General features: G+C 41.4%; 3 protein-coding genes across 5 annotated transcripts; 1 reads left to right on the forward strand and 2 right to left on the reverse strand.

The window, feature by feature from the left end:
* Nucleotides 1–20,276: 20,276 nt before the first annotated feature.
* Nucleotides 20,277–40,671, reverse strand: ube2h (ubiquitin-conjugating enzyme E2H (UBC8 homolog, yeast)). 2 transcript variants are annotated; one of them, XM_070929064.1, is made up of 7 exons: nucleotides 40,317–40,671; nucleotides 24,569–24,645; nucleotides 23,396–23,470; nucleotides 23,273–23,312; nucleotides 22,296–22,348; nucleotides 20,884–21,012; nucleotides 20,277–20,760 (listed from the first exon to the last, which is right to left on the reverse strand). In XM_070929064.1, exons 1-7 carry the CDS (start codon nucleotides 40,367–40,369, stop codon nucleotides 20,636–20,638), a joined length of 552 nt encoding a protein of 183 aa, XP_070785165.1. In that variant the 5' UTR covers nucleotides 40,370–40,671; the 3' UTR covers nucleotides 20,277–20,635. The 2 variants fall into 2 exon arrangements, with proteins under 2 accessions (XP_070785165.1, XP_070785166.1); XM_070929065.1 differs by lacking the exons at nucleotides 22,296–22,348; nucleotides 23,273–23,312.
* Nucleotides 40,672–42,185: 1,514 nt separating this feature from the next.
* On the reverse strand, nucleotides 42,186–46,213 carry zc3hc1 (zinc finger, C3HC-type containing 1). The gene is made up of 10 exons (XM_070929066.1): nucleotides 46,080–46,213; nucleotides 45,197–45,299; nucleotides 44,818–44,968; nucleotides 44,613–44,696; nucleotides 44,367–44,494; nucleotides 44,081–44,220; nucleotides 43,527–43,797; nucleotides 43,164–43,361; nucleotides 42,706–42,918; nucleotides 42,186–42,523 (listed from the first exon to the last, which is right to left on the reverse strand). The coding sequence occupies exons 1-10, from the start codon at nucleotides 46,211–46,213 to the stop codon at nucleotides 42,449–42,451; spliced, it is 1,497 nt and encodes a 498-aa protein (XP_070785167.1). The 3' UTR covers nucleotides 42,186–42,448.
* A 1,619-nt stretch (nucleotides 46,214–47,832) lies between these two features.
* Nucleotides 47,833–53,482, forward strand: klhdc10 (kelch domain containing 10). Of its 2 annotated transcripts, none has more exons than XM_070929185.1 (9): nucleotides 47,833–47,923; nucleotides 50,324–50,545; nucleotides 50,678–50,832; nucleotides 51,011–51,159; nucleotides 51,256–51,340; nucleotides 51,854–51,920; nucleotides 52,003–52,050; nucleotides 52,237–52,376; nucleotides 53,018–53,482. In XM_070929185.1, exons 1-9 carry the CDS (start codon nucleotides 47,833–47,835, stop codon nucleotides 53,225–53,227), a joined length of 1,167 nt encoding a protein of 388 aa, XP_070785286.1. In that variant the 3' UTR covers nucleotides 53,228–53,482. The 2 variants fall into 2 exon arrangements, with proteins under 2 accessions (XP_070785286.1, XP_070785288.1); XM_070929187.1 differs by having other exon boundaries at nucleotides 47,833–47,908.
* The last annotated feature ends 249 nt before the right edge of the window (nucleotides 53,483–53,731 follow it).

Consider the following 53,731-nt stretch of genomic DNA (forward strand, 5'->3'; position numbering starts at 1 on the left):
TACAACTTTACAACCATGTCCATTTTTGAGCAGTGCCACATTTTTCTGCATTTTGTCTCATAATGATGTGGTTGCCACAAAACCCGTTAACCACACTCTCCTCTACAGCACCCCCACCTTCCCTGCCGTGAGAGACAGGGCCATGATTACATCATAAGCTGCCTGAACCTCCTCTGCTTTAAAGCCTGGGATTTGCTAGCCGGGCCCTTCTGTTGCAGAGTAGAACAGAGAGAGAAGCGTTCAGGCCTTAATCTATCAGGCGTCAGTGTGTATCCCGCTCTTCCTCCAGATTAAAGCTGAACCAGGTTGCATTCACACAGATGAAAAGATCCCATTTTCCTTCTTGCTTTAGCCCCCCCCCCCCCCACCCCATTTTTAGCTTGGACCCCCTGTGTTGGCTGGAAAACACTCAAGCGAATGTCTTTGTAGGCAAGAGAAAACTTCATATAATGTTTGAGTCGTCGTAGGTGCACGCATGCGCATCAAACTGTCACTGCAGATTAAGAAGGCCTTATTAGCGTGCTTTCTTGGAAAAAGGCCTACACCTCATGCTACCTAAGCCTTTCCCTCCTCCATCTCTGTCTCTCTCTTCACCATCCATCCACTCAGCTACGCTGACACAAAGTGCATTGAAACCTTTCAACTGTATCATTAAAGCTGAACCCAACTGAGTTATGAAATGGCACGGGTTCAAAAAGGACAGAACTTGTCTCAAAGTGATGCTGTCAACTCCAGTCAATTCCAGTCTAAAGATACCTCCAGCTTAGTTATTATAAATGACAAAAATGTAATTTAAATGCTTTTCATTTTGATATGACTGTATAAAATCACACTACTTTTCAATTGAAAAATAAACCTTTTTATTGAGTTTCATTCCAAAACATGAACTGAAATATTTGTAAAACAGTATGGACTCAAACTTGCAAAATGTATTTTGTATTTTAACAGGGACATCCACTGTTGACAAAGAGATATTGACTTCTATATTATATTTTTCCCCACCTGATTCTGCAGTGTAGTATTTTGGGATCAAACTGAGCAGTAGAACATGTTTCCTAAGATCCAACACTGGAAAAAGGTAATATCCCAAACACTCTAGACCCACATTTAGGAACAGGAAAACCAAGAGAATGCCATGATGAATTTACAGAATTTTACTTAAATGCGTCCCAAAATGACTCTGTGGAGTCATTGTAGAAATGATCTGGGTGAACTAATATTTATTGGTTGATTACTTCACCTGCAGCGGGCCCCATCTAGGCCTCAGAGCCTTGTTTTACAAGAAAAGAGCCTGTGCTGCATTGCGTGACACTGTTACAAGTTACATCATCGTGCGCCACACCGCAGTGCACTCTTCCAATCATCACATCCATCTGACTGACTGTGAACCTGATTGGATGTCATTAAAACCATCCAATCTAGGCAGTCTAGGCTGCAGTGTGAGTGCTTGCGCTCCATCCTGGGGGCAATATGTTTAGTGGTGGAAGATCACTGGGCAGAGGGGAGGCTATTGATTCTCTGCAGTCGGTGGACAAGGCTGTAGCCAGCTCTTCAGTGGCCCGGCTCCACAGGGGTCACTGCAGGGTGAGAAGGGAGGGGTTGGTCATTCTTGTTGCCTGGAGTCGTGCAGGCAGACTCCAGGGCAGAGCTTTAATCTCCACTAATCGTTTCTTAATACGTGCATCCCGGGCCCTACACCCACACACACACGCACTCCCACATGGGCACGCACACATATGCACAAACTGCTCCAAGCCCCCACTTGCTCTAACAAGAGATAATCTCCTACCCCTCGTCCTGAGCATAGGGTTGGGTCACAACTTAAAAAAACATCCTTCTCATGCAAGGAAATGGACTCTGTGACCTGCAAAATGGAAATGATGTTCCTTAAAGACAAATACTTGCACATTTGTTGCTGTCTAACATTTCAGAAAACTACATCCCCCTTACTGCTGAACCATGTCTGACCCACTGGCCTGAGATAGAAACTGTTCCCTCATCTGTAAAAACTGTAGCTTACTTTCTTTCAAAATCAATCTCAGTACACATCTGGGCCTAATGCAGAGTTTCCTCTGAAGCCTGAGCATCAGCAGACACATTGCTGATGAAGCGTCTTCCCCCATAATGTAGTCTAATAGTCTAATAATGGCATCCTCACCTTCTCAGCTCACACCTCTGTCCACCTCCAGCCCAGACACTGCGTAAGAACGATGATAATCTCATTTCACTAATGCTCTGCAGCCTGCATTAGAACACAGGCGAAGCACTGTCTCAGCCCGACTCTACCCACCCAGGAAACTGTGTGTGTGTGTGTGTGTGTGTGTGTGAGAGTGTGTGTGTGTGAGTGAGAGAGAGAGATGGAGAAAGGGGCCAGGGGGGCTGTGGGATAGAGGGGGCACTGAAAAATGCGGTGTAACCTGAGCTGCTCGACCCATCTGGAGAAGGCCTCACATTGACAAGGGTTATCCCACAATGCACTTTGCTGCAGAGAAGATCGTTAGAGGGAGTCTGACACACGGTTCAGTCTTTTTGAAAGTATTTATTTGCATCACAGGTAAGTAAATTTGTATGATAAAAAAAACCAATATGTCATTTGAGAGATAAAAGTCAGCACACGCACAACAAACTGAGAACATGTTGTCACATTCATGTGGCATTATTAAAGCTCAGACTGTGTGTGGTTACATGTACACACTATACATGTCATATGTGCGTGATATGTTCTGTAACACGAGACACAACCACAATTAACCTGAATCAGTTGTCCAGAGAATAACAGGTTGAGCTGAGCTCTTTTATGTCAACTAGTCCGTGTATCACCACAATCTCAGCACTTACCCACTCTCTTCCTGTTTTAATGGCCGACCCGCACAAAAGCAAAAGAGCCTCCGCACAGGTCCGATGACGACGTCCACGTAGATCAAATATAGCTCGCCTGCAGGCAAACTGGTAACAATACAAATCATATTAGCTAAAGCTGAAGTGTAGGCTATAAAGCAGGATTTATGCAAAGGCAGATAAAGAGGTTTTAATCCCCAGATCCCCCTGTCACCTACATTAGCAGACCCTGACCCAGATATATGGAGCTCAGTATGTTGCAGCTTTTCGAGCCATACTGTCAACGGACTGTTACAGCAAACCGAACCAACATCTGAGAAAGACTCACTCGCTCTCCACCCTTTTCGTTTTAGGGAAGGGAGGAGGGGAAAAGGCCGCATTGAAAGAGAGGGGTAAGATGACACCACACGGTTTGCCAATTATGCCACGGAGCTAAGAGAGGAACCCCCTGATGGCTGGCTGAAGGCAGAATAGCTGAATCTCTGTACGAGTCCTTCATACTGCAGAGCTGCACTCACTTGATCTAAGTCTAAGACAAGGCAGGCTGATGAACAGAGGAATCCATTATCTGCACGGAAGAAAGTACAAGCCATCGGTTCCTTCCATTAAATGCATGTCGGGATGCAGCTAATGATTATCTTCATTATTTATTACTCAGTTGATTTTATTTTTTCAAATAAAACATGAATTATTCTAGTCTACATCAGGACAAATTGTGATAAAATGCCCTTCACAAGTTCCTACAGCCCAAGGTGATGAGTCAGATTGCTTGTTTTGTCCACAACCCAGAGATCTTGAAATTACAGAAATATAAAACAGATAAAATAAGCAAATCCTCACATCTGAGAACCTGGATACAGCAAATGTTCTAAATGTTTGCTTGGTAAATGTTTGCACTTATTTCACGTTATGTTATATCTTGGTTTGGGGTAGAAGATGGTTAACAAGCATTAAGGAGTCGGTTTGGGATGCGCTGATAGACATTTTTACATTGATTGCATCGGAAAGTCTTGTTTCAAAAAACACTTAAATTCATTTTTGACTCCATGTTTCCTTTTCTGTCTTGTTTTTAGGGGCGTTACCCATCTTTTACAGCCTCTATTGTTACAAACAGACATCATATATATCAGATTTACGCAGAGCTGGGACATGTCTTGTCCTTTTGGACAATCTACATTTCAATTGTCTCAAAGCTTAAAAATCCATTGACTCCATATACATCTCCACATATTCCCCCCTGCATCTCCTCTTTTGTTAATTCAAGAAGGCAAACAGAGAATGGTTTTCAGCTGGATTCACCTCATCATTTTAAAACGATGTTGGACCCAGGACTTCTACGTTCTACGCCCTGACCGCCATAGAGGCTGTCCTTCAAAGAGTCACTGGAGTTTTGAGGCCAGGGTGTGCAGGGGAGGAACAGAGTCTCACCCCACCCTTCACCACCATCAGCCACTCACTCACTGACTAAAACATCCTTAAGATGCTTCCCCACTTAGGACGGGGAAGCTGGTTTTTATCTCTGCGTCATTTTTAGCTGGTGGACGCTCTCAAGCAGTAGTTGGCAAGTCTAGAACCACCGGATCCATCTACCTCACCAGTGTGAGTTCTACCATTGCCAAACACCACCAGAGAGCTGCTGAGCCTCTTCAGACCTACGTGAGCAAACACAGACATGGATTCTCGGGATGCACAGTGATTCAGATTGATACGAGGAATCTGCTATGGATGAGTCTGAATTTGAAATGCTAAGCAAGAGGAGTCACCTTCACTAAACAGTGAGAGACGAATATGAGAAAAATCAACTGATTGTTTCATGAAATCTTTGGTTCTGCTGTGCTGATAGCATCCTCCTGGGACAGACCACCGAATGTTCTTGTACAGTCAGGAAATGGAGACCAAATCACATGAAAGGACAACTGAAAGGAGAAAATGATGTACAGGGGACAGTGAGGAGAATTCAGGGGTCAATCATGAGCAATTTATAACTGACAGACACCAAAACATGTACTAACACAGAGGAGATTACAATCCACGACTGTGCGAAAGCGATGGAAGTCTGTCTTGTCCTATATTGGCACTACACATAATTGCTCAAAGTATATATACAGAAGCAAAAATGTGCTAGTGCCAAAATGGGCAAAGAAGAGGAGTGGCTGCGGCGTCTGAATGCAAGCAGCTGTTGTTATAGAAGCAACATCAGGACAGAGAGATGTCGAAGTACCCAGCGAGACGTGCGCAACTCGGCTCATGCAACTGCACTAGAGGCATTACATCACATTCACCCCACCCACAAGCACAGGAGAGGAGAGCCAGAGGCAGTAAGCTGCTATGGATGGGCATCATCAAGTGGTTCTTTCTCTGCTCTGTTTATGGCCCTATGGTAATTCACTGATAGTGAGCTCTCACAGTGAATTCTACCAGTGCCATACACAGAACAGGAGTCATTATCACCCCAACACCTAAGCCAGCCTTTGTGAGGATAGTCAGCCCAGTGAAGCCAAACTATGCAAACTAGACCACCGACCCTCACGAGGAGAGCAGAAACAACAGCCTGGAGGGAGAAAGTGAGGGGGGGGGGGGGGGGGGCAGAGACACGAGAGCAAGTGAGGAAATGGTGTGAAACGGGAAGAGGAGCGTCCACAGCCTTCAGCATGTCCACAGTGTTGCAGTGACGCAGCTTAACTCAAGATGCGCTGCAGTGGACTGAGCCACGCGTTGAGTAACAGGTCAAAGGCTACTGTGTCTCAATGTGGGCGACTAAATATAAGTCCAGTCAATCCTAGGAGTGAGTAAACATCCTCATCTAATTGTTCACCGCTAATCACCTGCACTGCCGTCTTTAGAGTTCTAGGAAAGGAGAGTTAAGGTTGACAGCTGATGAAACTATATATTTTGCTATTACATCATTATTAAATCATTAATTCTCGTAGCTTGTGCGACAATATTATTTAGATTTTTGGATAATGCAAGTGGTCTTCCAGTTGAATATTTTGGTTGCGTTTGAAGAAGAAGACATTTTACAAGATTATTGTGCAATACAAACCCTGAACGCCAAGATCTTTCCCATTCATCCTACATCAAAACACCACACTTGATGGCTGTTTCATTTTCCTCTATGCATTGCAATTTGGGACTGAAGACCAAGCAACTGTCCTCAGTAAAACATGATAAAACAATAAATCAATAATTCCATTTTTCATTCACATACGATAATTCAAAATGGGCAAACACTGAATGCAACTGATAAAATACCTATCAATGAATCTACATTAACTATTTCTTTGTTAAGACACAGAAAACAAACATTATTTAACTGAACTTTCCCACTCAGGTTGGTACAAAGAGGGCCCTTATGGTTTATAGGTAATCTCTTTACGTCCTGGCTCTGCCTCCACCTACACCCCCAACTTGTCCAAAGGGTGGCACCCTAAACTTGACCTCTTAATTCACTCTGTAGATTAGCGTTGTTACACTGTCCCGTCATGGCTGCATGACAGAGACATGCTGCCACCTCCTCTACACTGCAAGTCGGTCTTTGGCCTTTCTAATCTTTGCAGGAAAATTATTTTGATGCCAGTTAAATCATTTTTTGATAACACAAAGTGAATCCCTCTTTTCTACTCTGTTGTGGTAACACACCAATCTGCTATGTCTATATCTATGGCAAGCTTTTGAAAGTAAATGTCTCCCTCTAAAAGTCTAACCTACAAAATATAAACTCTAGCTGGGTTGTGATTCGGCATGATGTCTTAGAACTTAAAGCGAGCCAGTTAAATTGTTTCTCTCTTTTTGTGAAGTGCAAATCCCAGAAAATGGCTGCCATCAAAGTCAGATATCGACCTTTAGCAAATCAACAAATGTTGCAAAATATCTTTGAGCATGCGAGACCTTTCATACAAAAACTACAAAATAATTAGAATCCTGCCACTTTCTACCTCAATTCATTAACAGCTCAGTGTTGATATTAAATGCGCACAAATGATGATGCACAATACTGCAGCTGAGTGATAACCTTAAATCCATCTCCTGACCTTGGACGTGTTGTCGAAAGCATCTTCGCGCTGCGGATAACCCGAATCAGAGAGGCTAACCGTCCTCAGACGCCCCACCCTTGGTTCAGCCATTAGCTCCCTCACCCCGGGCCCTGCAGTGCACGGAGCTCCCATTGATTCCAGCGATCAAACCATGTACTAAGTGATTCCTCAGACGCCCAAATGGCTCCCTGAGCAAGACTCCGCTTGCCATTTCCTGGAGAAATCAATACCACTAAAAAGCCAAGTCAAAAAGAACCTGTGTCCTTTTAAGGTTTGCCCGTGTCTTGTTTTTCCATACCTTAATTAGTTAAGAATGGAGCTTCATGAGAGTTTTATGTTATTACTTAAGCATCTCAATGAACCCTGACAGCAGAACTATTAAACAGCATTATTTCTCTATGTTAAATTTGTTGTTTAGCACAGGAACATATTACTTAATTGATTTTAGTTTTTATTCTAAGATATTATATTAATGGTAATTTTAAAGTGTTAGCTCATGTAGACCTAATATCTTTTTTTTTTTATCCTTCTGTAAATATTCATTTTGTTTGGATAGTTTTTTGATCAATAGATGACATTCAAAGTCATCTTGCTTTGTTGTGTCATCAAAGCCAGCTGTCAAAATACAAAGCTCATCTGCATCAGCCTAAATAAACTGGAACCACCCTTTTTTATAACGATCATTTAGAGACTCTAATTCTCTCACTAATTCTTGTGAAAAGTGTGTTGTAATTATGTAGCTTCTACTCCTTCATGAACAACAGTAATACTGTAATGAATCTTAAAAGGATTCCGTGCAAACATACTCATAAAAATAAAAGTTCATCAGAATATTGCAGTGAGATTATAGATGAAGAAAAAAAAAGCAGTACTGGCTTCGGCAGACACATCATGCCTCTATAGCGATGTTGGGAAAGTATTCATCATTTCCCCCCTCATCATTAAGCAGCATGTGAACACCAACACGCTTTATTGTAGTGAAATGTTAACATTGCTCAGGCCGGACTGCCTTTTGTCTCTGCCGTCGTTAATTCAGAGCAGCTCCAAAGCCCCTTCAGTTAATCGCATTTGTCTGAATAGGGAGTCTACAAGTCCTCAACTTCACGGTTATTTCAGGAGGATTTATCACCTCCTCTAAGTCCTGCAGCACGATTTAAATTCTCTGTCATGCAACCTGACATATTGGACTGTATGTCCCGTTTGAAAAGAAACAGGGAAATAGAACAAGATGGAAAAAATACTCGCATTCTCCTCAATTTGCGAATTTACAGCGAGTTTCTAATGATGTTGCTTTTAAGTTTGGCAGTATTCTTATTTTAAGAAGCTGCCGTTTTATGGAATGTATAGCCTGCTAGTGTAAAATCTGATTACTGTGTTTCCCATATAATTATTACATATTCTACATCCTGATTATCCTCAGTAAAAATGTACAAGATACCAAAGTGAGTATTAATCCAGAGGATTAGGCTGCTAAAACCGTGGTGCTTCCACTGTATTCCCTTGGCATTTATTGCAGTTGAAAAAAAGCAGGTGCATTGTGATTCACACGTACCAACAACCGTCAGCATTATCGGAAATAATACATATAAAAATGGGTGCAAGATCATTTGATCGAAAGTATTAGTGGTTTTTAATATTTAATTTTGTCACGCTTATTATTTTCTTTTCCCTTTTCATTCCGACTAAACTCAACCTGTTGGATCTATTGGTGGACCAAAAGATGTTTAAAAAAAGAGCCCCACGCTGCATGAGATTTACCATACTGTAATTAAATTCGTTTTCTGATTTTTAAATAGTCTTAATCTCCAAAACTACAAACCTGTGGGGCTTTCTTTCCAGGATGAGCCATGGCATCGAGTTTTAATCACATCTCCTTATATTTTGGGAAGTAACACGGCCACATTTGTATTAAATCTCATATCTCATATCTTTGCTCTTGTTGCTGCGCAGCTCTCCCTGATTGTTTAAAGGCCATAAAAGCCCTTCATTAAAAGTCTACCTGGAGCAAAGCTGTAAAATATAAAATGCGGTTCATACCTTCCTCCGGGTCCATCGTTGTGCGCCACACCTGAAGCTACAAACTGCACTGAAGTCGGACCCATCAGACATTTCAGTCCTGAACCTATTATTATCATTTAAAGAGTTCCACTGTTAAAGCAGTGTTGAGGCAACACAAGCCTCCGGTCCGTGTCGCCCGCAGCAGGACTGCAGAATTACAATGAAACAAAAGAAATCCAAGCGGCGTTCTGAACTTCCTGAGTATCAGATGTCAGTTTCAGCCCTGCGCTCCTCTCCTCTCCCCTCTCTCCCCTCTCTCCCAGCGGCTCCCTCTCCCTCCAAACTCAGCCTCCTCCCTTTTACCTGCGCGTCCAAACTGCACACTGGCAGAAGGGAAGGTGCGCCTGCACCTTTTTAAAGGCGCAGGCGCCCAAAGGAGCCGCAGCAGGTTACAATGGGAATAAAACCGCCCCTAAAATGCGTTTACAGCTATATTCCTAATTCATTTCATCTATGTACATCCATGTTATTTCTTATTTTTACTTTAAATACAGTTTTTACATTGTCTCACATTTACTCCTAAACTAAACACGGCCCTTTAAATCTGCCTCTTAGGGTACAAATCGTACCGGGGTGTACCTGTGTTCATAACAGTGGACGTTTTTTCGAGAAGCGGGACCCAAACAGCTTCCTTCCAGTCTCCCTCCACCTGGTGTGCGAGTCCAGGGGTTTGCTCGGTAGAAAAGACACATTTTCAAGCATCTCAGCCGGCACCACAGAAATAATCCAGACTGCCTGTTTCTCTCTCTCCTGCTCTGCTGCGTTCACGGCCTCAGGTACCGGCCTCTCTCTCTCTCTCTCTCTCTCTCTCTCTCTCTCTCTCGGCGAGGAGACCTTAAAAGAGGGGCTGTTTTAACCCGGGGACTGCTGCAGTCTGGGCGGATGCGGATTGGTTTTGTCTCTCCGGATTAAACGATTTCCTGACGAATAGTTTTGACCAACCCCCTGTTTAGACCCCCCAACCCGAGAAAAAACGGATACTTCTCTCCGGTTCGGACATCCAGATTACTCTGTTTTTATTTGATTTGATTTCTATACTATAGTTTTAGACATTTATGTTGGATCTATCAAATAAGAAAAACGCCTATAAAAGAGGCATTGCACCTTAAAATTAGACCTACAGATGAAAGGATAATAATTAAAAAATGTGCATTTTCAGAGCTTTGCTATTTCATTTTCCTTTTGCCTAATATTGATACACACATTTAAAGTTCAGTGGATTTCAGTTATTTCTATTGTAGGGCACTTTTTTATATTTTAATATCTAAATGTCAGATAATGTTCCTCAGCATGCTGAAAGTATATCCTGCTGAGAATCAACATCTAGCCTATATATTACAGTGTCTCACACAGGCCTGATGCCTGTTTTTTCATATTAAGCCTAAAGGCCTTTAAAGGCAGCAGAGGGGAGGCCTGCAGGCCTGAGGATTATGTATAGGTCAGTAGTTTAGCGTTTACTTTACCAGCACCCGTAGACCACAATGGTGTCTCTATGGAGAGAGAGTTAACCTATCATTTATATTATATTCCATATAAATTTTATCCTTCATGAGCCTCTTAATTCTGCTAGAAACACACTACATATTAAACTGACTACTGTCTAATTGCTGGAGTAAACAGAAGATTAGATAGCTCATTAATGTCCAGCACAACGTGGCTTGTGCTGCATTTTCGGATATTAAACCAGGCACACATCAGATAGACTATTTGGCACATCTTCCCAGCCCCCCATTCACCCGGGATTAGTTTTAGTCGGCTGATGCTGTTGAGGCTGCACTTCTTGGGTCGAGATGCTGCAGGATCAAATGACCACGTCCAGATGGCTAATGATTATCAAATACTGCATTTAAAGCCTGCACTAGTGGTTACTGCGTGCAGATTGCATAACATTTCCTGTCCGAGGAAAGCGGGGAAATACCTTTGCTGTAACACCAAAGTGGGAATAGTTTGTTGCCTGACACTTAATAGATCTTCCTGTTTGGTTACCACATACATTACGTCTCTTTGTTCATTAATGTGTCACCAAAACCCTTCTAGTCAAAACCATACAACCTGATGTGGGCCTGATGGAGGCCTGGTGTCCTGCAGCAGCTCTCCTGGGCCTTCAGGGGCCTCCGCTTCGCTCCTCATCCGCCTCCCTCACACGCAGGGCTGCTCACCTCCAGAGGGGCCCCTGCTGAAGTGGGATGTCCCGAGTTCACTTCTGGATGCCTAATATATGAGGGCGAGCTCTACCCATGCTCCTCTCCGGTGGCCAGAGTCCATTTACCTGCTGTTGATAATTAGGCAGATAACGAGTTGGACAAAACTCGTCTAATATTTAGAGGTGGTGGGGATGGGTTCGGTTACACTCCTTTCAGTGTGGATAGCGACAGTGAAATCAATCCGCGGTGACTCGTCGTTGCTGCTCAGCGTCGAGGAGTCGGATCGCCGTAGCCTCTCCACGCCTTGACGTGGTTTCCACCTGGAAAAGCTGAAACCGGAGCTTCGGATCATCTTGTGCGTGCAGGAGATGAGTAGCCCTCGATGAATATTTAAAACATTCATTTGGTTCCGCGCTGCTGTCGTGCGGGAGCCGTGATGAAACAGGTGCCAGCGGAGGGATCAGATGGACGCGGTGCGTTTGTGCCGGCCACCGGTCTCCCGTGGAGGGACCGAGGCCGCATGACAGGACGCTGGATGAAATAATAATGCGGCGAGCTTCAGTCTGCTGCTCTGAAAGAAAAGCTAAATGGCAACAATAGAGATCACTTTATTGAGGGTGCGGGGCAGTGCTCCAGGAAAATGAATATTTCATCATAAATCCACAAAAAATGTTTAAAAATATCAGATCTTTATAGTTATGATATAAAATAGCTTCATACAACCTATCCAGATAGATTCACATCCGATACAATAATGAAATAATATCATATAATGAAATGATTCAACCAGTTGTAGATCAATCTAAATATTGGGCACACTGAATATAAAACTGAGTATAATTTCTGAGGGGGGAAAAACATGTTAATTCATAACTGTCTTCATATGAAATGACATTTTAGCTCCAACTGGTGTTACTTCTGCAGAGGATTACTGAGCAGGGGATTATTTGCTGCCCCCCCCCCAGCACATGCAGCATCATTACTCAGGAAAATAAAAACATTGTAAAGATGACAGTAAAAATAAGGTCATGAAATAAGGCCATCTGACTACTGGCTGGTCTTTTTGTTGGAGTGCTTAACGCTGGAAAAACAGATGTGATGAAAAACATCAAAAACAGGCCAACATTTTATTCATATCAAAATATTTTATTGATGTAGAAAACTTTTCTCTGTGTAACATCTCTGTCTCTCTTTCTCTCTCTCTCTCTCACACACACACACACACACACACACACATACACACACACACACACACCCTCCCAGTGATTGTGTCCATACAAACCACCTTCTGCAGCGTCTGTGACCACCAGCACTGCCTCTGCTGTCTGCTCCTGCTCTGGGCCCCTGTTGCAGCAAAGGAGCGGATGGGTGGGTGGTAGTGGTCGTGGTTTAGGCAAGTGGGGGCATGTTAGTCAGTGGGTCATCTATTAGTAAAGACCCAGGGCTCATTGTATTGCTTGCTGCTGCTGCTGCTGCTGCTGTTGAACCACCACCACCTCATCCACCCCCCACTGTGCCAGTGAAACAGAGCCTGTAACCTGAGAGAGCCCATTGCCTGCCACCCAGCCCCAGCCTGAGAAACCCAACACACAGCCTGCATGTTGGTGATGGTTCACCCAAATCGGTTGACGGGCTGTCAGCTCACCAGCAGAAGGGAAAAAACATAAGAGGAGAAACAAAATCAACGTTGGCAACATATTTTTATCTTTGGTATGTATTTTATATGATTGCACTCTGTGGAGGCCTCATGTCATAAAACAAGGCATGATGGACAATGTCAACAGTTATGTCAATCACTGACTCTTTGCTAAACATAGATGAGTATAACTTGAGCTAGCAGGGCCTTCATTAAAGAATGTATGCGTACTGTAGATTTACTGCTAAAAGCTTTGCTATGGAAAATACCACAGCCAACAGAGATTGATCATAACTTGCAGCAGACAGCCCTTGAGCCTAATGTGGAGCCTCGGGGCATCGTAATGCCTTAAAAGGCCACAGCGGCACAGGTCAGCTGACCACCCTGCCTCAGCGAGGACCAATCAGACAACTGGCATTACGTCATGGAGGCCCACAGTTTGTCTTGACCAACGCACTGCGGATAAAACAGAAGCTTTAAATATTTCATTGAGATTCTCAGGTTGCTGGACTTCTGGAGGTCAGGATGTGAAGAGACTCGTCCTCTCCTCCCTCCCTCCCTCCCTCCCTCCCTCCGTCCATCCTCCTCCTCTTTTGATGCAGAAATAGGCGTAGCAGGGCGAAAAAACAGAGGGCTGGGTATTTACAGCTGAAAGAGTCTGCTGTGAACAATAGTCCTCGACCATGGGGCTTGAAATTAAGTCAGTAAAGGTTGTCCTAGCAAGTAATCAGCTACTGCTTTCCCATACTTCCAACATGCTGTACGTCCTCCGATGTTATTTATCAAGGTACAGGTGTCACAGGAAGCACCACCAATTTTACAAATAAAGGTCAGTTTACTTGTCATACGTGTTACTGCCTTTAAAAACAGCTGTGTAATGTCTCCTGTGGCTCGTACGGAGAAAATAACCCTGATGATGTCATCTGGATGATCTCTGCTTGGAATTGAGACTTCACATTTTTGACAAAAATAAATCCTGGAGTGCTCCTTTTATTTGTACCTACAGTATGGTGATTCAGTAGTCAAGTCAAGTCAAGTCAGTTTTATTTAAATTTGCCTCAATGGGCTTCACAGTCTACACAGCATACGACTCTCCCCAGACCCATAGAAGGAAAAACTCAACCCCGAAAAAACCCTTTAAACAGGGAAAGAAACTGAAGAAACCTCAGGAAGAGCAACAGAGGAGGGATCCTCTCCCAGGACAGAGAGACATGCAACAGACGTCATGTGGACAGAACAGACCAACATAGTCAAATTACAGTTTGGACAATCAGGATGACAAAATTATAGATACATTGTAAACATATATGAAGAATGTGGATCTGGTAGACTGTCGAGGAACTTCAGGTGTTGCCAAACAGAAGCTATATGAGAAAATACTGCAGCTCTGAACATGTCTGCCAACAACAGCAGTCTCTAATATGCAGAATCATTTACCTGTCTTGCAGGCCTTTTATTGAAACACAGACACATGTCAATCACCTGAGTGACAGAAGACCCGCTGGAGCTTGTGGCGCAGCACAGGATGTACAGTACAAAGATATAGTATAGTGTATAGTGTAAGGCAATTCAATCCAACTTCTTATTACAGCCTCAAAAAATGACAATGTCTTACAAAATTTGTATTGTATTTGTGTTTATTCCAGGGCTATTGTAGTAACTGCTTTTAATGGTGTTCTTGGTATTTCGTCTCCCCGTTTTTTATGTATATATGATATATATTATATATGAGAGAAAGGAAAAGGATGTAACGTGGACCAGGCAGACTGAATTTCCTCCGTTTATCACAACCAAACAAAAGGCAACAAAAACAAAAGCACAGTGATCGTTCATCCAAACATCTAAGAAATATCAAACTGGAGAGTAATTTCATGTCTCAGACAGACAGAAAGAGAGAGCAGATTGCTGCGTGACCGAATACATTTTTCAGAGGAGAGGGGATTAAACAGCCTTATGTCACAGCATTTATTTTCCCCTGCTGTGATTAGAGAGGGGGTTTCAGCTGGGGATAGAGGATAGATGGATGAGGCAGCGCCCTCACCTGGCTCTTTTGTGAAACTGCATCCATCCTCGCATGTGGCGGCTGCCCTCACAGCAAGGTTAATCTCACACAGTCCAATGTCCCCTTCAAAATAAAACCCCAGTCAGAAGCTCAGATGCTTAGCAGATTTGGCACAGATCACTGCAGTATACAAGACTTATGCAATGCAATATAAACCCAACCAGCACTTTGAAGGGTTGAGACACCACTCACTCAGTGCCCCAGACTATAATAATAGAATTACAACCAAACACACTGTTTTAATGTTGGCTTCGGAGGAAAACTCAGTGGCCAGTGGTGTGTGTTTGGATGGCTGTAGTCATTCATCACCCACATTTCATACTGGAAGTACTGGGGGTACTAAACTCTCAGGTTTCACAGCACTCACAGAGATCCTGCCAGACAGTGGCCCACATTGTACAAGCTGACTGAGACCTGGAGGTGGGGAGTCGGGACACAGGAGTGTAGTGCCACACTGACACCTTGTGGAAGTGCTGCTATTACAGGCCAGTTTTCTGAAGAGCACAACATGAAATGTTTTCATTTAGATTGAAACTGACTGAGGTTTTCTTCAGCGGTTTGGATGCCACATTGGGCAGACTGTTGTGAGCCTTGATAATAAGTTGATGCATTCCTGCTCAAGAAAGTGATGTTTACAGGATATAGCAATTATGCACCGGCAGAGACTTTGGGTCATATCTTTAGGCCGTACATGTTGAGGTGTTGAGTAGCTGAAGTGAGGACACCTCTGCTTTTCAGTGTGTGACTTATGTGGCATTTGAACCTGGACAAATTACTTTTATTATAAATGTATGTAAGTAGTAAAAGGTAAATAAAGTGTATATTGGCCTTGTGTGTTGGTGAATGCAAAATGTAACATGTAAATTATGGCACAGTTGTAAAGCAAACTATACAATATTAAAATATTGCGAAATGAAGCAGTGTAAAAGGAGTGTAATCATTTTGTATCAGAATATTTCAGCCATCTAACACAGCAGGATTCAGCTCACTGAGAGAAAGTTCCCCACAGAATCATAAAGGGAGATTTAGATGTACAGTTACCAGATGATTACAATCCACAGGTTCCAACTTGTATGGGAAAAAAAAGGAAAGTTCACAGATGTTGGCATTAAAATTCAGAGCATTTAAAAGTGAGATCGGTAAATGTACATCAGATGTGTTTAGACATCACATATAAATATGCAACATATGCTGTTGTTCATGTTTTCTGCAGTAAAACCCTGAGGTCTTACAGGAAAGCATTCAATAACAGATCATACACTGGGTGCAACAGGTGAGAATCATCAGCCTCAGACAAAGACCCTTTTATACACATTGAATGTTTTATTAAAAAAGAAGTTATAACAGTTTATTTTATACACAACTATTTATGAGGTTATAAGCCTATTAATAGAGAGCATTTTGTCTTTTTGACAAGCATGCCCACTTCACAATGCAAAGAAAAAAACAAGAGAAGGAGGGCAAAGAGGGTGATAAAAATAAGACCAAGGATGGACTTTTCAGAACAAAAATAAACCTTTTGACTTTGTAACCCTCAAGTATCACACACTAGGTAACAAATACATAGTTTCTATTTCAAAAAAAAACAACTGCCATTTTCCATGCTGTGTGTGCCTGCTAAATCCCCTGATGGCAGCAGTCGGCCAGCACAGGGCACAAATCCACACAAGCACTAGACAGAATGGGAGGTGTGCACCAAGCGAGCCTCGACTCCACACCAGAAGCATGCAAGTGCACAAGGAGACACAGTCAACACACGGGGGGGAGGTGATATTACAGGATCAGGGTGCTGGCTCTTTGTGGCTGTGCTGATAAAAACGGAGAATGGGCCCTGGACGTCCTGTCTATGGATTAATGATAGACATGTCTATTCACTTAGTGAAGGCCCTTCATCCTTCTAGTATCCGGCAAGGTGTGGGGGAGTGTGTGTGTACGGTTGTGGGGCTATGGCTCTGGACTGGACTTTCTCTGCAGGTTTGCAGGCAGAATTTTGAGGCCCCATTAGGTTAATGTGGTAGCCACTGTGGTCACTGTTTAAAACTGTGGGTAGTTAAGACATTAACTGTACACCTGTGGTCTAAGAGCAGAAAAGGGGGGAGGGGAGAAAGCCAAAAGGAAATTAAATAAAAGCACAATAAACATGTTTTCAAAAATAATTTAGACTTTAAGTTGCCCTGGGAAGCATATTCTTTCAAGGACATTTTCTTTAGTTCTTGACTCGAGTTGACGACAACCTGAAACGCAAAGGCAGTAATTATGTCTCTTGACATTGAATGAGTGTGGGTAGTAAAACAACAGGGAGGCCGCTGAAAAGAACAGATGGTTGTCATGTTAACCAGAGCAACACCAGGTCACAGCTGAGTACATCATCAATTTATTGCCCAGCAGATGCAAAACAAATGCTGAAAAACAAACCTATGATTTTACCCAAACACAAGTGTTTTTGAAAAAGACAAAACATATCATTAGTTCCCTGTTGCACCACTGCATCATAATGTGCTATTTTATTACAATTGTCAACTCGGATATACTGTATTTTCAGCACTCAAGTACAATACTGCACAAATGTAAAGTAAAACAAGAATTCCAATCTTAAGGACTTAAAACAAAACAAAAAAACAACTCAAGATCAAGTTGTCATCAGTGTGATAATTTAGCTGAACCATAACTTACAATAGTGGTACCAGATGACCGAGATTAAAAACAAAAAAAGGAGGTCTCTTTAATTGAATAAATACACAGTTGTAGGCAGCTTAGGGAGAAAACACAAGCCAATTGTGAGAGTGGGGCTCTGCATTCAATTTGCAGGTTTGTTCGGTTTGAGAGGATGTGGATCACAAACTTCACCACAAACACTCTGAACACATGTAAAACATTCACATAGCTTTATACTGCCTTGAACATGTTGAATACCACAAACGTTAGCTCTGCAACAGTTAAAATGGCTGCATCCTGCTGGCAGCTAACCCCCGGGCTAACATTCAAAACTCCCCCGGGCTGGACGAGAGAAAGTATTATCCCATAGCTTTAAACAGTCAAACTCTTTCGGATAAATATCGGAAAATTAAAAACAAAATGAAGTGTCTCTGTTCTAAATCTGCATTCAAATGTGGTAATAATTAGGAGCATGGGATTGTGTTTTAAGTCATGTTTTAGGAGAAAATCCAATCTCTTGAGAGGGGCTGAACCACACTTTTGATTTCTGTACAGTTAGATCTATCAGGCTCACTACAGGTCAAACATCACCCTCGTCTGAAATCACTCACACTCATCTGTACAACTCTGCAAGAAGAGGACAAGCAGGCATGTCTATGGAGTATCTTACATATTACCACACAACAGACACTAACTAAAAGTCAGATGAGCAATGAATGCTTTATCGGGTAACTAGCTAACTCTATCTGTAATACAGCCATACAGCATATGTTGTTTAGTTGAAGTCAACACCCAGCAAAACTAACTATCCTGACATGTCAAAACCACAGTTCAACAAATATTAGCATGATTTCCATCCTTTCAGTGCGTCCCGGGTGAAAAATGTAAATCACTATGCAAGATACAACCAAACTGTATTTCGAACCTGAGCCATAAACGTCTAACAATCCTACATTAGCTCAAATAAACCCAATGCCACTCAGCTCTGGGTAATTCCCCTTATCTGCAACAGAGTGAAAATTTAGATGTCAAATCACAAATTGCTCAGGATCAAATCGCAGGAAGAGGAGAATAAAAACAATGTGCTTTTCTTGTTACTTTCCACCTTCATGGCTTTTAGGAAACATGTTTCTTTTGGGGACGTCTTCACCTTCCTTTTGTGATGAGGCACAGAAGACGGAGTCGAGATCAGAGGTGATAAAGGTGACCTCCCGAGTGCGAATCTCCCACTCAGGATCCACAATCTGCCACAAAACAACCAGTGATTTCTTACTGCAATCTACGAAGTGAATACATTTCAAGGTTTTCTAGGTAGTTTGCCTGCCATGTTAGCCTCAACAAGCAATGCTCGGCCAGTGTTTTGGGTTCAACACTGAGTTTTCATGAGGCAACAGAGAGGTGTCTTATCACTGTACAAGGTAGATGCTGTACATAAAAAAAAAAGAAAGATCCAAACCCATCGGGCAAGAAATGTACAAGAAATAAAAGAAGGAAAAAAAACAGCCAAAAATCAAAGCTGCGATTGCATTCTCTTTCCACACATCATGGATTTACATCTTTACCCGCCACATTAAATCAACAATGAACAACACCAGAGGTTTTTTCTTTTTTTTTTTTTAGATAAGAAGTCAAATCTGTACATATGAAATGAATGTTAAATTAATTCCCCTCAACAAAAAATTGCTACACGCCTAAATGTCATATATTGGGCTCTTATTTTGTAACCTTCTTCAAACTAGTGATCCAAACAGACATCCTGGTGGGCAGACACAAAGTGTGGGAGTCCAGGTGACGCAGTCGGGGTACATACCACAGGTCAGACCACTATGAAGGGCATGCATTGGAGCAAGCTCCAGGTAACTGTGGAATGTGAGGAGGACCAGTACTCCACAAAACTGAACCTTCAATAATTCATCTTTTCTCAGATCCACTCAATAATCATATGACCTTTTTTTTTTGCTTTTCACTAAAATTAAAACTGAATTTGGTGCTGGTTTTCTAAATTCACCAGAATAGGTGATAATTACATTCTTTTTCTGCCTGGAAAGTTGTTCTTGACCAATAATACCAAAAGCAGGAGTAGAAGTGATTGTAAGACTGAGAATGTTTGGTGCTCACATGTTTGAGATGACAGAAAACCGGTGCGAGCCGCATGAAATATGAAATCCATATGGTCAGAAGGTTAAAGGGTAGCTCTGCTCTATTTTCAATTCCCATCACACCAAGTGAGTTCGTCCAGAATCTCCACAAATACCTCAGAGTAAAGCCACTTCTGTCCTCACTGCCTTTGTGCACAACTCTTCCACAGTTTATGCAGCTAATTCCACAAATCAACACCAAAAGCACCCAAAGACGTCTTTGTCACCACATTGTCACTCACCCTGTAATGAGACATGTATCTAATTAACTTGTTTTCCAAGAGCTGACCTAGTTCAGCATTTATTTTGCACTGCACAGCGGTACATGTAGACAGGCAGCTGCAGCAGGTCAATAAATAGTAACAAAAAGTGAAGTAACATGTCTAGCATCCAAACTGAACGAGAAAGAAAGGCGTATTTTTTACTGACATGTCTCAGTCAATATGTTGAAAAAGATATGCTTAGGAAGCATTCAGGGTTGATTTATGTCTATTGGCATTACACTTTTTGTATTCTTATGTAAGCTGTGCTATGACACCTCATGTGTGAGATTGTGAACCTTAAAAATACTGTCTTGACTACAGGATAATATTGTAGAGCTGTACACACCCAGGCAAGCAAAACCTAAGCAGCTCTGTAGTGGAGCAACGAACAAATTGTTGGTCAGAGTCAATTAGCATCGTGGAAAAAGAAAGGAAATTAGGATTCAGGTCAAACAAAAGTTATATTTTAAAAAGTGAAATTTGAGTAAAGAAACGAGATGTTCTCAGGGAGAGTTCCTGCCTACGACTACATGACACACCTTAAAAATGTGGAGGTGACAGGGAGAGAATGTGAAAGCAATTGCGACATCTGTGTAGGGAGAAACAGCTACAGAATGGTAGGGGTGTCAAACACACCAAAGGCTAGATATCCATAAAAATCCTTGTTTAGTAGTAATAATAATAATAAAAAAATCAACTTGTTTAAATATGAATATTATAAGTCTGCTTTCTCATGGTTAGGAAATCAAATATAGTCTCTGTGGGGGTTAAAGGAGGGGGGGTGGGGGTGGGGGAGCCCTCCTATCACTACAACTCCATGTCCTGGGCCTCGTCTTCTGAGAAATCCGACATGGAGCTTTCAGATGAAGAGTCGCCTGCCCCCTCTTCCTGCTCTTTCAGAGCCTCCTCTGTTGCATATTTCTGGATGTACTCTGTGTGGAGAGAAAGAGAGAAAGAGAGTCAGACAGGAAAAACTGAGAGCCAAAAGCCACAATCTTATATTTTGTCAGATAATAAATGTGGGAGAATAACATTTTTTTTTGATCAGGTTGAACCTTTGATTTTCTGCTTGTACTCCTCTGGCCGGTGAAGGTACATGGCAGCTGCATCTCCATTCAGGGGGTCGATGGGGTTTGGGTAAGCCAGCAGCTGGGGCAGGAACGACTCAAAGATGTTGGTCAGATCTGGGGAAGAATCAGAACAATCAGACAATTATATAAATAACTGAATGACAGTTACTGTTCTCTCAAATCTAACCATTTAGAGAAATGCTAACCCAATATTCTGCCAATTTTATGTCTAATATTAAACTGCTGCCTCTGTTAATTGGCTGCAGGAAAGCTCATAATCAATTTACACACATATCAGTCAGCGATGACCATACAAAAGGATCAAGGATGCTTAGTGTATACGCTAGCAACGAGTCCACAAATGTAAAATCCTCAGCCTGGTATCCTCACAGAACCTCACTAATCCCCTTTCACTAGCTCTCTGCTAGCAGGCCTCAGCTTTCTCTCAGAGCTGAGGCCTAGCAGAAAAACCTGCAATTCTGCTCTCGTCTCCTAGGTGTCACCAGTGAGTCCGTTCAAGTTGGAAAACAAATACTTCCCTACAGTCTATTTTACAGTGTTATCATGATTGGCTGATTGAATCAGTTGCTTTTGTTCCCTCTTGCTTTGTAAGGGACTCATTACAGACAATGCTTGGTTGATTGGCCTATTCTTCCCATGTTTGTCCAATAAGGACTCAACACAACAAAATCTGCAGCATTTTACAAACAAAGGTAAAATAATACAAATCTGACTCTTACAAGGGTTTAACTTGCTTCGAAAGACAAACAGGCTGAGCTACCTCACCTGATAACATTAAATGGCATTTACATAAATGAGCAAATCTTAAAAACACTGGAATAATTCTGAACCAAGTTGCTTGAATACCATTTACATTCTCCTCTTGATTTATATCCAGAATACCCGTGAAAATAAATAGGCAAGGATGCTGAAACACCTGCTAGGGATATTACTGTAAAGCCACTGATATTGCTCAACAGCTATCTTAGCCCTGTGGAGGGGCTATAATGACAAATTAATGGGGAAATGGGGAGAAGGGCACGGGATCACGGAGAAGAGCAGAGAGAGACAGTGACAAGAGCAACTGGGAGAGAAACAGCAAGTACAATCATGTGAGTGTGTCCCCGTCTCTCACAGCTGACAGGCAGTAAATCATTCCTGTCGGAGGTGAATGTTTTCTGACCTTGCTGGGTGAGGGTATTACCTCGTTAGTGTTCACTTCTCCCCTCAGTAAGTAGATTAGGGCCAATTGGAGCCTAATGTGCCCACACTTGCAAGCGAGGGGCCCGCAGTCACCTTTTTGGTGCTGATGGCACTGTGTCAAGTTCTTCGCACATAATCACACAGACCCCAGTGAGGAAACTTAATATGGACACGTACGCAGTGGGGCCACTCACCATAAAGGGCTGTCCATGTCTGGTTGATGACATCTAAGCACACTGTCCCTGACCTGGGAAACCGAGAAGAAAACAGAGTTAGAGGCCGAAGGGAGGTGAGAGGGAATCTGTGCTCAATATGTGTCCCAGCTCAGGGGATCCTGGATCCTTTCAGTATGTCAACTGTTCAACAAGGCCTGTCCCTTTGCACATGTGCCTGAGAAATGCAGCCTTCTTTTGGAGTGTAATGGTGATATATCCCAGGCAGCACTTAGTATCCCATATCACTTGTGTGGCAGCCAGTTGTTTAATGGAGAGTTCAGGAGATTCTTGTCAAGTTGTGGAATATCACGAGACCAGGTCGGACATACCAGGTAGTTGCATACAAATGGTTATTAGTCACTGGTAAATATATTACTATGTTTTAACCATAGATATTTACAGACAAATTAAATCCCCAGTTTACCACTGTTATTTCCTGGTGATAAGTGTAAAACTTTCTGAAGAGAGCCGCCTGAATGCACATGTATTTTCCATCTTTGTGAGGCTAGACTGTCCCATTTGGGGTGGAGGCACAGGTTCAGCCTGTCCATCAGGTCCTCACAAAGGGCAACCTTCACGGACTGTGTCCTTCAGAGGATCTGGCCTCTAAGCACTGGATTAACTGCCTTGAGAAACAAAGAGCTTGGCCAGGTTCAATATTTGTGTGATTTGCTGCCGTTAGCCGATTGTGTCAAAACTGGTGGCTCATATAAAAGTTCAGAACATAAGTTGATCTTTTTCTAAACATTAGGAAATATTAATGAATTCAACCAATGCTTTTAGTTTACAATATGACAGACCAACTGTTTACAACATGACATAACAAGCAAATATCATTACATGAGCTTTAATACACAAGGCCTTCATATGAGTGTTAAGGACCAGAAAGTAAATTAGCCATTGTAGTCTCAATGTCACAGAAACCCATCAGAAATACATGAATGAAATTAACTTACGCTTCGTCAATGTTGGGATGAAAAATCTTGTTCATGAATCCTGAAAAAGCAAGGTAGAGATGAGGACAGTGGAACCCACAAAATGTGATCTTATAATCCGTCATGCGATAGTAGAGCCCCTACCTATTGATGGCGATTTGAAAGGGTATTTGTCAGGAAGATCTACTCGCACCTTCCACACGCCTCCCTCGTATGGTGCTGTACATGAGGAGGGAACATAAAAAATAATGACAGAACACAGTTGAGGACAGAGGAAAGACTTTCCATCCTTCATGCACGCCAATGGATTTACACACTTTAGGGTTCTATCAAGTTTCTGCACTCCTTTCTCATAAAAACAGAGAGCGGGCCGCTTAAGAAACAAACTATACATACCACTACCCTTTGCCATTTTCTTTTATTCTTCGCAGTAATGTATTTCAGCCTGGGAGAATTCTTTACTTAAAAATCGCTTCATGTAACACACTGACATCAAAGAGGAAGACAATGAGATTGTGTGAGTGTGAGGTGCTCTCCCAGAACAGCTGTGTGTAACAGGACCATTGTATGCTGAAACTGAAGAGCACACAGATGACTGAAAACATACTTGTTAAAAATGAATGGTGGGGAGCACGTGCATACACACACACACACACACACACAAACTGACATCAGTGGCATTTTATTTGGCATTGTTTTATAAACAGGGTCAAACACCTACTTCCTCTCTTTACTGATGCATAAGTGGCAGTGGTTTTAGTGCGACAGATGTTGCGAGCAGCATACAAAAGAAGTATTTCCTGCTGATGAGGCCGCTCTCCTCATCCAAATTCCCCTCAAGCGTGGCTCCTCTGTTTTACACTTTGTGGCCTCAGGCCTGGTTTCAATCCATTTTACGTTCCTGGCCTGCTGTGATGAACCTCTCTTTATGTTCAAAACAGGAGATGAATGATATTCTTGTGCTTGCTTGCCCTCAGGACGACATTCATTGTCACTTCATGCTCTGTTTAGAGTTTAACTAAAGGAGAAGTAGTCAGATTATCAGTTTTTAACATCAATGTGCATCTGGTTTATAACCAGCTTCAGCTGACAAACTTTTGGTCAGAGAAGGGCAATTAATGGGAGAACTTTCAAGATCTCAAGTGGTGGACACGCGAATAAATGTTTCCAAATTAGTTTAATATATCTTGAAACCTGGATGAAACCACACCCTAACACCCACTTTCTGGAACACATTAATTAGCCCAAATTAGGCAAATTAGGAAACTTGTTCAATGTGTAAGGAGGAAAAAATATTTGAGAAAGAGAAACACTTACTTCCTTGTGGTCCGAAAAACTTCACTACAAATTCATTGAGTCCACTGAGGATGGTGACTTCATGCTTGCTCTCAATGCTGTAAATCTGTTAAGGACTTCACGTGGCTGATACACATAAACAAACACAACCTGAGAGACTACAATAATGAATCATTCTTGAATAATATTCAGGATAACGGACAATTTGGCCTCACTGAAATTGTAATTCAGCTGCAGGAACGACAAAGACACGAGCAGAGTCTGACCTTTTTCCTCTCTCCTACCGGACATTATTCTTTCTTATCATATAGACTTATGAAAACTAAAGAGAGAAATGATAGCTTCTGACAGATAATGAAAACAAATCAATGCAGGAAAATTACACTTGGATTCTGTTCTGACCCCTCCTCCTGGAGACTCACTTTCAATCACAATCAATAGCTTCATGCCAATTTGTTATTCTGCACGTTCAATTAATATCCCCAGACTGAATATGAAGTATGCCGGCCAGTGATTCCACAACAAAATAATCATGCACACTCTCACACTCTCGCACGCACGACTTTTAGAACTCTTATTTCAAATAGACCAGAGTGGCTCCATTAGTCCAAATAAGCAAATAATCCAGCCAGAGTAAAGCAATCTGACAAGACATGTCAACAAACGTGACAAGCTTAGTACACTATGGTTGAGCAAGGCAGAAGTTCTCAAAATGATCTGAATCTAACCCTCTCCATGCAACAGACTGCAGGTAATGTAGATTCTGTAAACATTCAGTGCTTGGATGTCAACTACAGTGTGAGATGAATAATAATATAATATTATAATGGGATGCAAGAATCTTGGTAAAAAAAATTGGACAGCTTGACCCAACTTTTTAACTTGTGATGATTACAGTGTTAATAGGTTTGGAGGTGAATCACATTAAAACCGATAAACAGGCAGAGATTTAGAAAATGTGTATTTACCCATATAAAGTTTATTACAGTTAATGGAGGAAATAATCACCCAGTGTTTTCCCCTGCAACTCCAAACCAATAACAAACCCTAAAGAACGTTGGTGTACGTTTTTATTGAGTGTAAGAAATGGCAAATCCAACATTACGGCTATATATATATATATATATATATATATATATATATATATATATATATATATATCCATGCTGTGATCATTTTTGATCTCCCCTCTAACGCAAAATCATCATAGAGAAATGACTTCCCTTTCATGTGAGTGGAGGGAAGAAGCACAGGAAATATAATTGAAGCAGAGAGCGACTTTGAGAGAAAATAGACAAGTGTAAACGAAAGAGGAAAGTTATCACAAAATGACAGCGAAAAACGGACAGAACACATTGGAGACTGAAGGCACAAGAGATGAGATAAAAATCAGTTTTCCATGCCACACAGTAGCAGCTGGCTTGTCAATCCTGATTGAGTGTGTATCCCATTAGCAGTAGCACTGACCCTCAAAGGGTTAAATCAAACTGGAGGTTATTTTAAGCTCTGGTTGAGTCTGCAAAGAGCAGACTGAATCCCTGGCTTCAGCAAGGAAATGTGTCATTGTCAGACAGAAGAGGAACCTCTCTGTTCTGACTCGTGTTGGGGTCAAGAAGCCAGTCTGAGGCTCTTTGATGCAAAATGACTAAGTCCAAGGCAGAATGCATAACCACAAACACCAGGAAGAAAATACTTATGAAAGCATGATAGCAAAACAACTAGCCATTCGCATTAGTGAGACTCCAGTCAGACTACATGCATTATGTTTACATTCTGCAACACACCAAGTTCTGCCCTTCATGTAAGGACATCTATGCACCTAACTGTTAGTGAAACTGCTGGTGTGTGAGTATGTGTACGACCACATGAGAGAGGGAAGCAATGCGAGGAGGGGGGATGGTATGGACTGTGTGTGTGTTATGTTATAGGAGACAGTGAGGCATAAGGGATAAGCTATTAATGGGGTTGAATCCACACTGATTATGCTGCAGGCTAATTGACACTGACCATTCCGACTGAGAAACCTGGTCTTGTTGTGCAAAATTCGATTTTATACATTTACCTTTCAGACATTTAGTTGACACTTGTGGGTACAGGTTTACAGGATAGCATGAGTTTACTTTACAAGACAACAAAATTACAAGCAAGCAGAAAATGCAAAGGTCAAGGTCTTGGATCTGTAAGTATTTGTGTAACCATAGTGAGATCATTCGGGGGAAGGAGGTAGGGAACATTGTGCCGACTGATTTCTCACATACTGCGCTCACATAATAATGTTGTAAACACAAGTTACACACACACACACACACACACACACACACACACACACACACACACACACACACACACACACACACACACACACACACACACACACACACACACACACAAAACCACATCCAGTTTCCAACAGTGACTGTGGCTGGACTGAGCACCTTCCATCTATTCCCACCATCACAAATACAATCACCCACCAGCCCGGCCTTCCTTAAAAAAACAAACCCTAACCCTATTCATATTAATACGAGTGTGGTCTTTGTCTTTGCCTGGTTAAAAACCACAGCAGCAACATGCACACACATTGCTCACGATCTTTATCTTAAGGAACAATCTCTGGCTTTGACGTCAACTTCAACATTCACCTTCTCCTCTCATCTGTGTCTTAAATAAGGCCAATCCCAAAACTATAAATTCACTTTGACAGGACTCTGGCCATCTTCCATGTCATCATGACACAACGGTCTAATCCACTGGCCTTTTGTTTAATACTGGGAGACCCAAAGCTCCAAGCGCTCATTCCTTCAAGTCAGTAAATAACTACTAAGTCACTGTCAACAGCTTCCTCCCCTTATGAAGGAGTTTGGCAGGTCTGTTAAAACAGAAGGGAGTACCTGGTAGAGCTTGTAAATTCCGTACTGTTTGATGGAGTGGAGGATGTATTGAGAGTGTAGTTGACAAACAGCCACTCTGTCAGCCAAACAGAGAGAAGACAAGTGAACAGTCACAAAACTGGATAGGCAGGACACACAGTATATACCAATAAACTATGTGCTGCAGTGTCTTTTTGTTTGGGGTTTTTAAACTGAGGCGACATGACACATTGTATTTCAAAGGGGAAGGTAAATTCGTTTCACCTAATTAGCTGACAAGAAAGCACATGCACATTAATATTTATTTATTTTATATTTAGGGCATTAAAATATTGTGTTTTAGTGCTGCTGGGTCTAAACGTCCAGTCAAGTGAAGTCATTAAGTTACATGAACACTGTAACCTGTATCAACCTATATCTCGAATACTGATTTTTATTTAAATATGCTAGCCTGAAAAACCTGGTATTTACTGCTATAATTGCTTTGTTCTGGCAGGTAAACATCAGATCTCACTTATTGTTTGGTTTGAAAAAAAAATCAAATCTATAGATATATAAACCATTAAAAGTGGCTAATGATCAATCCATATATATCTCTATAGGATGAGTCTTATATTCTGTATATTAATGGGCATTTAAACACACTGCTTCAACACATGTTAGGACAATTAACTCCTAACAACAGCGTTTTGATCAAGGTTATGCATTTACTTGTTCCCCATTCCCAGCATAACGACTATCTGTCCATCCCCCCACCTTGGATTAGTATAGATAAGTCATAATCTGTGGATAGCACCAGGTCAATATCCTTTTACACACATCTAATCTGATACACAGAGCCCAATCAATCCAGAAGAACATACACACACACACACACACACATCTTCTGTGCTGTATCTCAGACAACCCTGAACAGCAACACGGCCTCCGGTGTTAACACCATTTCAATGTAAGACTTTCATATAATTACATACTGGCTTGAAAAACACTTGCACATAAAAACAATGTGTAAATAGAAAAGGTCTAAAAAGAACTACTTTCAGACTACCAATTAACCTTTTTTAAAATGTTTCAAAGTTTATCCAAGCACTAAGGTCAATGTAATCCTGATTTTGAACTTTATGAAGCACACTTTAAGGCTTAAGTGTAAAAATATGCAGTAAATAGCATTTACAGTTGTGGTCTAGACATGTCTTGTTTTCCTTCTGGTCCATTCAGGCCACTATCCCTGTCTAACCCTGGATCAAAATATCCCATCCTGACCAACCTCTCTCTAAGTATGGAAGTCAAACACGATGGGGGAATCATAAACAGCACTCTGTCAAGCAATGCGGTGTCAACTATGCTATGTAACATTTCCCTCTTTGGAGAAGAGAAGTTGTTGATCTGGTAAAAGGGAGGCACTGGCTAGTTTCAAAGCAGTTACTTATCTCATCTTTCTTTTGAGGAGAGAAAGGGAAGGAAAAGCCCACACTACCCTTTCGTCAACAGGGTGGGGTAATACATTTTAAAAATCCAGTATAGACTTATTTGCTTTCTTGTTTTTTGTTTATTTTCAATTTCTGAAAAACAAAGCCATCAAAAAGCACCAACACACTTTACAATATCTGCAAGAAAAGAACAAAAGATTTCTTCAGATATTGTACATCTGTGTCTTTGGCATGTACAATCAAATTCAAAAAGACCAAACTGACTCAGCAGGCCAGTTTAGACTATTTACATATCAGCATACAATACTCTGACCACCCTCTGACACCTCCAGCTTCCAGTAATCCTTTTAAAAGGGAAGGTACAGAGCTTCTGGGCAGACTAGGCTGAAGAAAGGCAGCAAATCAAATAATCCCAAAGACATGGGGAGAGAGCTAAATTACTGAATAGCAGAAGGGACACCATGCAGAATTTCAAGTTATTAATGGCACTGACCAGAGAAGAAGACTGTCAAAGACTGAACATAAGAAGCGGTGCTAGCAAAGCAAAGAAGTCTGACTGAAAGACAATAATAGTCTGTAACCCCCAAAAGCCAGCGGGGAAGAGGAACATTAAAAGAAAGGGTAGAATAAGGTCAGCCAACAGAGCAGAGGGCTGAAACAGGGGAGAAAAGAGCATGAGAAGATGATACAGAGAATTGTTGAAGAATAAAATGAAAGAAACATGGAAAGAAGAGAGGCAGAGAGATAGTGATGCAGAGATAATGAGAGAAAAAAACTCCAGCCTGGTGAATGCTGATCTAGCCTTGCAGGCAGATCTGTGGATGTGAATGACATCATTGCTGTGGACTGCCGCCTGTGTGTATACAGACACATAAATGGGCAAAACCCATGTCTGGATTTGATTTTACTATGAAAATGTATGCTACAACAGTTAATAGTTACAAGTGAATCCAGATTTCCTGGTGATTGACAGGTCAAAATTAGCAGGAGATCGTTCTTTGGAAAAGTGCTACAACCTTTGTTCTGAAGAGCTTTTGTTTGAAACGTGGTAAAAAAATGAGACTGTATAAAACTGTGTCATCTGTATAAAGATGTATCAACAGGGGACACTTTTTATGTAAATAGAGAAGAGAGTGGGGCCAAGTTAAGAGCCCTGTGTGACACCTTTCTTGAAAAGCTGCTTAGAAGACAGCTTTTCATGTTAAGGATTCAAATAAAAATTCCAAATTGTTGGGGACAGATTTTAAAAGAGACAGCAGAAAAGTGAGGTTTTGACATACAGTGCTGCATCCCCACCACAAGATGACCTGTCAGCACAAAAGAGACTGTAACCTGGCAAGGAAACATGATTCATGAAGCAGAGTTTCTGCAAGTCTGTCAGTAGTTAAGCAATCTAGCATTCAGCGTAGCCGGCAGAACTGTGTATGTTGACATGTAATAACTCCAAAAGACTGTGTATTGCAGAATTTATGAATTTATGTACATATAATGAATATACCAATTATATTCAGAGGATTGAGGATGAGCCTGCATGACAAGCAAGGCAAATTCTTATGTCAACTCCTGCCACTAGGTAATACAGCTCTGTTTCAGAGAGGTGATAAGTCTTGCTGCAAATCTACATCAGGTGAAGTTCATGCTGACAGCAAGTAGTTTTTGTTTGCACTGGACAGAAGAGGGGCCTTGGATAGAGAGGTACCATGATGTGAGAAGGAATTGGTTGATTTTAATTTGTCGATTAAAAGGCAGATGAAACACTATAACCTTCACAGAGAGTAACTTGTTTAAGAGCACATCTTTGTTTAGAGATGAGAAACTCTGAGGCGGCAACCTCTCTTTCGTTTTCTCTCCCTTACACACAGATTGTAGTGACAATGTACAATCAAAGGCCTCGCAGATGAAAGGCAGGAAATATTGCAGCTGTCCTCAGGGTGTAAGATATGGGCAAGCTCCCCCACCAAAAGGCATAGAGTATAGACTATCAAAAGAAATGTACAAGCTAATATTCATTACCTACAAAAGATGAGAGAAAAAAGGCTTACCTACTTAAAACAGCAAGCTACATTTTGCAATAAGAACGGAAAGCAGCCTTTACAGCTGAAAAACAATAATGAAACAGACAACTACCAAGCCTACACCAACAACAAAGCTGTTCCTTCTTTTTCCTTAACTTTGCACAAGTGTGTGACTATGAGTGTAAAAAACGTCCTAGCCTAGTGTGCAAATGTGCCTGTGTTTGTGCATTAAACTTTCTATGTATTAGTGCACTGCACCCAGCCAAGCAGGATTACTGTGTGACCTCCACTACACTCAGCAGCCTGAAAACAGAGGCAGCTAGTGTAGCACAGCAACCATCCTGCCACAGCAGGCAGAGCGAGTGATAGGACGGTGTTGCTGTGAGAGTGTGATTTAATCAGTTCAACACCAAACAAACACCGTTCTCCCCTGCAGCCGTGACCAGCCAACCTCACTGACCCTCTCCTCTGCTCTCTCCCTCCCCATCTCTTACCCTCCCCTCTCATACTGAGGCTAACGTTTTCCCCCAGCTGTTTACTTTCTTTTATTGCTCATTAAGGCAAACTCTCTCTTCTCTATTTTAATGCAGATATGGAGCCTAACTGAACAATTTCAAACATCAGAAACCCCCTCAAACTCCAGCTCATTGACTCAGTAGATAGATAATCCTGTGAACACATGGTGAGGCAAGGGATGAAAATGAGAATGAACCAGACAAGAGGCCAAGTTTAACAACAGCTCCCATTCATCAGGACTACAGATGGCTTGATACAACTTTTTCAGTTATTTTCCTTTACCAATCTGACATTTTAGATCAACTAAGCTGTTAATAATCAATCAATATGCAACTTGCCTGTTGCTTGTTCAATAAAATGACATTCACTCAAGATCTGGTTTAAGTAAGTAGTCCTTTAGGGCTTCATCAAAGTGAACCCAACAAAAGTCAATCACTTCCATAAATTTAGCTTGCTATATTTGACAAAATGCTAAAAAGGAGTACTGTGGGAGAAAAAAACCTTACAGCAACAGAAACTTAGATACTAATTTCCACAACATTTATAAATGAGGACAGTTTTATTTGGGTTAACTAGCTAATCATCAAGTCAGCTTGACAGAACTCAAAGGGTCACAAACGTTGGTTTTGGGTTCTTTATGGCGGTCAATGGCAGAACAGTGACAAGGAGTTTAAATGTGTTTGTATGTTTGCTTGACTGATTTGGAAAATGTGGTGCCCTCCACTGTACAGGACATATAAGCTAATGCTATGCAAACTGCCAGTTATTTGTGGTCCCAAATCTGATTTAGACACGCTCTTGAACAAGCCTAGTTCCTTCACTGCAATGTATTGCCTGGTTGTTCTCAGCTCTGCTATGCCATAAGGGGGTCCTGGCTCTTCACGACTGCCCTGGCTGGCTCTGATAACTGAATAGAGGTGTACTGGTATGATAGTAGCAGACCTGCGGTCATGCCAGCTGCTCTCACTTCTCCTTTTTTCCTGCCCATATCCCAAAAGAAATAACAGAGGTCCCCTCTATCTGTGTAGATCTGCTCAGGGGAACTAAGGTCTTAATAACCTGTACTACAACATACGTAAACAGATTAAGCACATGTGATTGTTCCATGTGGAAGCAAAACTAATGAATTAGCCACAAGGAGTGATCTAATCCTTCAAAGACTAGGGCAAAATAGTCGTGATAAAGCTCACGTTTATAAAGACTTCAGCAGAACTATGTAGGTCACATTATAAAAAACAAACTTATGAAGGGATTGGGAGGTTTCAAGACTGGCAGCTTTCTTTGGGTCAAAACTTTTAAAGCATGACTCAAGACACATTAACTTACTTTAACCTCTGATTATCACTAAAAACAGAACATAAGCTTCATTGATCTCTGACAGGACATTGGTTAGATATGTGACAAACTTTAACCATGAAGGACACAGCCCTGTTATCCTCACATTTATTCTTTACTTTGACAACTACTGTAGCTTCACAAATTATCTTTGGGAATGAACAAGACATAATTTAAATGAACTGAAAAATTGTGGTCAGATGGTCAAGCTCAGAAACTCTCCTGGTCACAGTCAACTATGTTAGTAATATGGAATCAAGACGGTAGGTTCCTGCTTGTATCGCACGTCCTTATCTGTTGCTTTCCCAACAATCATTCAAGTTTGAAGAGCCAAACAATGTATGTGTGTTTGTTAACAGGCTGTACTTTGGACAGGTCACAGGGTTGGTTGTGTTTCAGAAAAGCAAAGCAGCATTCTCCTTTCTGTACTGAAATCAGTTCAAAATGTTGAATCTAAATTAACAACTATCCTTTCAACATCTCAAGGGCGGTGTTACAGAGCAAAGGTGGGCTCTGTTTTCGAAGCACCCAGCTCGTTCTGACGCACAAAGTATTGAAATACTGATGGAGGACTCAGTGCCAGCGTGTGTGGTCTGTGTGAAAGAAAACCTTGCAGCAGGTTTTACATATTAATGGACATATGGCCCCAAAGGCCCATCTCAGTGAAATCCACATGTAAATGTCTGGTAGCTATTAAGTGCTGCACTCACTGGATGGGAAGTAAATTAAATCTATGAATACCTCACTTTCATTTTTGCCTTGAAATGAAATGAAAATTAAAAGTCAACATCAGAAGTTTAACACATTTAACATATGATAAGACAAGGGATGATGTCTCCAACTGTAATTATGACAGTTACTTTAAAGTAAACAAAAAAGCCTGCATACAACCTATGTGATTATGTAACAGGTAGTCACAACATGTTGAACCTGTGTACATTTGACCTGGTCTCATTCATGAGTGTTAACAAGATGTTTTCTCAGATCACCTAGAGAGAGGTATACCATCCACCCCTGAGGCTAAAACACCTTGGGATCAACCTTTTCAACCAACATTATAGAAACAGTTTTGAATATTCATATAAATGTAAAAGCTATCTTTGTAATTCACAATTTGCACCTGCAGAGAAATTATATATATATCTATAAAAGACCTACTTTTTCAATCTACCTCAAAGAAAAGAATGAAACAAAAATACCCAGCTCAATGCTCAACAGTTAACCCAAAATATTATAATCCTATTGCAATGCAGATTTGGCTTGCATTACATACAGGCCTGAGTATACTATGTTAGCTGATGGCTACCTCCCTGTGTGAGAGCTGGAGCAGCAGTACTGCACAGGCTAAGTTCTTTGTCTTCTCTGGTGAGAGATGAGAGCCCACCCACTGCAATCAAACGTGAATCCTTCAGCTGCTCCTCCTCTCAGCCCTTCACTAAATCAACAGTCTATTTACAGCAATAGCACAGAGTCTCTGTGCACATGCATGCGAGTGAGCTCCGTGCACGCACACTCAAACGAAATGACTATTAATGATCACAAAACTGAGCCAGGGCAGGAGAAACAATGACCTGAATCTGAGGCAACTGTTTAATGAGCAAATCTACCAACAGAACAAGACCAGATTTGCAGTCTGTCGTAAAGACAAAAAAAACCCTGAATTTCAACACTGACATGTTGAGGAAACCCGAATTTCAGTGTAGTGACAGACAGAAACATGGCCAAATTTATCAACTTGATACAGACAAGACGCACAGAGGCAGATTACCAGATAAGAGTCAAGCAGGGTGTGGATAGTGTAGGTTGCACTTCTTTGATAAGGCTCTTCTGCCTCATTCATAGGCCATTTTAGCCAAAACAAAGGGACATATTAAAGTCAACATTTTTAGACTACTGGGTTCAGTGTCACTGGCCCATAAGCCAATGTGTGACCAAACAGGTAGCTAGCCTATAGTCACTCGTTGATTTCCCACATTGAAGCAGCAGTGCACGTGAGCGGCAGAAGCAGACTGAGCTCCTCAGTGCCAGAAAAAAAAAAATCATGTGAAACAAAGAGAGGAACTTCAGTCCATCTGTTTTTCTAAGGGAACTCAGCCATGCGTGCAGGAAGCTTCACTGTTTGCACTGTGGGATTAACAGTGAGGTCCTCAAATCTCCTACTGTCTGAGATGCCTTGCTCCTGGACCCCCAAAAGAGGACTGTCAATCAAGATGGGGGCGCCCCTGACTAGAAGGGGCCTCATCCACAATGTACTAGGTTACCTTGTGTTTACTCGTGAAGAAATAAAAAGGGAAAAGAGCAGGAGCTCAGTTAGGGCTGGATGATGTAGCATATTGTTAAGAATATCTGCATGGACGCAGACAAAGGTGTACGTAAACAAAAAAAGATGTAGACCGGCAGAGAGGCAGAAACGGTAGTATTTTTAAGATTTCAGACTGACAGACAGAGATAACTAAGACAAAAGGGAGGAGGAGAACATTTTCTTTCTTTTTATCCTACAATTACATTCTTTTCATGAATTTCCACAAGCACACAGACCAAGAAGCACAACTTATCAATCTTAAGACATACACCATATTTGACTGTAAACAATTTGAATTAAGGCATTATATGATCAGTTGTCCCAGAAACCATAAATATCTCAGATCAGCCCTCTTAATTCCATATCAAACTGGTTAAGTATGTACAGTAGGTGGGCCATTCCCTACATTGTCTTGCTCAGTGTTTGAGATTCTTACTACAGATTAAATATTAACCTTTAGCCACAATAAACATGGACTACAAAGTAATAACTGCGCTTTAGGGTTAACAGTCTGGTCAATGCCTACTGAAACAAGACTAAGTAGATGAAAAACATGACTGAAGTGAACTCCCATCACCAAACATACTGTAGATTCCCCTCCAGACAACATATAATTTGACTGTGGAGACACTGCAAAATCTGTTTTGTGTTTTTCTTAGTTACATGCTTTTATCTTACAGTATATGCAATGTTTGACGTCAGCATAATGCAAAATTGTACCATGGCTTGCAAGTTTTCTGTAACCTTCTTAACGTCTTTGTGTCTACTACTGTAAAGTAATTTCCATTACACCATAACAACAAAGCATGCTGTTAGTTTCTGAAGCGTCATCACCAGACCAGAGCTTTCCCCATTCTCGTCATGGGTTCGTCATGCTCCTACTCATTCAATCGATCTCTTAGTCAGGAACAGCCAGAAAACTGCTGGCTCCTTCCCTACAGTAACCTGCGTCTAGTTGGTTCAGTTCCGCAATAATAGCGCTGGGTGCAGATTAGCTGCCTGTGACTGTGTGACATGGTCTGACACAGCAGCGGGAGGTGGAGGTCACAGGGTCTTCTGTAAACGGGAAACACAAAAGACTTTGCTGCTGATGCTGTCCGGATGTCATGTTACAAAGGCACAATGGGTCCGAAACACCAAGCGGAGAGCAGATAAAGCTCAGGATTGGTATTCCACGCAGGGAGGTGGAGGGATGTGATGGGGGAGGACGTTACAATAAAAAAAATAAAAAAGAGGGAGGAGGTGGACATTGCCCCTAGAAGCCTACCCCCTTATTGTGGACAACTGAATAAATCAGGATTACTGAAGGCCAAGTACTGCCTCAACGGTCACTTCAGGGAAAGAAAGGGATCCTTGAGGTAAATCTCAAAAATGCGAACTCACCTTGAGAGGGGAAAGATGGAGCAAAAACATGACACACAACATACTTGTATCATCTGATACAGCTGAAGCTGATTTGAGGTAAAATGATAAAAGACCCATATATGCTGGTATAGATGCCAGGTGAATACTGGGGCCGATGAAGCATGCAACACCCCTCCCAACAACTCCCTGCAGTCTCGAATGTAATTCATTGGTGGCCATGCTTCACAGAACTGCTATCCAATCACTTTCAGACCTTCCGGCAGCAACTGAAAGGTTGAAAAGGACAGCTGAGACGCAGGTTTGTTTACATAAAAATGTCTGATGTAATGAGATTTCACATATGAACAAATATACACCTCAAGTCTTCAGGCATATGCTATTATAAAGATAAACACTTTGTTAGGACAATGGACTGACTAAAGAAGTGGTTTCAAAGAGCTGAACAAAGTGAGGTTCACTGATTTGGGAGAAAGTCTCAAACTCTGCTCCTTGATGTGGAGAACCCATTAGTTTCCCTACATTTTTTAGCAGGGTACCTATACATTTTTAATTATTAAATTCCATTACTTTCATAACACATACATTTTGCAGTGTGTTTGTTTACCTGAAGCCATGTGGAAAAAAATAACGTTACACATCCAGTAATTATTGAATCTATATAAATTAATTAACTTAATTAATTTAAGTGGAATTTTCAAAATCTCTATTTCTGTTGGTCTATTAGTTGACAAGCAAGAGAAGCTTAAACATAAATAACAGCCTTGTTGAGGAGATATATATATCTATATATTTCCATGAAAAACCTAATAATCTTTTAAACATGTATCACTTTTGTGAAAAATATACCCTAGTACAAACAGGTCATATTTTCTTCAGGTTATTCTTGTCTATATACAAACTGTTGTACGGATAATTCTACCCATTTCCTTTTCTGTCCTATTCTCTGCATTAAAATCCATAGGCCAGACACCACACAAGCTTGTGTTAGTATTCAAAATAGGCTTAGTCTTTTGTAATCTACCTGTGCTCGAATTCCAGCAGCTTACTGCTCAAAAGTATTCGTAAAGCGAATAGACCAATGATGAATACATGCAAATAATAGCACAACTACCTACACAGCATGTGCAGTCAACCCCACACAACAAGCTGAATGCAAAGCCTGTTTGAAATGACACACTCTTAGATTCTTGCTCAAGAACACCATGTTCCAAAATTAAAGCAAAATGTCCAAGAGCAAGACTGAAAAGCCAGTGACCAAAAGTTATGAAAGTAACTGCAAAATAACACTAATTTAAGGTTTAGGACTACAGTTTGGCAAGAACTGGACAATAAACAAGTTGTCACTCAGGACCATAAGTTTGCAAGGGAGGGATGTGAAAGAGTAGGCGACACACAGAAGAATACAGTGTAAACCAAAGCTTTATGCCTTCTCTGTGACTCTATTTCAATAAATAGTACAAAGAGTTCAGGCTACTGGCATGCAAACGCAAAGACTGTACATTTGGTGCAAAAAGCAGGCTGCCATCCATCGGCCTGGTTTAGGACTAAGCTTAAACCCAGTGATACTGCATGCTGAGGTCATTCTGACATTCATTTTCATGAATTCCCTAATGGCCTCCGTTCTAGATTCTCAGCTCTCCGGTGGCCGCAGCAAATTAATGCGTGAGGGCTCTCAGTGTCAGCCCATCAGAAAGAAGCTGCTCCTGTCTAAAAAACGGTGTGAGTTTCGGGTTTTGGTTACACCGGTGTGGGGAGGGGGGGCAGGAATAGGGAGCACAGAGAGGAGGTTGTTACTGCTAGTTTTGCTCTGGGGACACAAACAGAAGGAAGGAGCTGTTTCCCATACCAGTAACCTGGAGCCCTCCCTACTTTAACCCAACAAGACAGCCTAGTCAGCAGTGACCCCATATGCTATGTAAGCCTGTAAATCTCAATTCTGTAGACCTACATTTAAACACACATACAGCCGTCTTCCTCAACACTTGCTGACCACTGCTCACCCATGATATCATAAAACACACATGAGTCATTGTATGGAATTGAGCAGGTGGCATACAGCAAACCTGCTCTTGTCTGTCAGTCAAGTGGCTCAAGAAGGAGAGGGGGTGTGCTACTACTGCAAGGCTCTGTGTGTGTGTGTGTGTGAGAGTGTGTGTGTGTGTGTGTGTGTGTGTGTGCTCTATCTATCTGCTTCACCACCCTGTCATGGCTGCCATAGCCTACACATAAGTGGAGTCGAGTGGGGGGGCATAAACTTGCTCAAACAAGCACTGTTGCTAGCTAGCAGACGTAACAAAATGCCTTAGGCAACAGGCCAAAATAACAAGAGAAACATAGCTTGAAAAGAACTAGCTGCAGCCTCCTTGTTGATGTGTATTCACATATTGCAGCCATATGCAGTTTCCAATGTATAGGCCATAGGTGGTATTCTAACTCTAATGTGATGGTATGAGGCAGGATGTATAATGAAATGCAGAATCAGTATAGCATAAGTAAGATATGATAGATCTACATAAGCAAAAATAACTCAGAATACAGTAATTATTCAATTTAATTAAAAACTTAAACAATCAAACTACCAAAACTTTCAAACTTTTCCTTTTTAACCATTGGGACAACTTCCCCTTGTTTGGACCAACACAGTTCCAGTAGCCCCATATTTGACTATAAGCAGTACTGCCATCCCATCAGCTGTTATAAGTCCCGCCCTCGTGTGGTTTCCGGCTAGTAACAGGCTACCCAATCATTAAGCTGGTTTCCACTGTGCTGGGACAAAAACAAAACTACTTGTTCATACTGTTCTTCTAGAACATTGCATGGACTGGAAATATGTTGTTATGGTTCGTTTTTAGAGCTCCCTCTGCCAGCCATAAGTGAAGCTGAACAAATGAATCAGCAGAACAAAAGTAAACATGGGGACAACGACTTGAAAAACAGAACACACTAGATGTTACCTAAAAGTTCAAGCATTCCACAGTGAAAACGACTGCAGGTTCATGACACCTGCTGTACCACATAACAAAACAGCTGCCATGCTAACTTCCAATTCCAATATTTATAAAAACAAAATACAACCACTCTAAAATGATGCAAGTTAGCCTTCCATATCTTTGCCTGCAGACACTGAAGTACAGTGAGACACACAGATCAGGTGGCCATTTTGATGTTGAAATTAACCAGCAGACTAGCCAGCCAGCTCAGCAGCGTTACAAGGTAACATTTCAAGTGGCAGATTCAATAACACAATAAGAAAACCCCAAGTAGGCTTACAAAGCAAAGCTAACACGACCCAGAATGCTTTATATGTTGAAATAACACCAACGTTTTTACGAGAGTAGAACAAAAGACAGCAGCATTTTCAGTTGACGTTAGCCTTACGTTATGTAAACAAGCTCCTGTGTCAACGTGTAAAGGGGCAGTTTAACTTAACTCCCCTGACAACAACAGACTGGACAAAGAAACCAAATGGCCTTAAGGTGTTTATAGTCTACCGCTGCCAGATATATTGGTGGTGCAACAAGATGAAAGATATTCCCGGAAAAGGAGAATAACGTTAGCGTCTGTTCGGCTGTTGCAGTAATTTTCAAATATAGACATCAAGCTAGACAGCTAACGCTAACGGTAACGCTACAAATACACAGAGTTGGAAAAAATGCTAAAAGGACATGAGACCGATCTGATTAGCTAATACAGCTGTCCCGATAAACGACTGAAGGTTCGTAGGACAGAAATAGCTAACACTTGGCTTTGCTAGCAAAATGTTGTTTACACAAAAACACCAGTCATTCACAATGAAAGCTCTTTCTGCTTTGGTTTACCAAGACGTACAAGCAGCATCAATACATAGGGTTTGCTTACATCACATTTCCACATACATCAGGACATAGCTGACTAGACAGCGATTGAGAGACTGTTGTTTATGTTCAGAAAGGATACAGTTTCACCACATCGGTATCCATTCGCCTTTTACCCGGACTTGGAGACGACATTTTTCCTATTTCCACCGCAGAACACCAGTAAGTAAACTGAAAGCTAGCCCCCGAAACGCTAGACAGTCTAGCAAACGGTACTATCCGAAAGTTAACATTTGCGTTCAGAAATGTTCACAGCAAAACGTCTTCACAGTTCAATGTCTCTCTTCCCTAATGAGTAACTGAGCTAACGTTAGACCTCTACTGTTCACTGCCTCTCAGCGTTTTGACCATGGTTCTGACAAGCTAGGATCACTCCGCGAACAACGTCATATAAGTGCGACCAAACGTCACAATAAATGGCTGTCTTTGTAGTTTTATTTAGAACACCTTTGGTTTTGTAGCTTAAGTTTCATGTGAAAGTGCCATTTGACACCACTTGACTTGTTGTTTTCTATTCAATAATAAAGAATAATATAGAAATATCAAGACATAGATAAAACATCACTATTAAGGCATTCTTCAGGGTTTTGCAATTCAAAAGGCTACTCTCATTGCAGTGGCACAGGCTGTCTTGGATTGCCTGTCTTCATTGTTGTCCACCAGAGGTAAGTGACGCACCCAAATGCTGGATGCCACAATATATACCACAAAATCTCTGACCACATTCTCCCAAAGATACAAGCAGTGGATGAAAATGTGTTGCACACAGATCTTTGAATCTTTTTGGGGGAATAATTAAATCAGTTAAATTGTGCTTTCTTTCTGTTAAATGGCCAAATCAGAAGGTTGAAATATACAGTATTACAGGATACAAATGAGTACAACCATGGCTAAAAATATGCCGTTGCTCCAAGGACAGCCTCATACCTGCTTTATCCTGCACTTCTTTTGTGTCCTCACAAGTGATCAAGTCACAAGGCTACCTTTCAATAAAGTAAATATACAACTGTCATTTGTATAAAACAGTAAATTCTAAAGAACATACAGTGTTTGTATAACTGTCATCCCTCTAAGCCAAAGGGGTTACTGTAAAATGTTATTAGGCAACAAAATGGCTGCCAGTGAGTGAGTATTGAAAGGCAACATATGGCAGCAAACAGAATGGATGAGCTAAAAATCCCAAATCACATCCATGTGGTATCACTGAAAAACCTTTCAGAAGTCAGTCACTGTGTAAGCTGCAACAGTGGGTACTAGGAAATTTGGAATAGCCATACTATAGTATATTGGATGTATTTTTCTTATACATAACATAATTTTCTTTAGTTCTTTAGTTAAAATGTCAGAGGAACGACATGCAAAGTGAAACAAACGTTCAGATGAGCATTTTATTAAACCCTTTTAGGAAATTCTACGGAGATAAAAGCACATGCAGATAGAAATGACTGAATTAGCAATGAGATGTCACAGGAAGGCAAAAAGGAAGTACAAGCATCCTGAATCTAATTCAAAATAGGTATGAAGTTCATGGCACATGGTTCTACCTGCTTGAAATATCAGGATTTTAGCATTGACTAAACGAAAAGAAACATTTCACTACTCCAAAAAGGATTCTGTTCTTTTCAAAGAGAACTCATATCCACAACAGTACACACAAAATGACATCCTCACAGTTTTTTTTGCTAATCTGAGGTTAATGTTTACCACTCCCTCAAATGACTCAACATACATTGAAGGTAAACATTGCCTTTCCAGTGTTAAGCCATTTGGCTCTTTCTCATGATCAGGGATTTCTTTTGTATTCCACAGAAATCCAGACCATCATGATGTCATGAGGGACTACCAAAACAGACGTCATGTGAGGTTTATAGTAGATGACTTGCTTGTAGCCAATTTATATGCTGAGATGTGTTTCATTACTTGACAACTACTTGTGTATACACACACACGATACAAGGCCTGTATAGGCATGTTTTAATGCCACACAGGTATCCTTCACATATTTCACTGTTCACATAGACACTCAATCATTTGCCTAAAGACACAATCAATTTCCTTTCCCCTCCAGAAACACTTTGACTGTAAACACGACTTTAAAGGATGGCATACATTGATATGACAATCCTGTCATTAGTACAACGAACTCTGTACCACAAAAAGAGGGCAGGTCAGTTCATCAATTCAGTGTTGCAATGCTGTTTGGATGGAAACAGTCTACTGAGACGTAGAGGAGGATACCTGCCACTGACGGAATATATCAAACACCCTTTTAGACTTGTCCCGAGGGCCCTGGGAGGAAAGAGAGAATAGAGAAATGTCAGATATAGTTTAAATGACGGCTACATAGCGGTAACAGTGTAATAAAAACAGAAAATCAGCACAAGGTCCATGCATCACCTTCTGGAGGATGTGACATTGTCATTTTTGTTAAAAATGCTTGTAAAATGTAAAGTTCAGAAGCTTTAACTTGCCTGTGCTGGACTGCCTCCTGTCGTATTAGAGTTCTTCTTCATGGGCATGAGGAGGTCGAGAGCAGCCTTCCAGCCCTGCTGATGAAGCGCTGAGCCTCCATCCAAAAAGGGAATCGCCCCTGGATCCACATTCTCTTTTCCCATAGAGATCCAGGGACACCAGTCTCTGTGCTGGGCGAGGGGGTCAAATGCATTCCTATGCAGGAGCCCATCCTGAAATAACAGAAATAGGTCCAAAAATGTGTTTGTAATAGCCAATTTCAAATAAATAATGCAAAAATACCTCTTTCAAATTTAACTAGGATTAGCATCTAGGTTATACAGCATTGTGTTGAATTAGGTAATGAGTAAAACACTGGATAAAGAGAGAATTGTGATTTCTTTTCACTCAAAATTGAGATTAATAAATGAAACTGCAAAAAACATGGTGTGATATTAGCAGTAATGTTAGTTCTTACAGGACCACCAACTGATGAGAGGCACAAGCGTTTAGGAGGGTGTTGCAGGCTTGCAGTGCCATCAGACCCAGAGTTGTCCCCTTGTCCTCTACTGCGAGTTGCGGACCTTTTGCCCCTGGTCAAGGGACTTGGCAACTCTTCACTGGGGCTTGGTGAGTCTCTGCTTCGGGCGCGCAAAGCCACTGGGGAGGAGGTTCCCTCACCCTGTTACACACAACAGAGCATGGTTAAAACGCAGCCTGGAACATCATGAATTTCATTTGCCATTGTTATACATGAATTTAAGTAATTCTGCTTAAAATGAATGTGTACATATAAGCCTAGCTTATTTATCCGGTCAACCTCCATGTGCTTCAAGCTTGCCTGGTCAGAGCGGGTGGAGTCCTGGCTCCTCAACTTCATGCGACATGGAGTTGCAGAAGGGGTGGATGAGGCTGAAGCTGGCTGGTCCCCCTGGCCCTCATGCGTGGCTGCTGTTGCAGGAATTGTTGCTTGAGCAGAGAGGCCTACAGTGTTTGGTGAGGCATCTCCATCGCCTCCCGTTCCCTCCATCTGGTGGAAGTTCCACAAGCCCACCTTGCGCATACAGTACGAGCAGGTAAGGATGGGCAGGTTCATGGCGCGCAGAGCGGGGCTAACAAAGAGAAATCCACGGCTCAGACATCTTGATCAGGTGAAGGAGTGCCAATACATTTTATGCCACGTTTCTATTAGTTTCTAAATAACCTCCCCTGCCTTTTCATTGTATTTTCTTCCATGCAGGTGGTACATCACTGAGGATTCATTTGAAATCGAAAATTACAGTCTATATGTGCTCTAGCGTACAGCAATATCGATTTGTGTGTACTGGAAAATGTGATGTAAACATTAAAAAGTGTAGAGGGGAGTCAAGCACAGTAAAAGTAGTGTCATCTCACCTTGCAGCCCAGCCACAGAGAGAAACAATGCATGCAGCCACCTGGACAGCCAAAGGTTCAGAACATGGAGTCCCTGCCTTTCTTTTTTGTTCTTCCTCGATCAGCTGCAGTATAACACTGATAACATCCTCAGTCAGTGACTGCAAGGAAATAGTGGACATTAATTACATGTGAACAACTGAAAATACTATATTTATTTTAATACATCTACATAATCATAATTCATAATGTTTTAGATGGCATTTTGTCAGTATCCAAAAAGGCTAAGACTCTTCTCCTGCCTCACCATAGACTTCAGCTGCTCCGGCTTCAAGGCTGGCAGCTGCTGTGCAAGGAGACATGCGCTCTGGAAGCGATCTAAGAAGGCAGTGAAAAGTGCCGATGGTTCACAGGCTGGAACCAGCCAGAACCGCTCTGAAATGACACCAGTATTCACCTTGACTATCATGTGGATAACTCAGGGTTGATTCAGCTGAAATTACCTGGTCATTTTTGTTAATATATACATGCAATACAAAATGGTTGCTCCTACCTGGGCATGGAAAGTCAGGCCAGGGGCAAAATTTCTCATGCTGCGTCTGAAGCTGCCTTGATATCTCTGCAATGCGGGATTCATCTATTAAAGAAAGAGGGAGAGTTGCTTGACCTTTAGTTTTTGGCAGACTGGCAAAATCAGCCTAACCTTGCCATAATAAAGTGTGACATTGTCTTTTTCTGTTGCTTAAAGTTTTGCTCACATTTTTCAAAGTCTAAAGTTGGTTGTAGTGATGCGCAAAGGAACGCCTGGCAGCTGGAGCACTTGAGCATATCGCAGCCGACGTTGATCCAGCCATATCTGGCGCACATCAGAGGGGACAGTATGCGGGGTTTGCCTGCCCATTTCAAACAGTGCTATGCTAAGGAAAATTTCACTCAAGACACAAAACAAGTATCGTCACATTCATTATTACTCTGAATGGAAGTACATGTCCCTGCATTTCCCACATGCATCATTTAAGTTTCACCATACGTCAAATATCAACATATCAAAGTGCCTTATAATGGATCACATGGTTGTATAATGTAAAATACAAAACCTGGATGCCTCATACTGGATGAAAATGAGTAAAAGGATATTGAATAAGATTCCACTCTTGAGTAAAAGGCTTCTTTGTTAGTTGCCTCACAAGGTGCTTGAGTGTTGCTTTTTACTTCCAGAACTTTCAAATCTCCTTGTCCACTGAAATCCACACAAAGGAAAACAACAGATCGTCAGTTTCCACATACTTGTTCATAATCTGAATGATAAAAAGCTGCAACTGGTTAAATCTATCTGTAATGCACATTGTAGGAATACTAATTTCTCCTAATAATCTTGCACAGCTAGCAAGGAATGCTTGGTGTATGCCAACCGAATTTAATTAAACAAGTAATAGATACGGAGTTAGTTAATTGGTAGGAATAGAAATTTTAAGAAAGCAGACGACATATTAAAAATCAGTAACTTATGCAACATTTCACCTGGAAGAAACTTGCGTAACAAAGAAAAATGGAAAGTAGCTCTATTCTTCCTCGCTGCTTACCAAAATCTGTCTGTTATATGAATGTGCAGTACTAAACTAAATGTATTTAACCTGGCCTTGGTGGCTGGGCAGCAAGTTGGACAATACTCCAGAAATGAATGGCAAACTAATGTCGTACCACGTTCCAGCGAAACTTTAGGTCCCCACCCCCTTATCTGTGCTGTGCACGAGAGCGTTGAAACGACGACTACCATAACACATCTGTCCGACAGATTAACTAAACAATAAGCGCAGGAAATAACAATGGTATGCATTCTCCCTGGCCTACAAGCTCCCAAAAATCTGCGGAGACGTATCCCTCTTCAAATTACGCCGAGTGAAGGTGGCTAAAGTAGCAGAGCTGCCAGGCTAAGTGGCTAACCAAACTAGCTAATGGTAACTTGTTCTTCGGCCCCTTTAAATCAAACAAATGGCGCGCGATTGTTCAAAAATTGCACCTGTTGAATCCGATATTTGTTGATGACACTCCTTCATTAAGGATTTCGCGAACTTTCTCTGGAGATGCAAAAGAAGACTTTTGTTGATTGGAGTTGCCGAGACGATCCCCACGACTGCCGCCGAGAGTCGCCATGATCGGCTCTGAGATCCCCTGGAAAATAAACCCTGAAACCAATCGTTCCGCTTTCTAAGACCCCGGTCACAAAAGAGTACTGAGCTCACTGAACCTGCCTGGTCTCTTCACTGTCAAGCTCATTTGAATTTTGTAGGTGCTCTACGTCTGGTAGAAAATCAGGATTAGAATCATGTTAAAACATGTCTTATGTGAAGCACAAGCAGCACAAATATATTCCTCCAGCCTTGTCACCTAAATGTAGGCTACTTAAAGCGTCAAAAGTACTCATTATGCATAAAAATGCCAGTGTGAGAGTAAATCACTTTATATCATATAATTTGATTGTTGATTTGATTGAAGTGGAGCTAATCTGAACTACTTTATATAATGTTGGGTAGTTTCATCTATAATACACCATATTTTATAATGTGATCATATAAAAAGCATAATCAGCAAAGTAATGTAGCTGTCAGATAAAAGTAGAGGAGTCAAGAGTACACAATATCCCACTGAAATTAAGTAATATGCAAGTATAAGGTAGCATCAAATGAAAATACTCAAGTAAAGTACAAAATGTACAGTAGGTAATCCATCTTTAGTATTTGTGCTACTGGTATCTCATCCTGAGAGCAGTTTCAGAGCACCAGTCCACCTTAAAAGCAACGCATATCCTGTAGAGGGCACTATTTAGTCATTCTGAACGCAACTACCAGAATCAACCCACCTCAAATTAAACACTGAAGTCAGGAGTCCCAAACATCAAGGACCCCAAATCAAATTAAAAATGTTTTTGTTTAATGGATATCTAAAGAGCATATTGTCTTTTTAAAAAAAGATTAGCCTACTTTGAAAGGCATTGAAATTAATTTTAAAAAAGTTTTTATCATGTTTTTTTTTGTGTGATATTGTTCACTAATGTTCAAGACCATAGCTACCCTTGAGGACACTGAGGTCATTGGTCTTGGTGATATTTCTGGGAATGTGGATGTTTTAATGGCATGAATGTAAGATTACAGAAATATGTCGTTTTTAAGGCTGGTTCTGATACTATTATGTTTTTATGCAGCATACCTAAAGATAATAAAAAAATATTTAGTATTCTCCAATAGCATTACACACCTGGTGACATTACATTTACTCAGGAAAGTTTGGTTGGTGGCTACAGTCGTGTTAACAGTTAATGGTGTGAAACTTTTGAACATTTGACCACATGAATCATTTCCAACACCTGGTGATCCCTGGCCGCAATGAAGACGACGCGACGGACCACTGAGCAACTAGTTCGAACCTCAAGGACCACGGACGGACTAGTGGTAGCATCGAGTGATCCGTGTTAGAGACCATGGTCTGTGGACAGACTGGACAGACCACTGGATTGGCTGTAACCCCCTCTCCTCACTCCGAAAAATGAGTGTTGTTGTTTTGGAGACGCGCAGTCCCGCCCATCTCTAATGACGCAACGTCCTAATAACAAGCGCTCTGATTGGTCAAGGGTCTCACGGCCGGGGGGGTAACATTTGTGAATGGCTTCAAAGTGACTGAGATGTGGAATGATTTATAATGTTTTATCGGCACTTTAGCAGATGTTGTTTTTATTTGATGTGACGTTCTTCAGGACTGGATTGTAACGGGAAACGATGTCGGACGCTGAAGGTGCTCGCAGTCCAGACCAGCTGAATAAATTCGAGAAACTGACAGGCAGGCCGCCGCACGGTGAGACGTTAGCAGGTCGGTCAACAACATTAGCAAGACATGCTAACGATAGGTTTTAACTTAACGTCGGCACATTTTGCCAGTCGAATAAACGCTGTGCGACTGATATCAGCTGCTCCACATACAATGGCACCTTTACATGTTAAGACTTTAAACGTTGCCCTTACTGGTGACATTGCTAAGCGTAACGTTCAAGCTAGCAACATCCAGTAATTCTGCTTGTTTATCTTTTAATAGCTTGTTAGCAATCATATCCAAGATAACGCGTGTTATAAAATGAAAGCTGGTTATCCTACTGTTTCACCTTGTGCAAAATCCTTTCTTTTAGCTGTAACGTTATAGCCAACTTAGTAAGATGTATGGCCTGTCTCACAATCATTGATTACCAGGTTTTGCTGACCTGCAAACACCTTAAAATTTAAGGCAGTGTTTTTAAGAGAGTCAGTTGTAAACTCATAATTTTGCTTTAAGTTTAGATTATAGGCATATCAAAAGAATGTATTGATAACCATTTTTGCAGAACATGGTATTCAATAGACATGATTGGGATGATCCATCATGTGTGGATAAAGCCAGGAAGGATTGACTCACATTTTTCATTTAGATGTTAGTATTAGATTTTAATGTAGTGGTAAAACTTCATTACAGATCCTGTTCTTTATCTTTTGTGTGTGTGTCACAGATACAGTCTTACAGTTGGCAAGGCCAGTCACGCCAGGCGCCCAGCACTGTATAGTACACAGTCCAACACAGGTCCCCCTGACATGTTGCTTCAAAAAATATCCAATGACCTAAATGAATCATTCACTTTCAGAACTAAGCAGTTATCATACTAGATACTGTATATAATGCTTTAATATCATTGATTTCCACTTAACTGACACCTTAATTAGCCCTAATTGATTGTACAGTGTTTTTAATTACAGCCCAGTAAAAATAACAGTTCATCACAGAAAGATGTGTGGCCGAAAGAAACAGCCTTTTTTCACAATATGCGTTCTTACAGCCATTGTTCTGTTCATGTTCCAACCATGTTGGCAGAAGTTTGGATGTGCCTCACATGTCAGAAGTGAATGTAACATTGACTTAAAGCATGTAGTCATGCAGAGCTTTCAGAACACACTTTTAGTTGTTAATTTGGCAGGGTTGTGCTTCCAAGTTTTGATAACACTTATCTCATCCTCTTAATTTTGAATACACTTATTGCAAGTCTTTTGCACTAAAGCATCTGCCAAATTAATGTAATGTAATGTAATGATAGTCAGAAGCGTACCAGTGAAAAGTGGTCTGCTACCTTTGTGAAATATTTGATTAGGTTTGAGATAACATAGGCCAAAGTGTGGATGTTTGGTCGTGCCACTGCTCCTAAATTCCTCTGTCTTTGTACGGCCCCCATAATTGCTGTGCTTTCCCAGTCCATTACAAATCCTCATTAAAAATGCATTGGTTGGCTGAAACATTGGTGTTGTGTTGTAGGTAGGCCTCATTTTATTCTTAATACATTAAACAGAGGTACATTATTAGATGTGGCTTAATGTGCTCTGTATTCTGTCATCATGTGCCTGTTGGTAGAAACCTGCTAATCCCTCCAGCCAAGCATCTCAGTATCTCAAATGGTGATATTTTATTTTCTGCTATTTGCATAGCTCTCCTTATAAGGTAAAACTGTGAGCCCTCCATGACTAGACTTCTTCCTCTGTCAGCTTGAGTGTCAGAGAAACGCCTATTGCTCAAGTATCATTGAAAGTTTTTACAGCCTATTGTCCAGCAGATGTATTCCATGTCGATTCAACTGGGTGTGAACACAATGCGCAAAGAAATACAGTGGGGCAGTCAGAGCTGGCAAAGCTGTGCACATCTTGTCCTATCTACGTGTTTTTGTTACCTTTTTATTTTAATTGGATAACTTAAGGCGCCGGCTAGGATATCTTGGTTGCTTTCTTTATTGATGTTCTATTTATGTTGCCCATAGTTTTCCTCTCAGTGAGTTCAAAGGCATGCAGGGAAACTTGAAATTCATAATTTCTCATTGTTGTAAATGTGACTGTGAATGTGTCTGTTTATGTGTTAGCCCTGGTGACGCATGTTCAAGTGTTAACCCTGTGACTCTGTATGGCGTCTCCCTGCTTTCTGTGCTTATTGTCATGATTACACAATGTGATGTCTCTATATTGATCAAAGCGGAAGGATTTCAGGGTGTTCTGAAAAGCCCAAAAGTGGATGAACATGCCTATCTTTTCAGGTTCAGTCAGATTTTGTAATAGATACAGCCAGTGATCCAGTTTCTCTTGTATTAGGCACTTGTAGCTTTCTGTGTGTGTTTATCTCATCAGTCCAGTCTTATACCTGTCTAGTATCTCTGTTGGCATGATCCTCCCCTCCTCATCCTATGAAACGTTGTTCCTCCCTCTCCAGGTCATCGTGCTCCCCCCGCCCGCAGTGGGCATCGCTGTGTTGCTGACAACACTAACCTGTACGTGTTTGGAGGGTACAACCCTGACTATGATGAGTCAGGAGGCCCAGAGAATGAAGACTATCCACTGTTCAGGGAGCTCTGGAGGTACCACTTTGCCACAGGCTGCTGGCAGCAGATTCGAACAGAGGGATATATGCCCACAGAGCTGGCATCTATGTCAGGTAAAATGTTGTATCTAACATTTTGATACTTAATTGTACTTGCACTCATTAGTATTTTATACTCATAACAAAATCCAGTTATCTGTTAAAATGTGTATGAAAATTGAATTCGGTATTGCTGTGTTTCTTCAGCTGTTTTGCATGGCAACAACCTCCTGGTGTTTGGCGGCACCGGGATCCCCTTTGGTGAAAATAATGGCAATGACGTACATGTTTGTAACGTGAAGTACAAGCGGTGGTCACTGCTCAACTGTCGGGGGAAGAAGCCCAACAGAATCTATGGACAGGTAACCTCATAAATTACCCTCATTTGATTGCTTTCTGGGCCAAATTCAAGTTAGGGATTTGAAATATTGTAGAGACTGGATGTTTTAAGTTTTTCAAAATTTAGTTGGTGGATATACAAACTTTTAAAGTTTAGCTGCTTCTTACTACGATGTTGCTTCATATCTTCCTAACCTTCAGGCAATGGTTATCATAAATGGTTTCCTGTACGTGTTTGGAGGGACAACGGGTTACATCTACAGCACAGACCTGCACAGGCTGGACCTGACCACAAGGGAGTGGATCCACCTCAAACCCAACAACCCTCCCGACGACCTGCCTGAGGAACGGTACGCCTTTTATGATGCCTGAATGTGCTACAGACCCAAGCTAAGGATCTTTTCAGTGTAGTGAAACTCCTTTACTTGTTGTGTTGTGTGTTACAGGTACAGGCATGAAATAGCACATGATGGACAGAGGATCTACATTCTGGGAGGAGGAACTTCCTGGACATCTTACCCTCTGGACAAGGTACTAGACCACTAAGGGTAGACTCACCAAAACTGCCGGCCTAGAATTTCAAATTCATAATGTTTCAAGTGTACATTTCTGAACAACTTAGTTTTATTTTTTATGACAGCTGAAGCAATATCTGGTCTATATATGTTTTTTTCCCCCTCCCTAGCGAACCTGTGCAGAGGAAGATGAAAGAGATTTTCTTTTTTCCAAATGTAGTAGAGAACAAAAAGATCTGCACACACATGAATATACACCAAAGAGGGTAGCATTAACTGCTCAAGTGAAATTATTTTTGTACCCATATGAGGATCTTTGTGGCTGTGAAAGGAGTTGAATATAGAGACTGAAACTCTGCACAACAATGTTTCAGAAGACTGATGCCAGCATTTTAAACAGTGAAAACACACTCATGTACTGTATTTAATTATAATATAGGTTACAGTTTTGTACTCAAGCCAAATCCATCTTAATCACTGCACCAAACACTCACTTAAACTCACAGTAAATATTGTGTCTTTTTAATAGATACATGCGTACAATCTGGAGACCAATTCCTGGGAGGAGATTACAACTAAACCTCATGACAAAATAGGTCTGTAGTCTGCACCTCATTATTAACTAAGCCTGTTTCTGTTCTCATTCACACCACTCTAAAATGTCTGTGCTTCTGACAGGGTATCCTGCTCCCAGGAGATGCCATAGCTGTGTACAAATACGAAATGGTGAGAATCTTTCAAGTGCTGTCATACTTCTGTTATTTTGCTTCAAAGATAAACAGTTGCTTCTGACATTTGATATCACATCCTCATATGTTAAACCTTCAGTGTTAAGTTGATTTTTAACTCCCTGCCAGTTATCACATATACAACTACATGAAGCGTCTGATCATTAATTTTTCTCTGTTGTAGATGTATTTATCTGTGGAGGCTACAACGGGGAGTTGATATTAGCTGATTTGTGGAAGATCAGCCTGCAGACTTTCCAGTGGAGCAAACTACCAGCAGTGATGCCTGAGCCGGCCTACTTCCACTGTGCTGCTGTCACCCCAGTTAGTACCACACTACCCTTTCTATTCAGTCCATGTACATATATTTTAATTTATTATCTGTGGTTTGGAACAGTTTTGAGGGTTTCATGTCAGTGGTAACAATCTTCTTCATGTACACAGCAAGTGAAGTACATATTGATGAAAGTAGTTAGTAATCTAGTCATTTAAGGCAACGCATGAAATCCATATATATGCAGTGGTCTCGTTCTCTACTAAATAAAGTTCTGTCTTTTAAATTCTATAATCAAAGCAAAATGAGGGAAAATGTGAGTGACAAAAGAAGAAAAAACAATTCCCATTGATCTACTTTTTATGAGATGGTATTTTGGTCCTTTTTTGTGGACAGTTTGTTGTTGTAGGTTTGTTGGCACAGAGGCTGCATGTTGGGGCTGGAATTTTTTATAGTTTTGTACTACTATATTGGCACCAAAATCTGCAAAGCTGCAGGCAGATTTAGAAACAGCATAATTTTCTTTGCCAAGAACACACTGAAAAGAATTTGTCAGTCACAGTTTCCCACAAATCACCAATGATGGCTCCAGGGGGAGCTTAGAACCTGAAGCCCCAGTTAATTTCTGTATCAAACTCAGTACTGTATATAAAATGTACATCTTTCTCTCTTTCCTTCACTCTGTCCTCAGGCTGGCTGCATGTACATCCATGGTGGCGTGGTAAACATCCATGAGAACAAGAGAACTGGCTCTCTGTTTAAAATCTGGCTGGCTGTGCCCAGCCTGCTGGAGCTATGCTGGGAGAAGCTCCTCAAGGCCTTTCCACACCTGGCTTCACTCCCTACCATGCAGCTGCTCAACCTGGGCCTCACACAGGAACTCATTGAACGCTTGAAATAGACAGCACAGTGGAGGACGGACAAATGATTGGATGGGGTAGGCTGGGCTGGACTGGGAGCAGATGAGGTCTGACAGAGCACAGAATTTGATTCACAGCAAAATTCTCGGGAAAATGCCCTCTCCCTCCCCTGCCTAACGTAGCCCCGCCTTAAAACCAGAAACAATGGGATGCCTTTTTTCTTTTGTTCTTTTTTTTCAGTTTCAGTGATGATAAAGAAAATACATGTGGAATGTTTTATCAATTTTACTCAAACCCCTCCCGCCATCACTGCTCCATACATGATGACTTTGTGTCAAGCTAAATATGAATTCCCGCTTCTCATCCGCCAAACTGCAACACCTGGACATACTTTATTTTGCCATGTCTTCAAAGACTGTCCTCTCCCCTTTTTTTAAATCGGCCTTCTCTACTACTTTTAAGAATTCTGTGCAAAGGAAGAATGCATGTGTATTTATTTGAAGGACTAAATCTGTTTGTCTGAGGGTATTCTCATCACCTGATGT

Source organism: Enoplosus armatus, chromosome 22 (assembly GCF_043641665.1).
Source record: "Enoplosus armatus isolate fEnoArm2 chromosome 22, fEnoArm2.hap1, whole genome shotgun sequence".
Classification (NCBI taxonomy): Eukaryota; Metazoa; Chordata; class Actinopteri; order Centrarchiformes; family Enoplosidae; genus Enoplosus; species Enoplosus armatus.

Coding starts and splice junctions, on each gene's coding strand:
- zc3hc1 (XM_070929066.1), bottom strand. CDS start 46,213: ATGGCGACTCTCGGCGGCAGTCGTGGGGATCGTCTCGGCAACTCCAAT. Junction 45,300..46,079: donor ACAAATATCGGATTCAACAG/GTGCAATTTTTG, acceptor TGTGGATTTCAG/TGGACAAGGAGATTTGAAAG. Junction 44,221..44,366: donor CGGAGCAGCTGAAGTCTATG/GTGAGGCAGGAG, acceptor ATTTCCTTGCAG/TCACTGACTGAGGATGTTAT.
- klhdc10 (XM_070929185.1), top strand. CDS start 47,833: ATGTCGGACGCTGAAGGTGCTCGCAGTCCAGACCAGCTGAATAAATTC. Junction 50,546..50,677: donor AGAGCTGGCATCTATGTCAG/GTAAAATGTTGT, acceptor GTGTTTCTTCAG/CTGTTTTGCATGGCAACAAC. Junction 52,051..52,236: donor CTGTGTACAAATACGAAATG/GTGAGAATCTTT, acceptor TCTCTGTTGTAG/ATGTATTTATCTGTGGAGGC.
- ube2h (XM_070929064.1), bottom strand. CDS start 40,369: ATGTCGTCTCCAAGTCCGGGTAAAAGGCGAATGGATACCGATGTGGTG. Junction 24,646..40,316: donor GATACCGATGTGGTGAAACT/GTATCCTTTCTG, acceptor ACAGATTTACAG/CATTGAGAGCAAGCATGAAG. Junction 23,471..24,568: donor GTTTTTCGGACCACAAGGAA/GTAAGTGTTTCT, acceptor CCTCATGTACAG/CACCATACGAGGGAGGCGTG.